We start from the raw sequence: 72,089 nt of genomic DNA, 5'->3' as shown, positions 1-72,089 counted from the left end.
TGGACGTGAGTCTGAGTGAACTCCGGGAGTTGGTGATGGACAGGGAGGCCTGGCGTGCTGCGATTCATGGAGTCGCAAAGAGTCGGACACGACTGAGCAACTGAACTGAACTGAACTGAGGGATTAAATTTGGAGGAAGAGTTGTTATTTCATTGAATATTTGATTCTTCCTTTCAATTTCCATTTCCACTGTTGTTATTCAGACTTTGAGTAATGGACTTCTGGCTTGGCCTCCATGCTCATCAATTAGTTGACCTTCACACTAATGCCAGAAATGTAAAACTTATCTTGTTCCCTTCAAGACAGTTCAACAGCTCTGTGCTAGTCTTGAAATTATTTCCAAATCACTTAGCATGTACATATGGCCCTTTACTAATTTCCTACTTTATTCCTTACATCCCAGGTTTCTGCCACTCTAGAGTATTCCCAGCCCTTAAACTTGCAATATTTGTCTCTATTTACATATTTCCTTCTTTACCCTAGAAGGTCACTTTCTTGGATTTTTGCTCTAGAATTCCAATTACTTCTCAAGGCTAAGTTCAATTCTCTGTGAAGTCTTGCTTGGTTTTGTGGTTGTTGTTCAGTCACAAAGTCACATCCAACTCTTTGTGACCTATGAACTGCAGCATGCCATACTTGACCAACCTCCACTACCTCCCAATGTTTGCTCAAACTCATGTCCATTGAGTTGGTGATACCATCCAACCATCTCATCTTCTGTTGCCTGCTTCTCCTTCTGCCCTCAGTCTTTCCCAGCATCAGGGTTTTTCCAATGAGTCAGCTCTTTGAATCAGGTGACCAAAGTATGGGAGCTTCTGCTTCAGCATCAGTCCTTCCAATGAATACTTAGGATTGATTTCCTTTAGCATGGACTGGTTTGATTATCCAAAGGACTCTCAAGAGTTTTCTCTAACACCACAGTTTGAGAGCATCAATTCTTTGACATTAAGCCTTCTTTATGGACCAACTTTCACATCTATTCATGACCACTGGAAAAACTACAGCTTTAGCTATATGGACTGATACAATTGCTTCTTCCTGTTTCCACAGTATTTTGCTTATACTTCTAATCCTAACACTCCTATCATGTGGCCTTATTAATGGTCCCATATTTGTCCCCCTATCTTGCTCATGTGCACTGACAGGAGGGAACACATCCAGTCATTTGGTTTCCTTCCTCCACATCACCTAAGATTATGTGTTGCACATGGTAGGTATTTGATAATTACTCTTTTATTTGAATTTAAATAAACTCAAATTTTAGATAAGCTATGTGTTTATAAAATCTTATAATAGTGATGTCAAATTCAAAATCCATTCCCAATATTATTTTATAGTACCTGCACCTTCAGTTATATCATATACCTATTTTTACAGCCTCAACATTCATAGCAGTCCAGTGCATGGAGTTTGCTGCATATTTTTAGAATTGTTAGTCAAAACTCATCTAGTCCCTTTAATTTTCCTAATCATTTTGATGTTCTACTCTCTCTTTAATTCTCTCTATGTTTATAAGTTCACATGGATTTATGGAACAGTTGCTCAGGTATGACTTTACTAGGAAGTGTTTGTCACTCAGTCGTGTCTGACTCTTTGTGACCCCATGGACCATAGCCCATCAGGCTCCTCTGACCGTAGAATTCTCCGAGCAAAAATACTGGAGTATTCAATATACATTCCTAATACATTCCCTTCTCCAGGAGATCTTCCTGACTCAGGGATCAAACCCACGTATCCTGCATTGCTGGTAGATTCTTTACCATCTGAGCCACCAGGGAAGCCTGATTTTACTAGTGGCAAAGGGAAAAAGAGCCAATACTTTTAGAATCTAGGTAGATAAAGTCTTTTTCCTACTTCTCTAATGGGATGTTGTCTTTTTCAGCCAAATATACCTGGGCCAACAAGATTTTGTTTCCATGTGTACAAATCTGCTCGTGCATGTGGATTATGTCAAGAGCCACTATTCTGTGTCCATTACCTTTAGTTACAGCTGCTAGAATAAAAGTGTCATTGTGTTCAAGTTTTTATCTTTTGCTGTCAACATGGAGCACATTTTTTTCATTAAAGTAAAATATCCTTTCACTAATTGATTCATCGCATTGCTCTTAATCATTCCAACGGGGCTTCAGTGGTCTGCCTCACCCAGCAGTTAAATGGTGGAGTCCAAATTTAAACTTGTGCAGCCAGCACCCACCAGGAGTAACCATGCATGTGGCCTCCAGACTTTTTTCAATGTATTTACTTAGTTATTTTTGGCTGCGCTGGGTCTTCGTTGCTGAGCATGGGCTTTCTCCAGCTGCAGCCGGTGGGAGCTACTCTCTAGTTGCTGTGCACTGCTTCCTCATTTCAATGGCTTCTGTTGTTGTGTAGCATGGGCTCTAGAGTGCGAGGGCTCAGTGGCTCAAAGACTCAGTTACCCTGCGGCATGTGGAATCTTCCTGGACCAGGGATCAAGCCTGTGTCCCCTGCATCGGCAGGCAGATTCTTAACCACTGGACTACCAGGGAAGTCTTGGCCACCATATTTTTAATGTCTCACTCTTAGCATCAAGACTTCTAAGGACCAGAGTGTGCTGTGCAGTCACTTCAGTCATGTCCAACTCTTTGTGACCCCATGGACCATAGCCCATCAGGCTCCTATGTCCATGGGATTCTCCAGGCAAGAATACTGAAGTGGATTGCCATGTCCCCCTCCAGGGGCTCTTCCTGACCCAGGGATCAAACACGTCTTTTATGTCTCCTCATTGGCAGGTGGGTTCTTTAAAACTAGCGTCACCTGGGAGGACCAGAGTAGACAAAACAAAGTATGAAGGGCCTCTTTAATATGTTTTTAAAAACAAACATTTTTTTTCTGGATATGTTACCTTGTCACTTGTCATTTATGTGCTCCAAGTATGTGTCCCATTAGAATTAGTTAGCTATTAATATATCTGGATAACCAATATAGTATAGAATCCTTTAACATTTAGGTTTTATTCATATTTTCTTGGCACTGCTAGCATTGACTGTCTTTTATTATAGCAAGTGTTCAATATGTCTTGGTAAATAAGTACCTTAAAGCATATCTTTAATCCTAAGGATGACTTCATCATCAGAGGTTCTCACACTCTTCTTGAGCTTCAGAAGAAAGCCAAATCTTCATCTTCTGGTGGTTAAAAGTAAAGAATTGGTAGTTAAGCATTCCCTATGGAATATATTTGAAACTTTCACCTAAGAATCATATGAAATAAGACCACTATGAAGTTGTGTAAAATACTCAATTCTAATTCAGCAAGGTACAAAATGATTTTTTTAATTAATTTATTTTTTATTGAAGGATAATTGCTTTATAGAATTTTGCTGTTTTCTGTCATATGTCAACATGAATCAGCCATAGGTATACATATATCCCCTTCCTTTTGAACCTCCCTCCCCTCTCCATCCCCATCTCACTCCCCTAGGTTGATACAGAGCCCCTGTTTGAGTTTCCTGAGACATACAGCAAATTTCCATTGCTTATCTATTTTACATATGGTAATGTAAGTTTCCATGTTTCTCTCTCCATACATCTCACCCTCTCCTCCCCTCTCCCCATGTCCATAAGTCTATTCTCTATGTATGTTTCTCCATTGTTGGCCTGTAAATAAATTCTTCAGTAACGTTTTTCTGTGTTCCATATATATGTATTAGAATACATATAACTTTCTAACTTACTGCACTTTGTGTAATAGGTTCTAAGTTCATCCACCTCATTAGAACTGACTGAAATGCATTCCTTTTTATGGTTGAGTAATATTCCATTCCGTATATGTACCACAATTTCTATATCCATTCATCTGTCGATGGACTTCTAGGTTGTTTCCATGTTCTAGCTATTGTAAATAGTGCTTCAGTGAAAATGGCATACATGTGTCTTTTTCAATTTTGGTTTCCTCAGGGTATATGCCTAGGAGTGGGATTACTGGGTCATAGGGTGGTTTTATTCTTAGTTTTTTAAGGAATCTCTATACTGTCTTCCATAGTGGTGTATCAATTTACATTCCCACCAACAGTGCAAGAGTATTCCCTTTTATCCAGATCCTCTACAGCATTTGTTGCTTGTAGACTTTTTGATGATGGCCATTCAGACCAGTGTGAAGTGATATCTCATTGTAGTTTTGATTTGCATTTCTCTAATAATGAGCCGTGTTGAGCATCTTTTCATGTGTTTGTTACCCATCTATATGTCTTCTTTGGAGAAATGTTTGTCTATGCCTTTTTCCTGCTTTTTTGATTGGTTGTTTGCTTTTCTGGCATTGAGTTGTATGAGTTGCTCGTATGTTTTGGAAATTAATCCTTTGTCACTTGTTTCGTTTGCTGTTGTTTCTCCCATTCTGAGGGTTGTCTTTTCACCTTGCTTATAGTTTCCTTTGTTGTGCAAAAGTTTTAAGTTTAATCAGGTCCCACTTGTTTACTTTTGTTTTTATTTCCATTACTTTAGGAGGTGAGTCATAGAGGATCTTGCTTTGATTTATGTCATTGAGTATTCTGCCTATGCTTTCCTCTAAGAGTTTTATAGTTTCTGGTCTTTAATCCATTTTTAGTTTATCTTTGTGTATATCATTAGGAAGTGTTCTAATTTCATTCTTCTACATGTAGCTGTCCAGTTTTCCCAGCACAATTTTTTGAAGAGACTGTCTTGTCCCATTGTGTATTCTGGCCTCCTTTGTCAAAAATAAGGTATCCATAGGTGCATGGGTTTATTTTGGGCTTTCTATCTTGCTCCATTGGTCTATATTTCTGTTTTTGTGCCAGTACCATACTGTCTTGATGACTGTAGCTTTGTAGTATAATCTGAAGTTAGGAAGGTTGATTCTTCCAGCTCCATTCTTCTTTCTCAAGACTGCCCTGGGTATTCAGGGTCTTTTTTGTTTCCATATGAATTGTGAAATTTTTTTTGTGTTCTATTTCTGTGAAAAATGTCATTGGCAATTTGATAGGGATCACACTGAATCTGTAGATTGTGTTTGGTAGTATAGTCATTTTTACAATATTGTTTCTTGCTACCCAGGAACATGGAATATCTCTCCATCTGTTTATGTCACCTTTTATTTCTTTTATTAGTGTCATAATTTTCTGTGTACAGTTCTTTTGCCTCCTTAGGTAGGTTTATTCCTAGACAGTTAATTCTTTTTGTTGCAGTGGTAAATGGGATTGATTCCTTAATTTCTCTTTCTGATTTTTTCATTGTCAGTATATGGAAATGCAAGTGATTTCTGTGTATTGGTTTTGTATCCTGCAACCTTGCTAAATTCAGTGATTAGCTCTAATAATTTTCTCATACTATCTTTAGAGTTTTCTGTGTATGGTGTCATGTCATCTGCATGTGAGATATGAGATGTGAGAACTTTACTTCTTGTTTTCTGATCTGGATTCCTTTTATTTCTTTTTCTTCTCTGCTGTAGGTAGGACTTCCAGAACTATGTTGAATAATAGTGGTGAAAATGGACACCCTTGTCCTATTTCTGATCTTAGGGGGAATGCTTTCAGTTTTTCACCATTGAGAATAATGTTTGCTGTAGGCTTATCATATATGGCCTTTACTATGTTGAGGTAGGTTCCTTCTACGCCCATTTTTTGAAGAGTTTTCTTCATAAATGGGTGCTGAATTTTGTCAAAGGCTTTTTTCTACATCTGGATATGGTTTATATTTTTGAGTTTGTTAATATGGTGTACCACATTGATAGATTTTCATATATTGAAGAATCCTTGCATCCCTGGAATAAACCCAACTTGATCACAGTGTATGAGCTTTTTTTTTCACTGAGGTTTGACTTGTGACCCAAGATTTAGTCTATCCTAGAGAATGTTCCATGTGAATTTGAGAAGAAGGTGTATTCTTCTGCATTTGGATGGAATGTCCTGAAGATACCAATGAGATCCATCTCATCTAATGTATCATTTAAAATTTGTGTTTCCTTATTAATTTTCTCTTTTGATGATCTGTCCATTGGTGTGAGTGGGGTGTTAAAGTCTCCTACTATTCTTGTGTTATTGTCAATTTCTCCTTTTATGTCTGTTAGTATTTTTCTTATGTTTTGAGGTGCTCTTATGTTGGGTGTATAGATATTTACAATTATGTCTTCTTCTTGAATTAATCCCTTTATCACTATGAGTGTCCTTCCTTATCTCTTGTAATCTTCTTTATTTTAAGATCTATTTTGTCTGACATAAAGATTGATACTCCAGCTTTCTTTTGCTTCTCATTTGCATGGAATATATTTTTCCATCCTCTCCCTTTCAGTCTATATGTATCTTTAGGTCTGAAGTGGGTTTCTTGTAGACAGCATATATATGGGTCTTATATTTGTATCCATTCAGCCAGTCTGTGTCTTTTGGTTGGAGCATTTAATCCATTTATACTTAAAGTAATTATTGATATATATGTCCCTATTGTCATTTTCTTAATTGTTTGTGGTTATTTTGTAGTTTTTTCTTCTCTTCTATTTCTTGACTTTATAAGTCCCTTTAACGTTTGTTGTAAAGCTGGTTTGGTGGTATTGACTTCTCTTAACTTTTGCTTGTCTGAAAAGCTTTTTATTTCTCCATCAATTTTGAATGAGATCCTTGCCACATACAGTAATCTTGGTTGTAGACTTTTCCCTTTTAATACTTTAAATATATCCTGCTATTCCCTTCTGGCCTGCAGAGTTTCTGCTGAAAGATCAGCTGTTAAGCATATGGGGTTTCCTTTGCATGTTATTTGTTGCTTTTCCCTTTGCTGCTTTTAATATTCTTTCTTTGTGCTTAGTCTTTGTTAGTTTGATTAGTATGTGTCTTGGTGTTTTTGTCCTTGGGTTTATCCTGTATGGAACTCTTTGTGCCTCTTGGACTTGATTATTTACTTTTCCATGTTAGGGAAATTTTCAGCTATAATCTCTTCAAAAATTTTCTCATACTTTTTCTTTTTCTCTTATTCTTCTGGGACCCCTGTAATTCGAATCTTGGTGCATTTGGTACTGTCCCAGAGGTGTCTAGGTGTCTAGGACTATCCTCAGTTCTTTTCACTTTTTACTTTTTACTCAGAAGTAATTTGTACCATTTTGTCTTCCAGCTCACAGATTCGTTCTTCCACGTCAGATATTCTTTTTTTTTATTTTATTTTTAAACTTTACGTAATTGTATTAGTTTTGCCAAATATCAAAATGAATCCGCCACAGGTATACATGTTCTACTGATTCCTTCTAGAGTATTTTTAATTTCAGTAATTGTGTTGTTTTTTTCTGTATGTTTATTCTTTAATCCTTCTAATTTTTGTTAATTTATTCTTGCATGTTCTCCATTTGGTTTTCAAGGTTTTTGATCATCTTTACTATCATTATTCTGAATTCTTTTTCAGGTTGTTTGCCTATTTCCTCCTCATTGTTTTGGACTTCTATGTTTCTAGTTTGTTCCTTCATTTGTGTAGTATTTCTCTGCCTTTTCATTATTTTGTTTAAACTTATTGTTGAGATCTTCTTTTCCCAGGCTTCAAGGAAAGTTGAATTCTTTCCTTGGAGAAGATTGAATTCTTTCTTCCTTTTGCTTTCTGCCCTACTAAGGTTGATCCAGTGGTTTGTGGAAGCTTTGTAGAGGGTGATTTTTGTGCTGAATTTTGTTTTTTTGCTTGTTTTTCCTCTGATGGGCAAGGCTGAGTGAGGTGGTAATCCTGTCTGCTGATGATTGGGTTTGTATTTTTGTTTTGTTTGTTGTTTAGATGAGGTGTCCTGCACAGGGTGCTACTGGTGGTTGGGTGATGCTAGGTCTTGTATTCAAGTGGTTTTGTCTGTGTGAGTTCTCACTATTTGATACTCCCTAGTTAGTTCAGTGAAAGTCACTCAGTCATGTCTGACTCATTGTGACCCCATGGACTATACAGTCCATGGAATTCTCCAGGCCAGAATACTAGAGGGAGTAGCCATTCCCTTCTCCAAGGGTTCTTCCCAACCCAGGGATCAAACCCAGGTCTCCTGCACTGCAGGTGGATTCTTTACCATCTGAGCCACCAGGCATACTACCAGGGTTAATTCTCTGGTAGTCTAGAGCTTTTGGAATCATTGCTCCCACTCCAAAGGCTTAGGGCTTGATCTAATATATGGTTGTGGCTATGTCAATGGATTCTTCCTCCAGGAGATAGGCCTTTCTTTCTACTCATGGGGTTCAAGATTTGAGAACTGGCTCAGGTCTTGATTTTGTTTTTCAATTCTCAAGCATTTTCCTCCAAAGGCATCAGGTTGTGGAGTGAACAGCTTGCAGTTTTTTCATAAGTTAGCAAACAAGGGGAAATAGATAACTGAGAATTTAAAAAATGATAGGGAAAAATAGCTTAAAGAGTGGTGGGTGAGAGGAAGGAGGCCCAAATTGATTTATTGATTACTTTTTTTGGCACCTCACAATACTCAAAGCATTGCACATTTTATTAGATTATCTTCAAGATATTTTCACCTTAAATAAAGCCATGCTACTGTGCATCTCTAAAATTCTTAAACCTTATAGTTTATCAGGTTTTCTTTCTTTTATTTTTTTTTCAGATTATTTTTAAGAAATGCTACACCTAATGTTTCTACCACTGTTCTTCCTAATCTCTCTCACTTTAGGGGTTTTATTAGTTCCAGGATATTTTACACATATGTTAATATATTAATATGATATAGTCTTACTCTTCCTTGTTTTCATATACCACAAATAGCATGCTACCTGTTCTGGACCTTGCTTTTTTTTCATCCAACAATGTATTCTCTGTCTCTGCTATTCTATATACAGAGCTATCCATACCTCTTCTTTTCAGCTGCATAATATTCCAATTTGTGACTATATAGCAGATACTGGTTTGTTTCCAATATTTTATTAACATAAGTGACATCAAATTGTAATATAATTATGCTATTTGAATTGGCAGTATGCCTTCAGGCTAGATTCCCAGAAGCAAGATTTCTGGGCTCAAGAGTAAATGAATCTATAAATTTGTCAGCCTCTGCCAAACTTACCTCCATAAATATTGTTCAGTTCAGTTCAGTTCAGTCGCTCAGTCATGTCCCACTCTTTGCGACCCCATGAACCGCAGCACAACAGGCCTCCCTGTCCATCACCAACTCCTGGAGTGCACCCAAAGCCATGTCCATTGAGTCTGTGATGCCATCCAACCATCTCATCCTCTGTCATCCCCTTCTCCTCCTGCCCTCAGTCTTTCCCAGCATCAGGGTCTTTTCAAACGAGTCAGCTCTTTGCATCAGGCGGCCAAAGTATTGGAGTTTCAGCTTCAACATCAGTCCTATAAATGTTGTACCACTTGTCATTTTTTCCAGAAATGTGGAACAGTGCCTACTTCTCCACTGACCTTGTCAACAGAGCATCTTATCAACTTTTTGGGATTTTTTGCCAATCTAAAAAGTGAGAAAGGATATCTATTTTCATTTTACCTATACCTCATTATGAATAAGGTTTATCATCTTTTCACATTTTTAATACCAGTGAGTTTATTTTTTCTATGAACTGTCTGTATGAGGCTTGCTCTTTTTTTCTATAGGGTTATTGGACAATTTCATCTCATATATATTATGTTCTTCACGTATTATGAAGTTTAGCCCTTTTATCTGATTATGAGTTGTAATACTTTTCTCTAATTTAACATTTTTCATTTGACTGTGGAGAATTTATTTTGTTTTGGTTTTGTCTTGACAAGATATTTTCTTTTATTTTTATGTATCAAAAATTTTCAATACTTTCTTTCATGACTTCTGAATTTTGGATGGTAGTTAGACAGACTTTTTTCCAGTCCAAAACTTTAAAAAAATGAACCCATGCTTTCGTCTAAGACTTCTATGCTTTCCTTTTTTGCATTTAAATCCTTATTTATCTTGATGTATAATACAAATGACCCAACTTTGTCTTTTTCACAGTTATTTATTTGCTCCAAAAGTATTTATTAAAATAGTCCAGTTTTACTCCACTGATCTGCATTACCATCTTTATTATAACCTGTATTCCCATGTATATTTGAGTCTATTTATATGCTTTCTATTCTGTTTCTTCATTGGTCTCTTTGTCTATTATGGGCTTCCTAGGTGGCTCAATGTTAAAGAATCCACCTGCAATGCAGGAGACATAGAGACACAGGTTCGATCACTGGGTTGGGAAAATCCTCTGGAAAAGGAAATGGCAACCCACTCCAGTATCCTTGCCTGGTAAATCCCACGGTTAGAGGAACCTTGAGGGCTACAGTCCATGGGCTCACAAAAGTTGGACACGATTGAGTGACTAAACAGCAATTCGAATTTTATATCATACTTCTCTCAGTTAGAAGCAGAAATGTCAACTGGTGTGGGGAAAATAGCTTGCATTCCAAATTCATAAGTGTGACCATGAGTTGTTACTCTGTCTCCGCTTTTTGTAAAGTTTAGATTACCACCTAGATATTATATGCTGGGTTTTAGTCTGGCACATATATCATTATAGATCACATTGCAACATAGAAACATTCTCTGGGAGCTTTAAGCTCTATATCACCTTTGGAGATCTTTAGGTATGTATAGGGTTTCTCTAGAGCAAGCTGGTACATAACCTCCACCTTTAGAAGTCAGAGAGTGAGTCTGTAGCCCTGTGCTGACAGTGTAATAGAGTCATCAACATATTTTGTGTCATCTTATGTATATTAGAAGGCTGGAAACATAATCTCTCCACAGGCCACTGGAGATATGGAACAAATCAAACAAATATTCTCAACACAACACAACTAGCTGTACCTCACACATTTCCAGTAAGCCCAGCCTGGCTCATGAACACAAACCTCTAGGTGGTGTTTCCAGTAGTCATGTATGGATGTGAGAGTTGGACCATAAAGAAAGCTGAGTGCCGAAGAATTGATACTTTTGAACTGTGGTATTGAAGTCTCTTTAGAATCCCCTGGACAGCAAGGAGATCAAACCAGTCAATCCTAAAGGAAATCAGTCCTGAATATTCATTGGAAGGACTGATGCTGAAGCTGAAGCACCAATACTTTGGCCACCTGATGCAAACAACTGACTCATTAGAAAAGTCCCTGAAGCTGGGAAAGATTGAGGGCAGGAGGAGAAGGGGACGACAGGATGAGATGGTTGGATGGCATCACTGACTCAATGGACATGAGTTTGAGCAAGCTCCGAGAGTTAGTGATAGGGAAGCCTGGCGTGCTGCAGTCCATGGAGTTGCAAAGAGTTGACACAATTGAATGACTGAACTGAACTGACATGAAAATAAGCCTATCAACTTCCAGAATGTGGGCTCATGGTGACAGGGGAAAAAACACTTTCATCAATTTGACAGATAAATAAATGGTGACTCCCATTATTATTTTTGGGCATCCGTCCAAAGATTTATAATTATTGCCATTGATAGAAAAAAATGGTGACAAAAGTGTAGAAGCATTGTCTGTATTTTTTCGTGTTTGTTTAAACATCTTTAACTTGCCAATAACAATTGCAGATTATCAACTTGGTGTTAAACACCTTTGCCCTCCAGTTTTTTATATTGAGAGCTTACTGAGTCGTCTTTGGTGTCTTAAAAGTTTTCTGACTTCAAAGCATTTCAGATTTAGAAGAGTTTTTCTATGTTAAGTACTCACTCTAACGTCGAAACAGTATAATTCATTGTAAAAAGTAAAATCAGCCATAGGCTGATTCATGTTGAGGTTTGACAGAAAACAGCAAAATTCTGTAAAGCAATTATCCTTCAATAAAAAATAGATAATTTTTTTAAAAAGTAAAGTCAGTTTTGTGATCGCTAAACTTGCTTTTCTGAAATATCCAAATCTGTAAGCACGAAAGATGCACTTAAGTGTTGATTGCTAGTAGTGTCAGTGAAAGTCACTCAGTTGTGTCTGACTCTTTGTGATCCCATGGACTGTAGTTCCCCAGACTTCTCTGTCCATGGGAGTCTCCAGGCAAGAACACTCAAGTAGGTAGCCATTCCCTTCTCCAGGAGATCTTCCCAACCCAGTGATTGAACCCGAGTCTCCTGCATCACAGGCAGATTCTTTACCACTGAGCCACCAGGGAAGTAGAAATGATTAGTTACCCGTATTTATTGAATCCAAATGTAAGAGGCTATCTATAAATAAATCATTTTCTAAGACAACAAATATGGCTCAATTTAAACATGAAATAAAGAAATTAGAATCTTTGCCTATATTTCTGCTGTTTCTCAGTCCTTTTCCTATTGTGAACAGCAGATAATTTTTTAAAATTTATTTATTTTAATTGGAGGCTAATTACTTTACAATATTGTAGTGGATTTTGCCATACATTGACATGAGTCTGCCATAGGTGTACACATGTTCCCCATCCTGAACCCCCCTCCCACCTCCCTCCCCATCCCATCCCTCAGGGTCATCCCAGTGCACCAGCCCTGAGCACCCTGTCTCATGTATTGAACCTGGACTGGGAATATATTTCACATATAATAATGTTTCAGTGCTATTCTCTCAAATCATCCCACCCTCACCTTCTCCAACAGAGTTCAAAAGACTGTTCTATACATCTGTGTCTCTTTTGCTGTTTCGCATATAGGGTCATTGTTACCATCTTTCTAAATTCCATATATATGCATTAGTATACTGTATTGGTGTTTTTCATTATTACTTACTTCACTCTGTATAATAGGCTCCAGTTTCATCCACTTCATTAGAACTGATTCAAATGTATTCTTTTTAATGACTGAGTAATATTCCATTGTGTATACACACCACTTCTTTCTTATCCATTTGTCTGCTGATGGACATCTAGGTTGCTTCCATGTCCTGGCTATTATAAACAGTGCTGCGATGAACACTGGGGTACACGTGTCTTTCATTTCTGGTTTCCTTGCCCAGCACGGGGATTGCTGGGTCATATGGCAGTTCTATTTCCAATTTTTTAAGGAATCTCCACACTGTTCTCCATAGTGGTGGTACTAGTTTGCATTCCCACCAACAGTGTAAGAGGGTTCCCTTTTCTCCACACCCTCTCCAGCATTTATTGTTTGTACACTTTTGGATCGCAGCCATTCTGACTGGCATGAAATGGTACCTCATCATGGCTTTGATTTGCATTTCTCTGATAATGAGTGATGTTGAGCATCTTTTCATGCGTTTGTTAGCCATCTGTATGTCTTCTTTGGAGAAATGTCTGTTTAGTTCTTTGGCCCATTTTTTGATTGGGTCATTTATTTTTCCGGAATTGAGCTGCAGGAGTTGCTTGTATACTTTTGAGATTAATTCTTTGTCAGTTGCTTCATTTGCTATTATTTTCTCCCATTCTGAAGGCTGTCTTTTCACCTTGCTTATAGTTTCCTTCACTGTGCAAAAGCTTTTAAATTTAATTAGGTCCCATTTGTTTATTTTTGCTTTTATTTCCATTACCCTGGGAGGTGGGTCATAGAGGATCCTGCTGTGATTTACGTCAGAGAGTGTTTTGCTTATGCTTTCCTCTAGGAGTTTTATAGTTTCTGGTCTTATGTTTAGATCTTTAATCCATTTTGAGTTTATTTTTGTGTATGGTGTTAGAAAGTGTTCTAGTTTCATTTTTTACAAGTGGTTGACCAGTTTTCCCATCTCCACTTGTTAAAGAGATTGTCTTTTTTCCATTATATATTCTTGTCTCCTTTGTCAAAGATAAGGTGTCCATAGGTGCGTGGATTTATCTCTGGGCTTTCTATTGTTGTAATCAGTAAATATGTTTCTTTTAAAATGTGGGTAGAAAATTGTTCAACATTTCAGACACTATACCTCTCAAATTCTTATTGATGTCTGGAAGTGTTCAAGAATTCTTAAGAAAAACTAGCCTGGGAATAAATAGCTAAGATCTGATTTATGAATCATGGGCAATAGAATAATGGCTCTCTTTTAAAATGATAGTCAAAAAGCCTTATTTACATTTTTAAAATGAAAGCTTACCCCTTTCTTCTGAGATCAAGTAGAGATGCCGTTATCCTCGTTCTGCAGATGCATAAGCAAGTTCAGAAAAGGTACAAAATGTGCTGACCACTAAGAAATACACTACTGCTAGGTGGTGTGGCAAGTTCGAGTTCAAAGTAAATCACTGAGGAATGAGGAGGGGGATGAGAGATCAATTGAGAAATCATAGAATTAAAAATTAAATGGAAGTTGGTCATCTTGACAACCCAATAACGTAACAAAATACCTCTAGAAATTACTTCCAGAAGCATTTTCTAATATTTGAATATGTAGGAAAGTAGAGAATTTTCCATACCATAATTATTTAATTTTTATTTATAGTTCTTAATAATATGATAGCAATATGGAAAATTAATGTTTGAAACTCTTCTTTTTTAGAGAGAGGACCGAATTTAGTGTGCAGGTGACTTGTACTAAGCAATGGGAGCAAGGGACATTTCTTCATGTATTAAGGGTAAGGATTCTATTGTATCACCAAGTGTATCTGATTTACAAAACAACAGAATATTAGAACTTTTAAAAAATGTTATATGATCTAAGCTAAATGACCTTATTACAAATGGGAGATTTGAGGTCTAGAAAATGAAGTTACTGATGTGGACCTGGGTTTTGTTCAGCATGTCATGATTTCAATGTCTGATTTGTTTTCCTTAATATTTTCCATATCTTTTCATTGTGTGTGCTCAGTCATGTTCGATTCTTTGCTACCCCATGTGCTGTACCCCACCAGGCTCCTCTGTCCATCGAATTTTCCAGGCAAGAATATTGTAGTGGATTGCCATTTCCTTCCCCAGGGAATCTTCCCAATAAGAGATCAGGCAGATTCTTTACCACCGAGCTATCTGGGAAGCCCGTATCTTCTCTTTAGGCAGTGGCTTAATGTAGGACTAAGAGTGGCCTCTTGCTGCTGCTTCTGCTGCTAAGTCATTTCAGTCGTGTCCAACTCTGTGCAACCCCAGAGATGGCAGCCCACCAGGCTCCCCAGTCCCTGCGATTTTCCAGGCAAGAACACTAGAGTGGGTTGCCATTTCCTTCTCCAATGCATGAAAGTGAAAAGTGAAAGTGAAGTCGCTCAGTTGTGTCCGACTCCTAGCAACTCCATGGACTATAGCCTACCAGGCTCCTCCGTCCATGGGATTTTCCAGGCAAGAGTACCGGAGTGGGGTGCCATTGCCTTCTCTGAAGAGTGGCCTCTTAGTAGCTCCTAATTTACAGATGATGTATTTCATTATAAATGTGGTTAACTAAATTAAAATTTTACCTAGACCATAAAGTCCTATAAAAGGAAAATGTTCCATACTACATTGTCCGGGCAGCTGGTGATGTAAAAACTCGTAAAAACTGGCACAAGGACTGACCTTTTGAAGAAATGATGGGAGAGACCAAAGTTACTCTTTCACTGCCTTCCTAGACACTGTTCTAATTCCTTCTAAGCCTAGAAATTATCTGACAATCATCATCATTTTGGAGAAAAATTCTGTCTAGATGGTTGTAAACTAAAGTTAACAAGCAATGAAAGAATGGCTGGTCTGAGTATATATCTCCCTCTGTATATGGGTGCACCATTCTAATCATTCATTGACCCTCAAAGACAGAAAACTCCTTACCATCTAAAGGAATGGGAATGCTTCCAAAGTGATGAAGTGTCAAGCAGTATGATTTGGTTCAGATCCACAAATGTTTGTTGAAGCCCTGATGTGTTTCAAGTTAGATATACAGAGATAAACATAACATGGCATCTACTTTGTGCGTACATCCGAAGTCTTTCAGTCGTGTCTGACTCTTTACAACCCTATGGACTGTAGCCCATCAGGCTCCTCTGTCCATGGGATTCTCCAAGCAAGAATACTGGAGCAGATTGCCATGCCCTTCCCCAGGGGATCTTCCTGACCCAGGGATCAAACCTGTGTCTCTTATGTCTCCTGCATTGGCAGGCAGGTTCTTTACCACTAGGGCCACCTGGGAAGCTGGCATCTACTTTAGCACTGATACACCGCAGGGAGGCACTGTGACTTACTCCCCTCTAGTCATATCACGATTAGTAGACAAGAAAATCATCAAATCTACTGGGAAAGAGTAGTTTAAAAAAGGATAAGTCCTAAAGGCATGGAACCAAATTCTGGCTGTGCCACTTTTCAGCTGTATTACTCGGTAAACTTTCTTAATCTTGATGAGCGTCTTAGCTAGGGTGACTGCATTTTCTGGTCCCAGCAGTCCTGGTTCATATCTGTTGTCCTCGATTGTTCTGTCTCTCCCTCTCAACAGTTTCTCATCATTTATGTTCATTTTTGATCACCTTAAATCTTATTTCATGTTTAAAAACTGGACTAATCATGCCAACATCAGAAGTGATTGTTAAGAATTAAACAAATGTATGTGTGCACAAAAAAATGCCTGAAGTGAAGTGAAGTCACTCAGTCGTGTCCGACTCTGTTCGACCCTGTGGACTGTAGCCCTCCAGGCTCCTCTGTCCATGGGATTCTCCAGGCGAGAATACTGGAATGGGTTGCCCATTTCCTTCTCCAGGGGATCTTCCCAACCCAGGGATCGAACCGGGTCTCCTGCATTGCAGGCAGACGCTTTATCCTCTGAGCCACCAGGGAAGCCCCCCACCCCCCCAAAAAAATGCCTGCTACTGCTGCTAAGTCACTTCAGTCATGTCCGACTCTGTGCGACCCCACAGACGGCAGCCCACCAGGCTCCCCTGTCCCTGGGATTCTTCGGGCAAGAACACTGAAGTGGGTTGCCATTTCCTTCTCCAATGCATGAAAGTGAAAAGTGAAAGTGAAGTCGCTCAGTCGTGTCCGACCCTCAGCGACCCCTGGACTGCAGCCTACCAGGCTCCTCCGTCCATGGGATTTTCCAGGCAGGAGTACTGGAGTGGGGTGCCATTGCCTAGATGTATATAAATGGATGGCTTCCCGGATGAATGAGATTAAAGAATCTGCCTGCAACATGGCAGACCCGGGTTCAATTCTTGGATTGTGAAGATCCCTGGATAAGGGAACAGCTACCCACTCCAGTATTCTTGCCTGGAGAATTCCATGGAATTTTTTAAAACAAGAAATACAATAAATGAATATAAGATTACTGGAGAATGGAGGTTTAATTGCTATTTTAAGACATATCATCTTTAGCATATGTACAAGCTTATTCCCTGATCCTGGATTTATTTTTCATAGTATGAACTTATATACTAATGGTTTTTACCACTATCTATACATGGCAGGAAAACATCCTTGTCTGAATAAATATACTTCAGGTATCTAATGATGCTGATTTTATTTTTTTTATGTATTTTAAAGTCATTTAAGATATAAGAAATATAGCAATGTGAATGACATTTTTTGGGTAAAATCCAATGAGCTTTGTGATCATTTATTTCTTTCTCCTCCGAAAGAAGGTAGGTAGGTAGCCTTTAATGTTCTCTCTGAGTCACCTATGAAAAAGCATAGGCCTCACTTCTTAAGCTGCAGAACTCTAGAGAATTATTCCCCTAAAATAACAGCTTATGTAAATAACTCCACAAAATAATATGACTTAGAAAAGAAGACCCAAGATGACCCTTTAATTAACCAACATTAGGACTCAAAGCTCCCGGAGTCTTGGGGGTTTTTCACTTCAATACTTAGCTAAACAGATTCAGATTATGCAATAGCCTAAACAAACTCAGCGTTGATATTGTTTATGAAAAGTAGAAAAATAAGTACAAAATTGGTATGCATCCTTCTAAAAAGACAGCCTTAAAATATTCACTTAGATGAAAGTCAAAATGGGCCCCTCATTTTTCTGACCTGCGTAGCAATAACCTGGGTTTATGACTTAACCTGCCCACCTCAAGAAGTGGTAATAACAGCCATTATTTTCCGTGGAAAAAGTGCCTGTAACCATGTCATCCTCTGATAAATCATACCAATTGCATCTTATTGTCTAACCAATGGTTCAATTAACTCACATCACCACTCAATTTATCAAATTAAAAGGGAAGGGCTTTGTGTGTTCTAGTAATTGTTTCATTAACATAAAACTAGTTAAGAACCAGGAAGCTTCAGATCTCGACGCATATAGTCCTTACACAGTTTTTGTTTTGAATTGCTCTGATGGTTGTACACTGACATAGCTCGTGTCTTCTCTTAGTTGTCATGATTATTCTTTCGTATGGCTATTAATGTGGCAGGATTTTGCAGAAGACAAACAGAGTATGATAGAACAAAATGGTAACCGTAATTTTGAAAGTCTGGGCATGTATTTAAGCATTCTAAAAACTTTAAAATGAACATTGCTATCAGTTCAGTAGGGGAGTGTGGTCTTTATGAAAGAGCTATGTTAGAATAATATATTCAAAGATTTTTAAGTTTTGAGATCAAGGAAATTTATAGTAAATTTGAAATGATTCTTAAAACTTTTTGTCTCAGCAGAATAGACAGCAATTCTGTTATTCCATTTCACATAAATGTATCAAGTTGAAATACTTGAGAGGTATTGTCCAATAAAAAATAATTTTGGAAATTTTAAGTCAGGTGATTAGAGAAGTCACCCTTATCTCAGTCATCTCATAGTTATCTCTTCCAAAAAGAATGGCACAAATGCATATTTAAACCAGTGTCCTGATCATAATGCAGTAATAATAACTAATCTGTCCCACTATATAACAATTTGCACAACTCTTTCACATTATTTTAATGTTATAATAACCATGTAAATTAAAAAGTCATCACTCCTACCTTGTGGATGTAAGAGCTGAGGTTTCGAGGGGTTACATTACCCATGTTGAGTTGCTCAGCTATGTTAAAACAAAGGTACATACAGTCTAGTTAAAGACAATATCCTTGGAATAAGAAAACCAGCTTTGATGCTTATCAATTGAGAAGTCTTGGTTAATTCATTTTAAATCTCTGCTACATTTCTCACCTCTAAAGTAAGGGTCCTGCCACCTAGCATTATGATTGTGTTAGATGAAATGTGTGAGTGAAAGCACTTGGTATGTTGCATACACACTCAGTAAATACTGTCTTTATTTCTCCTTGTGATGCCTTGGAGTGATGCCTTGTCGCCATCCTTATTCATTTTACCCACTACCAAATGGGGCTTCCCTGGTGACTAGGATGGTAAAGAATCTGCCTGCAATTCCGTAGACTCAGGAGATTGCTTTCGATCCCTGGGTTGGGAAGATCTCCTGGAGAAAGGAGTGGCAACCTCATTCCAGTATTCTGGCCTGGAGAATCCCATGGACAGAGGAGCGTGGTGGGCTACAGTTCATGGGTTGCAAAGAGTCGGACATGACTGAGTGACCAACACTTTCACACTTTCACCACCAAAAAGACCTGGACATTTGGATCATGTTTCTGGTAATGTTCACAGCTGATTCTACGCTGATCTTTGTCCTTTTATTCCTAATAGTGAATTTGCACATTTATATCCAGGGAAATAATTGAGAAAGTTACTTTTGACCATTTCTACCAGTGTGAGTGTGCTCAGTCACTTCAGTGGTATCTGACTCTTTTTGACCCTGTGGACTATAGCTTACCAGTTCCCCTGTCCATGGGATTCTCTAATCAAGAATACTGGCATGGGTTGTTGTGCCCCCATCCAGGAGATCGTCCCGATCCAGGGATCAAACTCAAATCTCCTGCATCTCCTTCATTGCAGGAGGATGGTTTACCCACTGAACCACTCAGGAAGCCCACTGGAGAATCCGTGAACTCAAGATTCCTCATAATAAATTAATCACCTTCTTACCTGATTGGTTGTTATTTAGAATTCTTCTCATGGCAGCCCTGTAATCCGAGTATTCTTGTTCTTAGTTTGAATTCATTTTATCATTGTTGTCTCAGTCTTGAGGACTCAGTTTTCAGGCTAATTTCAACTCTCCTTCCTATTTCTTTTCCTGAATCCAATTAGGTGCAAAATCTTATCCTGACAATTTCAGCTTTGAATTGCCTCTCACATCCTTTTCTTTCCTTGTGTTTCCAATTTCCAACTCTGATTTAGGCCATTTGGCTACATAGTTGGAGTAGTGCTAAAACCTTTCAATTTGTTATCCCACCTCCTACTAATCTCTGTTATCAGCCTTATCGTGTTTGTTTCTAAATTAACCTTCTAAAATACTATTTTAATCATGTCATCCTATTCAAAACCTGTGTTTTCCTAATGCTTTCAAGATTGGGTCTAAACTCCTTCACATGGTACTAAAGATCTGCAATCATTTTGTCACCTTATTTCCCCAGGTGCCCATATAAAAAAGGTCTACTATTATTTCCAAGGCACATATGATAATTGTATAACTCTGAAATTTTATTCTCATCATATTGTCCATTTGGAATTATTTTGATTCTTGTTCTAGACTTTCTAAAACCAACCTCTTCCTCACCACAACTAAGATTGCATCTTAGTAAAATAATAACTGATATATCTTGTCCAATTTAATTTATTTTTCCTCCCTTTTTACTACTTCTTTCTCTCTACAGCCGTATATTAAAAAATTTAAGGACTATGAGTGTCACTACTCTCAAATCCCCATATTGCATAGTACACAGAGTGTGTACCACAAATGCATGCTAATTAAATTGCAAAAAAACAATGTATGTAGCTACAGATACTAACAGATGCTCAACATATATTTCAATTTAATTTAAAATAAGGTACAACTCTTAAGAAGAACCAAAAAGTGAATTTTCTCTTTATAATGTAAATCTCAATTATAAGATGGAGTAATGGATATCAAGATCTGCTTTCAGTCTCTTAATGTGCACCAGAAATTAGCCCAACACAGAGCCCTCTGTACTTTAAAAGTAATATAATACATGGTACAACTATAGCTACAGTGCAGGTATTCACAAGCAAAAGAGAATAATCAATCTAATGATCTAGTCAATTTGAGAAAGACATAATTTTGTGTCACTTAACTCTCATCTCTGTTTGGGCCATTAAAGGAACCCTTATTCAAGAGTTGTGGTTGCCAGGGGAGGAGATATAGGGGAGGGATGGATTGGGAATTTGGGATTAGCAGATGCAAACAATTATACATAGAATGGATAAACAACAGGTCCTACTGAACCTGGATCAGGCATTACAGGCAGGTTGACCATTTGAGCCCCCAGGGAAGCCATATAGCACAGGGAACTATATTCAACATCCTGTGATAAACCATAATGGAAAAGAATCTGAAAAAGAAAGTATACATACAAGGAACTCTACTCAGTACTCTGTGGTGACCTAAGTAGGAAGGAAATCCAAAAAAGGGGATATGTATATATAGATAGATAGATAGTTGGCTCACTTTGCTACACAGGAGAAACTACCCCAACACTGTAAAGCAACCATGTGCTAAGTTGTTTCAGTCGTGTCTGACTCTATGCAACCCTATGGATGGTAGCCCATCAGGTTCCTCTGTCCATGAGATTCTCCAGGCAAGAATAGTGGACTTCGTTGCCATTTCTCTCTTCAATAGCAACTCTGCTGCTGCTGCTGCTAAGTCGCTTCAGTCGTGTCCAACTCTGTACGACCCTACAGACGGCAGCCCACCAGGCTCCCCCGTCCCTGGGATTCTCCAGGCAAGAACACTGGAGTGGGCTGCCATTTCCTTCTCCAAACATGAAAGTGAAGAGTGAAAGTAAAGTCGATCAGTCGTGTCTGACTCTTAGCGACCCCATGGACTGCAGCCTATCAGGCTCCTCCATCCATGGGATTTTCCAGGCAAGAGTATTGGAGTGGGGTGCCATTGCCTTCTCCAATAGCAACTCTACTCCAAAAAAATTAATTAAAAAAAATTTTTCTAAAAAAATACTACAAAGTCAGAAATGAAAAAGACCCACCACCATATTTTAATCTCTGGCTTTTATACCTAGTTACAAGTTCATTGCTAAGCAACATATACAGGGATAAAATATGACTCTTCAGTGTTTAAATCTCCATTCTGGTCTAATATACACCAATAAAGACTGACTCATCAAAAACAAACAAAAGAAAGAATGTATATGTATGTATAACCAAATCACTTTGCTGTACAGCAGAAATTAACACAACATTGTAAATCAACTACACTTCAGTAAAAGGGATTTTTAAAAAACAAACCCTTAAAAAAAAAAAAAACACCCTTATTTATTGTGACCAAAGCATCTATAATGTCAGAGAAGATATCAGATGCATCCCAGTGCTTCCATAAGTAGTGACTTGCTCCTTCCAGGGTCACTGCCAAATCACATCCTTGGTGGGGATATTTCTAGTAGCTCTATAAAGATAATTTTTTAAATAGTTTTAAAGCCTGCCTGTTTGAAAGTATTTTGACAAGTTTTGAAGGCTGTGCAGTTAGTCTGAATGTGCCATTTCCTTCACATCTCTCAAGTGGGAAATCACTAGAGATCTAACCAGTGATTTAGGGCTCATCCGTGCTGGAGAGAAGCTTCAATGGTTCATTAATGAAGGCTGATTCCCACTCCTGCTGCCTTTGATTCTGGTTTTAACATAGGCTTCCTATCTGTGTGACTGTCACAGGCATCACACAAGCACAGAGACGGCAGTTGAGAAACCAGAAAGTTATTTTTCAATTACATATAGGCAGCCTCACTCATTATACAAAAAAAATAAATTACTACTGCTGCTACTAATAAAATAATGTAATCTTTTCATATCACTCAAGTGACTCAGATGTATTGTTTCTAAGTCATTGTCAGTATATGAACCTGTGCTCTAGAGCCCGGGAGCTACAACTACTGAAGCCCACATGCCCCAGAGCCCTTGTTCTGCAAGAGAAGCCACCACAGTGAAAAGCCTGCGCACCACAGCTAGAGAGTAGGCCCATTCTCCTCAACTAGAGAAAAGCCCTCAAAGTAACAAAGACCCAGTACTGCCAATAAATGAATAAATAAATAAAATCATATTGAAAAATGGTGAAATCTGAATAATTTTTGTACTCTAGTTAATAGTATTTCCCCAAAGTTAATGTCTACGTTTTGAGAACTAGATCATGTTAACTAGTGCGTTGGGAGTTCCCTGGTGATTCAGCAGCAAAGTATTTGCCTGCAATGCAGGAGATGCAGGAGACTTGGGTTCAATCCCTCTGTCAGGAAGATTCCCTGGAGGAGGAAATAGCTACCCACTCCAGTGTTTTTGCTGGGAAAATCCCATAGACAGAGGAGCCTAGTGTGCTGCAGTTCATGGGGTTGCCAAGAGTTGTACACGACTGAGTAACTGAGTGCACACACACACACACACACACACACACGAGTAATGTGTTAACATGAGAGAAAACTAGATGAAGCATTTACAAGAGCTCTTGTGCCATCTTTGTAACTTTTCTCCAAATCTAAAATTATTCCAAAATAAAAAGTAACCAAAAGAGAGTTGAGAGAGATAGCAAAGATGGTACTTCTTGATTTCTCTGCAGCTGTTGGGTTGTTGTTAGAAATATAAAACCTAAAGTAAGATTAGCACTCAATAACAAATCCAAACAACATACACAGAAATTATAATAGGAACAATTTCCATCATTGTGTACGTAAAAAACAGCTGACTGTTAGGCTGAGTTCACATAACCACTCATGTCCAAATTTCATTTTCCTCTTCCAACCTTGTTTAGATACAGTCTAAATCATCATCCCACATTTGTCTAGAAAGTATAAGCTCTCTATTCTAGATCTCAAAGAATTAAAGCAACTGAGAATCCACAGTGTGTACTAGTCATTATTCATAACAAGCATAAAGTTTGGTGAGTATTTACAAACAAGAGAAAGTATAAAACTGACCCCATACGCAACCATTAAATAGAGATGTAATGTTTGTTGTATTCAAATTCAACTAAGAAAAGAATAAACTTTACATATTACAGGAGGAAATCCCTTTTATATGATCTTGCTGAGTTTCTTAACTGCTCTGTGCTTCAGTTCCTTCATCTAAAGTCCCAAAAATCAGAGCTGATCATAAAAACATCTGGGTTCTTGGTTTGCCAAAAAGATTAAATGAAATAATGGAGAATATTCCTTATAGTAAGCATTCCGTGACATTTTATGAGTTTCCTTATCACTTAGAATCCCAGTGCTGTTGACACAAAAGCTATTGGTAAATAGAGCTGTAGATAGGAATGGGTATAAACTCTAAGGCCTAAAGCATTCTATGTGCCTTCTAAACACCATAAAACTTCTGTTAAACAAGGGGAGTTCCACAATGGCTCGAATGGTAAAGAATCTGCCTGCAATGCAGGAGCCACAGGAGACACAGGTTTGATCCCTGGGTCAGGAAGATCCCTTGGAGGAGGAAATGACAACCCACTCCAGTATTCTTGCCTGGAATTGCCTGGAAAATCCCATGGACAGAGGAGCCAGATGGGCTACAGTCCATAGGGTCCCAAAGAGTCAGAAATGACTGAGCACTCATACCTATTGTTAAACAGAAATGGTTACAGGTGGCAAGTCAATATAAGTGAATGGATATTAGATGAGGCCAAATTAGAGCTGAACAAAATTCAGCATGCATTCCAAATGGGGAGTTCCTACTTAGTCTTCCATAATGTCTGTTTCAGCCTTGAGGTACTTAGTCAAGTTAATGGATGCTCACAGTGCTATGCAAAATGTGCCAAGGTCAGGCCCAGCCGATAACTAAATAGATAACCTGCCCCATTCCTATTGCTTGGGCTGGGACAATTTGAAACAGAATTTAGAGTTTGCAGACAATATATTCTACCAAAATAAGAGATGTTGTCGGTATCCTGCTTGGGAACTTCAACAACAGGTGTTTGACTTCTTGGATGGATGGATGAGCTTGGTCTTGGACAGCCCCTCTTCCCAGATTGGAGCCTTTAGTGTCCTCTCTTACCTCCTTAGGCAGTATCATAGCGTTTAAAGTGGCAGACACGATGATGTCCCTCCCCAAGGGGCCACTCTCTTTTTAAAGGTAAAAGCAGTGGAGCCAAGATTAACTCAGCACCCATGGGTGGGTTGGAAGAGGTATTGGGAAATGCCGCGCTCCAGCTCTTCACTCTCTTCCCTTGTTTTTGTTCCCAGATCGCCGCCTTGACACACTATCTGCTTAAACAATTCTGCCATCTAGTGGGCACGTCCCATCCTACCGCTTGTCCTTTTGGGCTTTCCCCGTTCTGGTGATTGAGAAGGCAATGGCACCCCACTCCAGTACTCTTGCCTGGAAAATCCCTTGGACCGAGGAGCCTGGAAGGCTGCAGTCCAGGGGTCGCTGAGGGTCGGACACGACTGAGCGACTTCACTTTCACTTTTCACTTTCATGCATTGGAGAAGGAAATGGCAACCCACTCCAGTGTTCTTGCCTGGAGAATCCCAGGGACGGGGGAGCCTGGTGGGCTGCCGTCTATGGGGTCGCACAGAGTCCGACACGACTGAAGCGACTTAGCAGCAGCAGCCGTTCTGGTGATGAGCTGGTTGATGGTCACGGTCGAAGCGTGGGGCTCCAGTGGTAGGTAGTAAGTGGAGAAGTGGGGAGGGAAACCGTAACTCTCTTGTTAGGCGAAAATGCCCAAATCTTCAAAGACCTTCCAGTGCCCAAAAATCTGTGATGAAAATCCTCCTGGGTCTCAACCATCTTTGAGGGCAGTCCCTTGTAAGCCCTGCCCCCTCTGTTAGCTGAGAGCTGAGTGTGCCCTGCTCTGGGCTCCATGCTGACTTTTTTGAAAAGGAAAGGTTATTTGTTCTTCTACAGATATACAGAGAAGATAGAGGATTACTTCTAACTCAACACTCTTTGCTTTCTAACGTAGTTTATCCATATTAGATTTGAAAACTCTGATATTAATGAATTGTCATATTTTAATCAAGTTATGGCAATATACTAATAAAAATATTATAATTAAGACTGCCTATTACCATTGTGTGTTAGTCACCCAGTCGTGTCAAACTCTGCTACCCCATGGACTGTAGCCTGAAGACCCCTCTGTTCATGGGATTTTCCAGGCAAGAATACTGGAGTGGGTTGTATTTCCTCTTTCAGGCGATCTTCCCAACCCTGGGATCCAATCTGTGTCTCCTGCATCTCCTGCATTGACAGGCAGATTCTTTACCACTGAGCCACTTGGGAAGCCCTGGGATAAAATATCAAGTTGGAAAAATAATTATTTCCATTAATATGAAAGTATTTCTAGGATATTGATTTTAAAAACGAGCAATGGAATGCTTGTTTAAGAATAAAAATATAATTTCATGACAAGCCAAAATATTAGGATTGTTCACAACATTTCAAATAAGCATAGATTCAACAGGAAATTTTTATTAATACATTTGTGTTACCATTAACCTGAGAGCAATTTGAACATTTTCCCCACGAATCAGTACAGTGAGTGCTGAAAATAGAAAACTTCAGGATATTTTTCTTGTCACAAACTAAATAATAGTCACTTGTGGAACATTTTATAAAGTACAAATTAGAAGATAATAATCTAGAAAATTATAATCATTTTCTCAGTCTCCTGATTTAAATGTTGATATTATATAATTTTTAGTAAACTTCTGATTTTTTTTTTTTTTTGGTTGAGGTGGTTCTTGTTTTGTGTTTCTGCTGACTTTCCCTTGTGGTTATCATTTCTTTATGTATTTTATAATTTTTATTGTGATTTTGTCTTCAGTTGGTATTCTATTATTGCTGCTATAATTTCTTATCATATGTCTGTTTTCCTTTGGAGGCTTATATACTCTGCATTATAGAACAGTCCCTGTGTTTGTTTTCACAGAATGCCCCAGAGGTTTTTTTTTGTCTAAGACTAGATAGTCCATTTATTTCTCTACTTAGGAATCATACACAACATGGATGTATAATTTTGGACTCTATACTTGAGGTTTTTATTTCTCATGGAAGATTTACATCTTCATTACATGGTAAGCAATCTTAATTTTTCCCAGGCTGTTCTTTAAGAAAGAGGCAGCCCTTCCAGTCTTTACCTCCCATATTGGAGCTCATCCAACTACGTTTGATTGTCAGTATCCCAAGGACCAGAGCCTTCACTCATATGCTCACGCTTGCCTATGGTTACTCTCCTTCACTCTGAAACTAGGAATTTTCTTGTCTTTCTTTGTAACTCATTTTTGTGTAGTTACCCAAACAATGCTGTTATATTTGATATAGCATTTTATGCGTTTTTGTTAAGGGGACGTGGTTCATCTTGGGTCAGTCTGCCATAGTGCTGGAACTCAATTCTTTCCCCGTCTGTATGTTTTTTCATACAGTTGAAAGTGGTACTCTTTGTTCTTACACTGAATTACTTCTTAAATAAGAGAGGAAAAAATGTCATGTCATTCAACCCCTTCCAAGCTTCAGGGGTCAGTATCTAAGTCCTGCTCCATCTGTCCTTCTACTTAGGCATATCCAGTACTGCCATCTGTTTCTAACATGTTTTATATTATGATGTCGTGACCATTGCTTTTTGACACTTATTAAGAACCACTAGGGTGTGAAAGAACCAAAGTGTATAAATAATATACTTAATATTCGTATAAAGCCAGTCATTCGCCACACAATTATAGGGATTTAATTACATTATAGGGATTTAATTACATTAAAACCCATGAACTCAATTTTTAGAGCTGGAAACTACCTTAAAAAATATTTCATTTGTAACCAACTTTTATAAATGAGAAAACCAAGGCCCTGAGAGTTCAAGAATAATTTCCTAAGGTCTCTGCAATACTTGCACCAAAATAGCACTAAGGCCTTGAGTCTGCTGTTCAGAATTAACCTAACCTTCTAATGTCAAATGAGTATCTTTAATTAAACTTATTAATCTCTTTATTAAACATTAATAATAAAATTTAAAGCATTTATTCAGACATGTAGACAGTTGTCTATGCAATGTATAAAATTTTAGTGTTAATTTTCTTACTTTATAGAGTTCACTTATGTTATACTTGGTTCAAACAATTTCGCCATTTTCTTTTTAAAATTGCAACATGATTAATGAAAACAACTAAATGCTAACTAAAAGTCTTTATGAACAAATACATGCCATTTTACAAGTATATCTGTAAATGTTTCATTAACATTTAACTGTGTGATTAAAACTTCTGACTATATGGATCACATAAGCTTTCATTCTCTCATGGTACTCTTGATTTTACTTTTGTGTAATCTGTGCTTCTTTTTATCCTCTGTTGATTCTGATACAGATTTTATGAAGATGGTGTGACAAGCCAAGTATATGTTGCTTAAGTGTTTACTTTCACACCCCTTGCCCTGCCTTGAAGAGTTCTTGTGTCTCGTGAGAAAGTTTTCTATTCATAAGGATTTCAGGATAACATTTTATCTTTCCCCCAAGAGACTCAAATTTTTTTCCTCAAAACTTGGATACAATTTGTTTAAAACTTTTCATGGCCAACTTTTTCTCTCTGGACCAAAGTAATAATTCTATACACATTTCCCTAATATGTCAGTTCTACAGTCAGACACGACTGAGCGACTGAACTGAACTGAACAAAGTTAATATTAGCAACAAGGTTTAAATAGATTGATTCTTAATTCTGAGTATCTGAAAAGAATACGTAAACAATGATTTTCCCAAGGGCTGATGCTAATGCTGGGCTAGGATGACAATCTAAAATTCATTTGGTATTTAGATTAGGGCAGATATTAGTTCCCCACCCCTCAAACACAGAACCCCCTGGCAGGCATGTTGAATTTACACTCATTCAAGAGGTGATATTTAGGATGTTGTGTTTTTTTTCCAAAACTGGCACAGACATTAGATAACTAATATGTGAAAAGGCACATGGATATTAAAATGCTACAGGAGGTCTGGCTCTCCGAGGCTTGGTTTTAGAAAATAGTATGCACCAAATGTTTCAGGGAAAAGCATAAAATCTACATTATGTACCTAATTGTAGTGTATTGCATCACAGAGCTGGGGATTTTTTTCTTCCCTGACCACAGCTGGTGATAACAATATGCCCCGGAGCATGAAAGAATCAAGCACCGTGAATATAGGGCTGCTTCTTACTGTGTTTTTTCTGAAAGGGTGGGGAAAGATGCTAGCTTCAAAACTTTCTATATACACCAATGATAGCACTCTTAACTTAACAGAGTCTATGGCTGTGGGCTAAAATACTGACCAGATTTAGCCACTATCATGAGGAAATGAACTGGAGAAGAAGGAACACAGCAGTCAAGTATATACCATTGCAGATCTGGGTAGGGGACAAACTGTATTTATAAGAGGGTACCACTGGGATTCCAAAAAAGTCCCTGGTATTAATGAGGAGCCTACCTTGTTAAAACATGTCACGGAATTGAGCTGGTCCCAATAGGCCACTCTTCTCTCATTATGTCAGAAGCTGGCCATACAAAGTGGGGTGTAGAGGAGTGAAAAGTGTTCAAATGGAGTAGTCATGTTGTGCCTTTCGAAACTGACACCACCATCACCCAAGTAAAACGAAAGCAGAGGCTTCCAGCCTTGCTCCCTGCTACATCCTTACCTAGATATAAAGTATTTCTATAGGAACAAGGAAAAAACCCTCCAGACATGGTATCTGTTGCACCTTATACAGAATAGTTTTTGGAGTCACTCTCTCAATTTTTTCTTCCTTTTAGCACATCTACAAGGGATGTCAAATTTTTAGAGTAAATCACATTCCATGTACCACAGTTCAGTTTTGGATAGGATAACACCTGTCTCCAAAAACGAATTGGATTATTTTTAAGTCAGATTTTATTATACTTATTCTTTTCTTTAAAAATTTTGTCTTTTGGACTCTGTGGGAGAAGGAGAGGGTGGGATGATTTGGGAGAATGGCATTGAAATATGTATAACATCATATATGAAACGAGTTGCCAGTCCAGGTTCGATGCATGATACTGGATGCTTGGGGCTGGTGCACTGGGACCCAGAAGGATGGTATGGGGAGGGAGGAGGGAGGAGGGTTCAGGATGGGGAACACATGTATACCTGTGGCAGATTCATTTTGATATATGGCAAAACCAATACAATATTGTAAAGTTAAATAAAATAAAATTTAAAAAAATAAAAATAAAGTTTCAAATAACTCACTAGTAAAAAAAAATTTTGTCTTTTATATGTTAAATTATTATTATGCAAAATTATATTTAGGTAAATACCCAGCTCCTAAGAATTCAAAAATTTTTTATCTCTGCACACTTAATAATAGATGGAATATGAGTAATTTCTTTTTTTATTGGATGATTCCATTTATATAGCATCTAATGACATTTTAGAAATGAGAAACAGATACATGATTTCCAGGAGTTAGAGACAGTAGGAGTTGAGGATGAGTTGTTTCTTATTTTGCAGTAAGAGACAATGTTGCAGAGAAAATAAATGACTTTATTTTTTCAATACAACAGCTTTGTCCAAAAATTTACCAACTTTGCAATATTTGAACCACATGGTCATGAAGCCAGCATGGTAGACAGAGGTCCTGCTTGTCCTCCTGAAATAAATTTTTTCCCTGTCATCAGCTTTCATGTTCCTATTGCTCTTTCCCACTCTTTCTTTTTTCCCTTTTTCTCTGCATTCTCTCATTCTCCTGTATCAGCATCTCCAATTTGCATTTCATTTTTTTTAATTTAAAAACTTACTATCAATGCAGTGTAGATTAGTTTGTGAACTGTACTGTAAACTGACTTTTAATGGAAATAAGAGTTTTGTGTCATACTGCCATCTAATGGTGTCCATGATGTTGGGCCTCTTCCATAATTGACTGCACATATTTAATGAAAGAACAAGCTTCCCAGATGGCTCAGCAGTAAAGAATCCACCTGCAATGCAGGAGACACAGGACACATGGGTTCCATCCCTGGGTCAGGAAGATCCCTTGGAGGAGGAAATGGCAACCCACTCCAGTATTCTTGCCTGAAAAATCCTATGGACAGAGACGCTTGGTGGGCTACAGTTCAAAGAGTCTCAAAGAGTCAGACACGACCGAGCACAGCACAGCACAGCAACAGAAGAACAAGTTATTAATTAAAAGGCAATTCTCAGACTTGAAGAATTTGGGGGGAAAAATGTTTTATATAATACAAAGAATGAACACCTTTAAAACCAGTTTTCATGTTTTAAGTCATTTGCATATCAAAATAGTAGATTTCTTTAGAGCTGATTTTAATATCAGAGATTAAACCAGGACATTTATTTCTGTAGCTTGTACTCTAATAATTTCTCCCTACTGCTGCTGCTAAGTCACTTTAGTCGTGTCCGACTCTGCAACGCCATAGACGGCAGCCCTATAGCCAAAGATTTTCAGTAATTATCAACCTACCTATTAGTCTGATAATTCACAGGTAGCATACAGATTCATTTTTTCATTTGTGTATGTTTTCTGAGGTTTTACACTGGAGCTGGCCAAGACCCCTAGGTATTTCCTTTTAAAAGGCAAGCATGCACCCTTTTAGTGCTTCTATCACACTCACAGGAAGTGGTTATCTTCATGGAAAGTGAAAGTGATAGTTGCCCGGGCATGTCCCTCTCTCTGTGACCCCATGGACTGTGGCCCGCCAGGCTCCTGTGTCCATGGAATTCTCCAGGCCAGAATACTGGAGTGGGTAGCCAGTGCCTTCTCCAGGAATTTTCCCAACCCAGGGGTCGAACCCAGGTCTCCTGCGTTGCAGGCAGATTCTTTGCCATCTGAGTCACATCTATATGGAGGGAGAATGGAAAAGCCCTCTGACTAGCTCTAGCTCTAGTTTCAGTTTCTTCCAGTTCTGTAGCTGCTTTGGGAATTCTTTTGCCTTGGCTGAGGAATTTACTTCCTGAACTTCAGTTTTCTTAGCTCTTAGTTGAAAGGGTAGAGTAGTTTATTTCTAAGGTACCCTATTGCTTCAAAAGCATGTCATTTTTACGTCATAGCCATCTAGGACACATGTAGGAACATAGTTTAATTCAACAACATGGGCCAAAAGTCTTTACAGTCATAGCTTTGTTCCTGAGACCATCTGATATAGTGAGAGGTAGAAAATAGTGACTATGCATCAGGTAAGTAAATTCTAGCTAGCTATTAAGAATACTCTTATCCCCACGTTGCTAATCCAGTCTGTCATATTATCTGAAAAATAAGCCATTGCAAGATGATTTTTTTAAACACAAAGTAAGAGAATGTACACAGAATTAAAATGAGCCTATCAAGATTAAAATAATATTCGAGATAATATTTTTATCTTTGTATTTTATATGTACATTGTGTCTACATAATAGGCATGGAGACACAAAGAAGCATATTAATTATCCTGACATAGTACATTTTAGGTGTAGGAGAGCTTTACTCTAAGTCACTATCAATGTAAAACAGCAGAGAGAAGAGTAAAATAGTACATGGTCAAAACAAGAATGCAGTAGTAACAGACTAAAATTGGGATTACAGAAGCTTATTAAATCAGATGGAGACAGGTTTGATCAGACAGGTCTAATGCACAAAGAATAGCAGTGTTTGGAACACCACTGACAAAAATCACCACAATTTTATTCAAACTCCTAATTGTGAGACTTCCATGAAGAAATGAATGTAATACTTCTGGAACTATCTCTATAAGGTTCATGATTTCAGAAATTTTAAATATGTAAGATTGTCTCTTAAAGCAATTTAATGTTTTCAATTAATCACTCTACTTACTAAGAAGGCAAAAGGGAAGAAATCTGCAGTTATAAAAATTTTTACCCAAGGAGAATATAGGTTTCAGGGAAATTTTGGTTTTGCTTAAAGAAAAAAAAAAAGCCTAGTGACTGTGAAGATGGTAGAAAACAGCTAGGAAAGTTTGAGTTCAAAATTAGAAATAAGTTCACAAACTCTCGTGCTTTCCCTTCCTTCTTTTTTCCTTCCTTCCTTCTCTTTTCTTTCTCTTGTTTTCCTTTAATTTTCAATAATTTTCAGTTAGGTTAGACAGGTCTTAAGGAAAACAAAAAGTGAGAAAGAGCTGTTCATTTGTTCTTTTCTACCAGGAAGTTATCTAAGAATCAGCTGGGAAAAAAAAATAATCCATCAGTCCACAGTCATATATACGTCATAAATTCTCAAGAATTTATAGTGAAATAAAAATGTTTACTGCCTGTATGGATGTGTTTCCCAGAAACAGAGAAACCAACATCTAATTCAGAGTGCTAGAAGTGTTATCTGATACTACAGATGAAAAAGCAGTATGTTTCATAAACACACAAGTAATAAAATCCTTGAGTAAGTCCTGAAGGGAGAAACAAGAGCCAGGGGCTACAAATCATTAAGAAGATTTAGATTATAAACCAGAGCCTGATCTGCACACCTAGAGAAGAAAGAGTCCCAGACTGGGAAGATTAAAATATCTCAGAATTTGGCATTCATTAAAAGCACAATTTTGAGTTCTTTGGGCTTTTGTGTGTCCTATTGTGCTTTTCGGACCTAGATTAGTCTAGTTACTCAGAACACAGCAGTATAGCTTTGCACTAACGTTGCCCTGTGGCTTAATTTCCCAATTAAACTTAAACAAATTTCTCAAATGCTCATAAAACCCTTGGTGGCAAGATCAGTGCACCTGAATATTTAATTATTTGAATGTCAGTCTAAGACATAGATAATTGGCAGCTAATAGAAAATGCCTAAGACCTGAAAACAAAAGACTCTTCCATGATTGATCAGGATTATCCTATGGTTATCCTAAAGAAGCAAAAAGATAGTAGAAAACTGGGGAAATATAAGAAATAATTAAGACAGAGGAAAAAAGATCCTTGAATTGTAATATTATCCTAGCAGCGGAACTTTGGCTGCGGTTGGATAATAGAATGAATATTAACAGACTATCTATGCATATCACCAGATTAAGTGATTGTTTTTTGCAAAATGCCAGGCATAGCCTAGTTGAAAATATGCTTGTCTTCTTTGGCTCTAATATTTCAACATAAGTAAATATGAAGCTCAGCAAAATAAATATATGTATCAGACAACATTTAACAAAATAAAATTAATTTAGTGACCCTCATAAATCAACTTAATTATACACCTAGTGAAATGGCTGGAGACTTGGCTGGAAGATGATAAACCAGAGGTGGTGGTAAAAGAGTTATTGAGCTCAGGAGGGGTCCCAGTGGGAAGCCCAGGGAATTAGTACTGGGCTCAGTCTTACTTTACATCTTAATTACTGATTTCAAAGAAAGGCTAAACTGCACATTAACTAATTTGCAGATGGTACTAAACTGGCAAACACTGGGAATTGCAGATTAAAAATCCAAAGGGATTTTAAGCCGTTAGAAATAGGAATCAGTACCACCCAATCCTTTCAGTAATAATAACAATGATCATGATGGTGATGAAACAAAAACTCTGGTTAAATTCTTTTGTGGGAACATCGTGGAGAAAGATGTGGAAGAAAGTATTTTTCTTCAAAGCACCTACTCAGGAAACCTAATGTGCAGAAGCATTGATAGAACACACACGGCATCAGATGGAGCAGAAAGGACAGGAATAAGGGATCCCAAAAATACTACGAATGTATATTTCCTGGCCCAATTCTCTTCATGCAGCTGAGAAACATGACCCATCACCCCATTCCCACTATGTGTGCATACCCTTCCTACCACGTGACTCCTCAAGTAACAACCTCTAATTCTTAATCTTCGTATTTATAGTCATCTTGGAACCTAGGGATTCTTCAATTCAAGGTTCTAAACTGTGTTATGTCTGTGAGAATTAAAAGACGCTGTGATCAACATCCATGTTTGCCTCTCATCTTTTTCAAACACAACGGCAGAAGGCTGAGGTGGGGTAGGATAAAGGACAAAAAGAATACACGCATAGCATCTGAGTAGGAAAAACTATTATCGATAAAAAAAATTTTTCAAAAAATGTCTGAAAGCCAGAAAGGAAGGAAATGTGTTTTGAAATGAAACACTGGGTAAAGTCAGCCTAGAACACACAACCAGGGAGTGAAGAATATTGTTTAATGGACCCTCCAAGTGACTCTGGGTTCAGAAGCAGCCAATGACCAAGTAAAGGAAAGAGAAATGAAGTTGAAAGGGGAGTCAATAAAGATCTTTTATGGGACTATTGTGCTAATCCATGCACCCACCCCACCCCCACAACCAAGTCAGAACTCAGATAGTTGGCATTCCCTCCAGGAAAAGCATAGCAAGGCTATTGTCTAAAGAAACTGAACCAAAGCTTAAAGAGAACAGATTCCAATATGGATGTTGCTTTTCAAACCACTGAAAGTCCTCATCGTTCTGGAATTTGGGGAGCTGGAGGCAGGCAACTCATTCTCTGTCCATTTCTTCTCAAGTGAAACCTCTTAAGCCCTGGGCCTACTAGAGCAGTCTTGTTGAGGAGGGAAAAGGGGAAGACATGTGTTCACCACGCCTCCTACAGCACAGAAGGACAGAACTGTTGATATGTGCAGACCTGAGTAGAGACCAATCACCCCTTGGGCTGAATCAGTCCCACACAGGGTTGCCAATTATAATTCCCCTGCAAGGAGAAACTTCTGCTAAGAAATACAATAGCAGGGGAAACTCACCACAGATACCCTTTTTTTTCAGTGTCAGGCCTGAAGGGATAGCCAAGCATCATCAGACGTATGAAGAAACTATATGCAAACCAGTAATAAGAAAGAGAATAACAAGCAGAACACAGACCCTGGAGAAATAAAGATCTTCAGTTCAGTTCAGTCGCTCAGTCATGTCCGACTCTTTGCGACCCTATGGACCACAGCATGCCAGGCTTCCCTTTCCATCACCAACTCCAGGAGTCTGCTCAAACTCACACCCATTGAGTCAGTGATGCCATCCAACCATCTCATCCTCTGTCATCCCCTGCTCCTCCTGCCCTCAATTTTTCCAAGCATCAGGGTCTTTTCCAATGAGTCAGCTCTTCGCATCAGGGGGCCAAACTACTGGAGTTTCAACTTCAACATCAGTCCTGCCAATGAACACTCAAGACTGATTTCCTTTAGGATGGACTGGTTGGATCTTATTGCAGTCCAAGGGACTCTCAAGAGTATTCTCCAACACCACAGTTCAAAAGCATCAATTCTTCAGCCCTCAGCTTTCTTCACAGTCCAACTCTCACATCCATACATGACCACTGGAAAAACCATAGCCTTGACTAGACGGACCTTTGTTGGCAAAGTAATGTCTCTGCTTTTGAATATGCTACCTAGGTTGGTCATAACTTTCCTTCCAAGGAGTAAGCGTCTTTTAATTTCATGGCTGCAGTCACCATCTGCAGTGATTTTGGAGCTTAGAAAAATTAAGTCAGCCACTGTTTCCACTGTTTCCCCATCTATTCACCATGAAGTGATGGGACCAGATGCCATGATCTTTGTTTTCTGAATGTTGAGCTTTAAGCCAACTTTTTCACTCTCCTCTTTCACTTTCATCAAGAGGCTCTTTAGTTCTTTTTCACTGTCTGCCATAAGGGTGGTGTCATCTGCATATCTGAGGTTACTGATATTTCTCCCAGCAATCTTGATCTTCAGAAGACCTTTAATATTTTTAGTGATCAGGACCTAATATCTGCTTAAGAATGAGGGAAAAATAAGGTATAATAAATACAACCAACATGAGTTAAAAAGAAAGGCAATTTAAAAATATCAAAGGAAACAAACAAAAAACCCTGATCATGAATTGCATGAAATGTATTTAATGTGATATGAACTTATTTTTTTAAAATTCTTAATTTATTGTTCATGCCGCACGGCATGTAGGATCCAAGTTCCCCAACCAGGGATCAAACCAGCACCCCTGCATTGGAAGCACAAAGTCTTAACCCCTAGACCACCAGGGAAGTCCCACCACGAACTTAATAATTGATGAAGTATTTAAAAGAATAACCGAGTTGACTTTCACTTTAGAAACATTCCTTAGGGTGACCAAGAGGTGAAGGCATTGGACCTATAGAGATGAAACTGACTGAGCACACAGTCTGGCTTGGTACTGAACGGTATGGGTATTGTCAGATTAAATGTAAAGACTGGTTACTGATTTTCTGATTTTATCATCAGTGTGTTCTCAAAACACAAGACCTGGTTGAGGTTATTGGAGAGGTTGTAAATATTAACCTAGATAAATTCAAAGTAAAAATAAAGCTGCAAGTCAGACTTTTATGAGAAGGAAAATTTGTGGAGGAGAAAGGCCAGGGCACCAATAGCCTTATCTCACAAAGAAGGAGTCAAGAGTATTGTTCAAAGTTGATGAAAAGATAAAGTGAATATTATTATTAAGTTACAAGTTAAGTTTAAAGAAAAAAACTAAAATAATGATGTAAAAACCGTGAATCAAGGAAAAAAGAGCAGTACAAGATAAATCCTCTTATATTAAGAAGTCAAAAGATAGTTTTGACAATTTATTAGTCAGGAAATAGGGGTAGATGTGTATCATTTAGAGTTATAAAGATAATTGTCACCACAAACTAAAAGAGACAGTAGAAGAGTTTACTTTCAAGGAGTAGAACTGGGGGCAAAGATCATAAGTTCTTTTTGCTGTATTTGATATAAGTCATATACATGTATTTTTCCCAGTAAAAATAATGTCCAACATACTTCATCAATAGTACTTCATTTGTTTAAAAGAGTATAAAAATCAAATAATAGAATAGCATTAAGCACTGCTAGCAGGTATCATTTTTGATTAGACAAACAGCTGACTTATACAAAGTTTGAGAAATGGTGTCTGTAGACATCGTAGAATGATAGCCATAGATAAAAGAACACGGACACATGTGCTTATGTCTAGGCAGTAATGATCACTTCAGTTGATCTCTCTTCCTATATCTCCTTTTTTGATTTGATTTGATGTATAAGAGTCCGATATGACTGAGTGACTTCACTTTCCCTTTTCACTTTCATGCATTGGAGAAGGAAATGGCAACCCACTCCAGTGTTCTTGCCTGGAGAATCCCAGGGACGGGGGAGCCTGGTGGGCTGCCGTCTATGGGGTCACACAGAGTCTGAAGACTGAAGCGACTTAGCAGCAGCAGCATGTGCTCAGTAGTGTCTGACTCTCTGACTCTATGAACTGCAGCGCACCAGGCTCCTCTGTCCATAGGATTTCCCAGGCAAGAATACTGGAGTGGGTGGCCATTTCCTTCTCCAGGTAGCACAGTGGTAAAGAATCCGCCTGGCAATGCAGGGCACATAAGAAATGCAGGTTCAATCCCTTTGAACAACGAAGGAAGTTCCCCTAGAGCCAGAAATGGCAACCCACTCCAGTATTCTTGCCTGGAAAATTCCATGGACAAAAGAGCCTGGTGGGTTATAGACCACAGGGTTGCAAAGAAGCAGACACAAATGAGCACACATGAGCAGTGAAGTATCTCCTTTAGGCATTATGTATATTTCACTGACATGCCTTTTCGTATTCTACAAACATTAAGGAAGTCTTTCTGCTTATAAAATACAGATTCCTTAACAGGGATCTTCTTAATTTGGTGGCAATTATGCTTACCTGCCTCATCCCACAATGTTCAATAACACACAAGTTCTCTGTCCCAGTCAAGTTAAACTACACACACTCCTTAGAGATGCTATGTGCCTTATTCTTGCATCTGTGCTACTCCACTAAGCTGAAACACCCTGCCCCACCCTCTCAATCAACACAAATCCCACCCATCCGTCAAGATAATGCTCAAGCCCTGCCTCTTCCATGGAGCCGACCACCCCATCCTGAAGGATGGGACTCGGCACTGCAATTGCACCATTTACCTTCTTCACCAGTTTTTCTCCACCTTTCCTTCCTGATCATCCTTTTTTCTTCTTCATGACAAACATTTCCAGGTCATCCACTATGGAAAGGCTAATTTGAAAACTGGTCATGGACTGTCAGTCTCTTCTATCGCTATTGAATTTTTCAATTTTTTTTGGGGGGGAGGGGAGTGGGGGCCAGAAATTGGTCTCATCAGACACGACTGAGCGACTTCACTTTCACTTTTCACTTTCATGCATTGGAGGAGGAAATGGCAACCCACTCCATTATTCTTGCCTGGAGAATCCCAGGGACGGGGGAGCCTGGTGGGCTGCCGTCTATGGGGTCGCACAGAGTCAGACATGACTGAAGTGACTTAGCAGCAGCATCCACCTTAATATAAGCTCTATGAGGATAAAAGACTGCCTTTCATACTGTTTTATACCTCTCACAATGCTTAGGACTGTGTTTCAACAAACTAGACTCTTAATGAAAATTTTTGATTAACTGGATCAGTGTATGATAACTTGCTTTTATAACTTTTTAAATAGAATGATGACATTTAACTTTTAATGTAATTCACCTTAAATAGTGAAGTGTGGGTTTTAACAGACAGTGTAGCATAGAAATAAAAATTGAAAGAATTTAGAGACTGATTTCATTCCTAATTCCATCACTTCCTAGCCTTGTTACCTGGGATCATTTACCTAATCTAGCTTTGCCACAGCTTTGTCATTGATAAAATGTGGCTAACAAAATATCTAAAACACTTCCTAGTGTCCTCGTAAGGACCACGTGACACATACAGATTTCAGGATTGTGCCTAATATGCTGCAAGTGTCCAAAAAACTTCAGCTACTTTGTTATTTTCAGCACAAAAGAATCTCAAAACTTCCATTGTTTACCTCTTCACAGGTATGTTTCACTCACACAAAGTCCACTGTAGGTCAAGTGGGAGGAAGAGGTACACAGGAGGCTCTGCTCCATAGAGGCACTCGGGTGCCTAGCCCAGTGGACCCTACCTGAGAAGCGTTCAGGGCCCACAGCAGTGGAGATAACAGCTGGGGTGGAGGGCTGGACCTTTTCCTTTGGACCAATAAGCAACACATGTCACGGCTGCCAACTGCAACAACAGCAAAGGACTGGAAAATGTGTGGGAGGACATTAAATGATTAGTAGACCTCCTGTGTCAGCCACAGATCCATAGAGAGAGAATGACAGCAAGTAGAGGTTCAATCTAAACACTAAAAAGTCATAAGGTTATCCTGCATCAGCTTTCAGAAAGAAAAACTTCTGAAACTATGCTGCTGCTGCTACTGCTGCTGCTAAGTTGCTTCAGTCATGTCCGACTCTGTGCGACCCCAGAGACGGCAGCCCATCAGGCTCTGCCGTCCCTGGGATTCTCTAGGCAAGAACACTGGAGTGGGTTGCCATTTCCTTCTCCAATGCATGAAAGTGAAAAGTGAAAGGGAGGTCGCTCAGTCGTGTCCAACTCTTAGCGACCCCATGGACTGCAGCCCACCAGATTTCTCCATCCATGGGATTTTCCAGGCAAGAGTACTGGAGTGGGGTGCCATTGCCTCTCTGAAACTATGCGACTGAATTAAATACTTTCATGTAAGACCTGATGCGAACAGCTGACTCATTGGACAAGACTTTGATGCTGGGAAAGATTGAGGGCAGGAAGAAAAGGGGGTGACAGGATGAGCTGGTTGGATGCCATTACTGACTCAGTGGACATGAATTTGAGCAAACTCAGGAAAATAGTGAAGGACAGGGAGGCCTGGTGTGCTGCAGTTCATGGGGTCACAAAGAGTTGGACATGACTTAACAACTGAACAACAGTTGTTGGTCTGACTTCTGAAAATTAGTTATCTCCAACAAATCTGATTGCTACTTTTCATGTTTTTAATAAATGTTTCAAACTTATTCAGAGATCAGAGCTAGAAGGGATCTTGTTTTTAAAATAAAAAGTCGATCTTACCTTTATCCATTATGAAAAGTGAGAGTGTTAGTCACTCAGTCCGACTCTTTGTGAGCCCATGAACTGTAGCCTGCCAGGCTCCTCTATCCATGGGATTCTCCAGGCAAGAATACTGGAGTGGATTGAGATTTCCTTCTCCAGGGGATTTTCCCAACCCAGGGATCAAACCCTGGTCTCCTGCATTGCAGATCTTTACCATCTGAGCAACCGGGGAATTCCTTAGCCATTATATTCAGGGTGTACATGCCAAAGTTTTTTTTACTTATTAAGAAGCTGCACTTCTTATTTGCCGCCAGCAAGGGGAGTTGTAAGAACTCTTAAGTTTCTCCACTATGATCTAAAATGAGAATCTAAAAGGGAATGGAAAACATGATAGATTTAAATGAATTACTTCTGGAAGCCATCAGGGTTCCCTGAAGAAGGGCAACAATATCTTGGAATGCTTTTGAATATTACATCCCGTAGAGTAGCAAAGCACACTTTTTAAAAAAACCTTTGTTGTGTAAAGAGCCTCCTAAAATTTTTCTCTAGTTTTATTTCATTTTTCCTAAATAAAATGTGTGACTGTGGACCCACTCACTGTTTTTGCACAATCTCCTGTGTATTTCTGAGGTAGAAATACCCTACCTTTATCTGAACCCATAAATCCCGATTCCAGGAGGGGAGATGGAGCCCACTCACGTTCTTCAGACTTCCTTCTGCTTTCCCAGCACTGACTTCTGATGTCCTATAAGTGATTGCACAACTGCAGTCCAGCTGATTATTCATCAAAGCCCATACTCTGTGATTAAGAGGTGAACACCTTATCCTACATGGTGAACTTCCTGTCACTTAAGTCAGGAGTTTTAATGGAAAAGATCTGTCTCCCTAGTTCAAGAGAAAAGGTATCTGAATTGTATGTGCATTTCACTTTTTTTGTTGTTAATTAAATGTGAAAGTGTGAGTGATATGAAGAAAGATCAAACTGGAGCAGAGAAAGGAGATATTAATAAAAATCTGCATCTATATTAAGAATTATTTTATTGTGCTTTTCTTTTCACTTTTCTGTCTTACTTTTTTCCTATTAATCATTTTGTGCAATTAACTCAAATAATTCAAATCAGAAAATCAACATTTTCTGTTTTTCTTCACATGACAGAGTATTTACTTAACTCTTTGTCAATTTTATCCAAATATTTTCCTAAGCATCCTATCTCACTTGTTCTTTATAGCCATAAGCTATATACCTGATCTAGACCTTGGCATATTGTTCATGTTTTCATGTGGAACAAGTTTAATGTCCACAGTGGGCTATGGGATTATCTAATTTGTTGCATAACTATTTATGGAAATGTCTTTATGCTAGAATTACAAAACATTGTTTTCCATTATTCAGAATTTAAAACTCTATTTTCAAAAAAAGCCCAACAGATTAAATAACTATATTCTATCATATAGAGATTTGGTGAAAAATTATCAAATTAATTCTATTTACTAACATGTTTACTCAGAAATTATTTTTAATTGGAATTTGCTACAACTTCCCTACTTTATGTTAAAAGGTACACTTAAAATACTTTCTGCTAGGAATGAAGTCTTATGATAAGCACATGGACTTAAAAAACAAAAAAAAAGAGTATGAAGCTTTCCTGGTGGCTCAGTGTTGAAGAATCTGCCTGCCAATGAAGGAGACACAGGTTCCATCCCTGGGCCAGGAAGATCCACATACCATGGGGCACCTAAGCCTGCGTGCCACTGTGACTGAGCACTCGTGCCCTAGAGCCCATGCTGTACAACCAGAGAAGCCAGCACAGTAAGAAGCCTGTACACTGCAACTAGGGAGTAGGCCCCGCTCATCACAACTAGAGAAAAGCCCATGCAGCAATGAAGGCACAGCATAGTCAAAAATAAAAATAAAATTATTAAAAGTTAAATAATTAAATAAAAATAAATAAAATGAGTAAACATTAAGCATAAAAAAAAGAGTACCTTAGACCAGAGTCTCCTGAAAGTTTAAATAGTCCCCATTGGAGGTAAACAGCTTCAGCAAGGTGGGGACTCCCATTCATATGCTGAAGCCTAAAATATCCAAACCTGCCTGACCGTTTTTCCCTCTCAGACTCTCCCTGTGGCATCAGGAGTATCTGTTCTGCCTCTGACCACATTTCTCCTTGCCAGTCCCACTTCCCCAGTTCCCAGCACACATCCAAACACAATCCTCCATTCAACTCCTCACAAGTCATTCTTTGACCTTCTTTCTAAAATATCTGTGAGGCTTCCCAGGTGGCACTAGTGGTAAAGAATCCACCAGCCAATGCAGGAGTCACCAGAGATGTAGGTTTGATCCCTGGGTTGGGAAGATGCCCCGGAGAAGGAAACAGCAAGCCACTCCAGTATTCTTGCCTGGAAAAGCCCATGGACAGAGGAGCCTGGTGGGCTAGAGTCCATGGGGCTTCAAAAGAGTTGGGCACAACTTGAGCACACGCGCACTTATATATCTATATTAAAGAGAAGGAAGAGGAGGAGGAAGATAAAATGGATGAGGAGGACAAAGAGAAGAAGGAGGAGAGAGAGGAGGAATGAGAAAGAGGAAGAGAAGAATCTTCACTCATAACCACCCATAGGAGTGGCGTAGAGACCCCCCTGATATCCTGTGACTTGGACTGGTCCCATCACTGCTGATGGTCTCTGCTGATATGCTGTCTCAGTATAAATTCTGTCTGTAGTTTTTCTGAGATGCCATGCAGCTCTCTGAGTCTTGCTCATCTTTAAGAACACCCTTGTAGAGTAGTACATAACATCTTCCTCTGGCCCTTCTTCCTGATAAGCACCATCTTTGTTGCGTCATGGCCTCTTGGTCAACTTTGACTCTTCTGTTTCCTCTTTTGAACTCTGTTCTCCTTTGTATGGAGCCACGGGAACTACTGAGGTCTTCTAAGCGTTATGGAGTTTAGGGCTAAAAGTGAAGTGGAGCTGTTAGTCACTCAGTCATGTCCAACTCTTTGCGACTCCATGGACTGTAGCCCACCAGGCTCTTCTGTCCATGGAATTCTCCAGGGAAGAATAATGGAGTGGGTTGCCATTCCCTTATCCAGGGGATCTTCCCGACCCAGGGATTGAACCCTGGTCTCCTGCATTGCAGGCAGATTCTTTACCATCTGAGCCACCAGGGAAGCCCAGAGAACAGAGCTGGATACACTTTTTTTTCACCAGAAACACTACCCATGTTAGCATGGTCTGCACCAGCAAGCTTTGAACTTCCTAGTCTCTCTGGAAGAAGACAAGCCACTAGTGTCATGGATGCAACATTTATAATTCCAGGTGATGCTGAACTCCTTCACCAGATTCTATTTCATTTGACCAAAAACCAAGATGATGGGACCAAATATTCTACAGTTCAGTAAGCATCCAGCCAGGGAGGAGATACCAATTTTCCCCTCCATAGACATCCCTATTGTCTACAATTCTATGGAATACTTCCTGTCACTTGAGTAGGAGAACCTGTCCTCTTCCTTCATGGGTGGGAAGGTAAAACCATTCATCACTACCACCAAACTCCCCTAAAAGCCTACCTCCCCAGAGGCCTTCTCTTTTCTGTTTCCTCTCCCCTCTGGAAGTAAAGAATGGTGGTGTCTTGGGTGGTGGTGTTGACTCTGCTGCATTTAGAAGCACTGGGGTCGGGAGGGAGGACCAGTTGCTTTCGTGTCTCTTTAGAATGTGAGTCTTGAGTGCCCCTTGTTTTCATTTGTAGATTCCTGTCTTACTTCTATAGCAACAGAGAAATTCCATGCATTCAGTACTGCTTTTAATTATTTTGACAGTTCTGCAAGGTGTGGAGTCTAAATATTCCACATGAGAAAGTAAAGGGACAATGAGCTTATACAAAAATCACACCGCTAGGAAACAGTGGACTCCAGATCTGCCTGATGCCAAAGCCCACACTTTTCCTCCCACCTCAGTAACTCCTTGAGCGAATGAGTCAGTACCTCTGGACCCCACTTTCATGTGTGTGGAGCTATGAGGATAACTGGATGTTTCTTGCCAATCCTTCAATCAAAAGTAGTTTGCTATTACACAGATGCATTTTATTAGACATTTAAAGCTTCACTTTATATCTTTGGTTTCCCTTAATTGTTGAGTATTCTTGAAACAAATGTTAATAATAATTAGTGAGGACACTCAGCATGCACCAGGTACTGTGCTAAGCATGGGGGTTATAACACTGAGAAAATGAAGTCTCTATACTCGTGGAGTTTGTTTGCATTCTTGTGTGTGTGGGACTGTGTGTCAGATGATAAGGTAACATGTATGCATGTATTTATATACTATTGATAAGTATTTATACATATTGATATATAGCAAATGTAGTATTTACCTAATACAGTTTACAAACATATCAAATATATTCTACATGTAGATATGGGTATATTATGGAAAAATTAATAAAGTAAATACAGAAAGGTGGGTGCTTTTATATTTTGAATGATCAAGAAAGGTCTTTCTGGTTAAATGATATCAGAGCAGAGATGTGAATTAAGTGTGGTCATGAAATGTCATGCAGATATCTGAAGGAAGAGCATTCAATAGTTCTTGCAAATGCCTCTCGTAAAAATGTGTTTGGCATGTTCCAGAATCAGTAAGAAAATCATGTTGCTTGAGGGAAACAAGCAGAGCAGAAAGAGGACAGGAAGTCAGAAAATCCACATAGGATATTGTGGCCCTAGTAATGACCTTAGATTTTATTCTGGGTTAAGATAGGACACCATTTAATAAAATACAACAAGACTGACATTTTTATAGTGATTGTCCTGCACTGAGACAAGACTCTAGGGGATGCAGGTTCAGAAGTGGGGAGACCAGTCCCCACCTGGCCAAGAGGTGATGGATGTTTGGATTCTAGATATATTTTGAAAGTAGAGCTGACTGAATTAGCTGATGAGTCAAATATGTAGTGTTCAGTTCAGTTCAGTTCAGTCGCTCATTTGTGTCTGACTCTTTGCGACCCCGTGAATGGCAGCACACCAGGCCTCCCTGTCCATCACCAACTCCCGGAGTCCACTCAAACTCATTAGAGAAGGGCAAAATAAGCAAGTGTAACTAAATGGATTTTGACCTACATTTACCTAGACCTATTTCTTAGATATAGTATTTAATACTGTGATATAATAAGAAGTATGAAAAAAGTATTAGTTCTTCAGTCATGTCTGATTCTTTGAGACCCTATAGACTGTAGCCCACCAGTATCCTCTGTCCATTGGATTTCCCAAGCAAGAATACTGGAGTAGGTAGCCGTTTCCTTCTCCAGGGGATCTTCCTGATCCAGGGATGGAATCCAGATCTCCGGCATTGCAAATAGATTCTTTACCATCTAAGCTACCATGGAGGCACAAAATAGGAAGTGAGTGAGTGAAGTGAGTCTGGGTGAACTCAGGGTGTTGGAGATGGACAGGAGAACCTGGCATGCTGTAGTCCATGGGATCAGAAGGAGTCAGACATGACTTAGCAACTGAATGACAACAGCAAGAACTGCACTATCCCCTGACTTCTAGGGAGGGGAGAGGGGCTGGAGATTGAGTTTATCACCAGTGGAAAATGAGTTAACCACTCGAAATTACATAATGAAATCACCACAAAATCCCTAAACTATCTTGGTACCAATAGCCTCACACACCTCAAGTCTACGAAGATAGAAGCTCCTGAGCTCAGAACTCTTCCAGATCTTACCCTGTGTTCCACTCCATCTGCCTCCTCATTTGTATTTTTTATAATATCCTTTATAGAAAACAGAAACCCATAAATGTAAGTAAAGTCTTTGCCTCAGTTCTGTATCTTTAAGCAAATGAGAGAAACTGAGGAGGGGGTTGTGGGAATCCCCGATTTATAGCCAAGCTGGCCAGAAACTCCCAGGTGGCACTGGTGGTAAAGAATGTGCTTGCCAGTGCAGGAGATGTCGGAGACTCAGATTTAGTCCCTGAGTCAGGAAGATCCACTGGAGAAGGAAATGTAAACTACTCCAGTATTTTTGCCTGGAGAACCCCGCAGACAGAGAAGCCTGGCAGGCTACAGTCCATAGGGTTGCAAAGAGTCAGACATGACTGAAACAACTTAGCACGCACACTGGCCAGAAATGTAGGTAACCTGGGGACTTATGATTAGTATCTGAAGCCAAGGGGTAGTCTTAGGGAACTGAGCGCTTAACTTGTGGAATATGTGCTAACTTCAGATAGTTAGGGTCAGAATGGAATTAAACTGCAGGACATCACGTGGTGTCTGCAGAGGACAGTAGAATTGCTGGGTGTGGAAAACCCACACATTGGCCGTCAGTAGGGTTGTGAGTAGAGGTGTTTTCCTTTAATCATTTAAATTTTTCTTGATACGCGTCATGCTGGATTTAGAACCTGTTTGCCTGACCTTCTTCTTCTTCCACTGATCTGAAGCCTGATCAGCGTTCCATCTGCTTTTCTGCAGCCTAGAGTTACTAGTCATGTAGAGGGAGGAGGTGGGCGTGGGGAGAACTCAGCTGGGTGTGTGTATATCTTTCATTGACAGTCACAAGCTCTGCTCTCTCCTTTGGGATTTTCTTAAATGTTCTGTATCATTTCACTTAATTGGGAAGGGATTTTTACTTCTGAAAGGGTGTCCACTGGGGCTTTGAATTTTTTCCAAAATTCATCAAGAAGTCCTGGGTAATCTCAAGCCTCTCCAGGGATTTTGGGGTTCGTTGCTATTGGCTCTGCTAACATGGCCATTTCTCTACAGAATCAGTCCTTGATTCCTCTTGGAATAACTTTCTCATCCACCCAGCTCGGCCTGCTTCCTGCTCTGTGGGCACAGATCTTAACAAGAATGCTGAGAATTTTGTAGATTCAACTTTTCTACCCAATACGACTACTAGAATGTGGGGTAAAGTTAGGAGCCACTGTACTCCATACCCATGTGAGACATTGAGGTTTTTGTCTCAAACATCACATTCTGAACTTGTTTGCTTTGGTTGAATGTTATTTGTTTATTACTGTGTTTGATTCCTTTTGTTACTTGCTAGGGAGAGAGATTCTGAGCTCCAGTTCTATTCTTCCATTTTAGGCTGAAATATGTAATATTTTAAGATTACTCTATCTTTATGGCACAAGCAATACATGTTTACAAACACACAAATACACACCTATATATAAGAAAAATAAAAGAAAGAAACTGTAATTCTACCATGAAGTGACAATTACTAATATTGAGATAGCATTTTTCTATAGTATAGTGAGAACTTTTACTACACATGTTTACATTTTCATAAAATTTCATATATGTGTATATTATTTTACCACATTAATATATAGTTTTTGTTACCTTTTTCTTTTGTTAAACACTTTAAAAACTGATTTTATTTTTTAATAACAAAATATTATCTTAAATAAATTTATATTTATAAAGTATTCTAAATGAGCCAAGGATATTCCATTTTAATAATCTATATGATTCTTTTGATTAGTATTTCACTGGTAGGTACTTAGATTATTTCCAATGAGTCCTATTCTAAACCATCTTTAAATACACATGCTTTTACATCATATTTTATAGTATCGCTCTTATTTTCTTCAAAATCCAACAAAAATAAGCTCAAAGGATTATTTGAGAAGGAATCCACACTCTAACTGAAGTTTCAAATAGATTATGTTTCTCCAATGTCAGTGGACATAGCGGATTTGACCCACTCCTAGAATAACTATCTCGGATTTCTCTAAGAACTAACTTTTGGAGGTAAAAAGCACTGTACGAGACTTTAATAAACTTCCAAATGGTTATAAATCAATTGCTTTGTATCTCAGGCCTCGGGACCAAGATCCTGAATTTTAAAAATATTACTGCACAGCTGGTATTGATGCATGTGTTTTGTTGAATCAGGAGTCATCCAGCTTTCAGTCTTATGATTAGTTACTTAAATTGGTATTAAAAGTTCTAAGACTGCATTTAAGGGACAAAAAAAAATGCCATGTCATACCAAGACTATTAGCCCAACGGGCATCACTGCTATGCAACAGCAGCCCCTTGAGAATTAGCAAACTCATGACTTGTTTCTTGCTTTGTCCCAACCAGCAGAACACTTCTCTTTCTCCCCAGCGCTGTCAGCTGCAGGGAGGGGGGAGGAAAAGGAGAAAAGAGGAACTCAGAAACTCAGAAATGTGTCCTAACGCAGCCATCTGCGAGGTCATCCCACAAACAATAACGTCTGCCGTGACATGGGGAAGGCAGTTCTGAAGGGAAGTGGGAGGAGAAAAGGAGGATAGCTGTTGCTCAACCTTGACTTTCTGTGACTACTAGTCTTGGCTCACCCTTCATCAAGCATCAACAGTGTAACAAGCCTCTATGGGTCAAGACACTGTCATTCTGACTCTACTCCAGGAATCTGAGAGTTCCTAGTCTCAGGAACTCTCGCACGATTGCCCTCACTCCCTCTTGGACTAAGTCACACTCGTAGTAGTTTTAGAGTCACTTTCTTATAGTTCAGGTGTCTCACAGGAAGAAACAGCTCATGCACTTCACCTTCTGGGGCAGGAATTTCAGTTCCCAAACCACAGAGGTTCTAACGGGAAATCCCGAATTTCTATATTTCAAGGAAAGCATCCACTTCTTACCTCAGATGAAGGGTTTTTTTTTTCTATGTTGGAATTTAATTTTTGTCACTCAGTATTATTTTGACAGGGGCTTGTCAGGTGACTCAGTGGTAAAGAATCCGTCTGCAATGCAGAAGACTCAAGAGACTCAGTTTCCATCCCTGGTTTGGGAAAATCCCCCTGTAGAAGGAAATGGCAACCCACTTCAGTATTCTTGCATGGAAATTTCCATAGACAGAGGAGCCTGATGGGCTATAGTCCATGGGGTCGCAAAGAGTCAGATATGTTTACTAATTCTATCTACATGCTTTCTAATTCTAAAATTAGAACATCATGCAGGCATGTCTCATAAAGGCTGCTGAGTAACTTCTTCAGTGAAGTCACAAGACGGGCAGATGCATCAGCCCTTCCCCTGAGAATGTCATATGCACGGATGCATCTTTGCCCATCATCTCAAACAAAGCCATGTTTGTTGGATGAACAAACCAGTGAAAGAGAATGGAGAGACATGAACAGTCAGAATAAGTCTGCTTCCAAGAACAGAAAGTAGTGATTACTCCAGCATGCCCAACTTTTCCCACCTATGGGCTTCCTCTGTTACCCAGAACACTTTACTTCAGCTCTAGCAGTTATGGGAAGATGGAGTAGGTTTTGTTCGATCAGTCGATGAATTTATATGTTATTGAGTCTGGCCAGCCCTGTGTCGAATCACTAAGAAAAGTCACAGATGCACCAATATACACTTTCACACACATAACGCATCTCTCTGTTACCATCAAGTCATCTGAAAAATGTTAAACCTGTTTGGAGGGTCGTGTTTAATGTTTGGGATGCTCTTACTTGAAACTGGGGCTGCACAACAAAGGAAATTTTTGCTTCGGAGTATCCTGACATAAACTCGAAAAAGGTAGGCGATCTCATTTAATAGATCTAAAATTAAGACACAGTGGGAATCCCATGAGATCATGGAGTAGGAGACACTAGCCATGCACATAGACGTGTGGTAGACAGGAAGTAAGCGGTTGTTTGATGAGAGGCCCACAGTGGAAGACAATTTGGGCAGATACACTACGAGAGAGGCATTGACTTACATCCAGCTCCTTCACGCATGCGCTACCGTTCAGTTCAGTTCAGTCGCTCAGTCGTCCGACTCTATGCGACCCCATGAATCGCAGCACGCCAGGCCTCCCTGTCCATCACCAGCTCCCGGAGTCTACTCAAACTCACGTCCATCGAGTCGGTGATGCACTACTGTTAGAGTTCCTTATTGTGAGAAACAGCAGGGTTGTATAACCTGCAGTAGCAGACACAAGAAATGCATTATGGATCTTACTCCAGAATAGTTCATTCCTTGCAGCCTGACACAGTTGACCAGGTGGGTGAACAGTCTTGTGTGGTGACAGGCTGACAGAGACTCTGCCATCTTCAACACATGATTCCCATGTCTCCGAGTCTCAGATCAGCTTCATTTTAACTGAACTGACCAGAAGTATGGAGGAGCATGTATGGGAAGTTTTTAGTGAATCGGGTCTGAGAAACACACACCACTACACTCATATTCTATTGGCCAACCCTCAGTCACAAACTAAAGTCAAATTGGGGAATAAAGTCAAATTGGGGACACAGAATGAAAGAGAACTCATGTTCTAGTGAGCAACTTGCAGGCTTTGACTTTAGGATATTCTTTTAATTATATAAGGTTCGATAAAGATTCTCCCACTCTGGGCTAATAGAGAACAGATGGCAATAGATAACTTTATTGAGGATTCACAATGTGCTAGATGCTGTTCTGTGAGCTAAACATGTATAGTTTAATTTAGTTCTCATAAACCTTTGAGATATGTAATTCAATTATTCCCACATCCACATAGATGAGCAACAAATACTCAGAAAAATTAAGTAAACTTCTATGGTTGTATAGCTAGCAAGTGGCAGAGCCAAGAGTCCAGTTAGATTTAGTCTGTATCAGTTCAGTTGCTCAGTTGTGTCTGACTCTCTGCAACCCCATGAACCACAGCATGCCAGGCCTCCCTGTCCATCACCAACTCCCAGAGTCCACCCAAACCCATGTCCATTGAGTTGGTGATGCCATCCAACCATCTCATCCTCTGTCATCCCCTTCTCCTCCTGCCCTCAATCTTTCCCAGCATCAGGGTCTTTTCAAATGAGTCAGCTCTTCACATCAGGTGGCCAGAGCATTGGAGTTTCAACTTCAACATTAGTCCTTCCAATGAAAACCCAGGACTGATCTCCTTTAGGATGGACTGGTTGGATCTCCTTGCAGTCCAAGGGACTCTCAAAAGTCTTCTCCAACACCACAATTCAAAACATCAATTCTTCGGCACTCAGCTTTTGTTATAATTCAATCTCACATCCATACATGACCACTAGAAAAACCATAGCCTTGACTAGACGGATCTTTGTTGACAAAGTAATGTCTCTCTCTGGTTTTTAATATGCTATCTAGGTTGGTCATAACTTTCCTTCCAAGGAGTAAGTGTCTTTTAATTTCATGGCTGCAATCACCATCTGCAGTGATTTTGGAGCCCAAAACAATAAAGTCAGCCACTGTTTCCACTGTTTCCCCATCTATCTGCCATGAAGTGATGGGACCAGATGCCATGATCTTAGTTTTCTGAATGTTGAGCTTTAAGCCAACTTTTTCACTCTCCTCTTTCACTTTCATCAAGAGGCTCTTTAGTTCTTCTTCACTTTCTGCCATAAGGGTGGTGTCATCTGCATATCTAAGGTTATTGATATTTCTCCCGGCAATCTTGATTCCACCTTGTGCTTCCTCCAGCCCAGTGTTTCTCATGATGTACTCTGCATATGAGTTAAATAAGCAGGGTGACAATATACAGCCTTGATGTACTCCTTTTCCTATTTGGAACCAGTCTGTTGTTCCATGTCCAGTTCTAACTGTTGCTTCCTGACCTGCATATAGGTTTCTCAAGAGGCAGATCAGGTGGTCTGGCATTCCCATCTCTTTCAGAATTTTCCACAGTTTCTTGTGATCCACACAGTCAAAGGCTTTGGCATAGTCAATAAAGCAGAAATTGATGTTTTTCTGGAACTCTCTTGCTTTTTCCATGATCCAGCGGATGTTGGCAATTTGATCTCTGGTTCCTCTGCCTTTTATAAAACCAGCTTGAACATCTGGAAGTTCACGGTTCATGTACTGCTGAAGCCTGGCTTGGACAATTTTGAGCATTACTTTACTAGCATGTGAGATGAGTGCAATTGTGTGGTAGTTTGAGCATTGTTTGGCATTGCCTTTCTTTGGAATTGGAATGAAAACTGACCTTTTCCAGTCCTGTAACCACTGCTGAGTTTTCCAAATTTGCTGACACATTGAGTGCAGCACTTTCACAGCATCATCTTTCAGGATTTGAAATAGCTCCACTGGAATTCCATCACCTCCACTAGCTTTGTTTGTAGTCATGCTTCCTAAGGCCCACTTGACTTCACATTCCAGGATGTCTGGCTCTAGGTGAGTGTGAGTGATCACACCATCATGATTATCTGAATTGTGAAGATCTTTTTTGTACAGTTCTTCTGTGTATTCTTGCCACCTCTTCTTAATATCTTCTGCTTCTGTTAGGTCCATATTATTTCTGTCCTTTATTGAGCCCATCTTTGCATGAAATTCTGTATATTGCACCAGTAAGTAGAGAGATAGGTCAGTAAGTGGGCTTTCCTGGTGGCTCATTGTTAAAGAATCCGCCTGCCAATGCAGGAGATGCAGGTTCAATCCGTGGGTTGGGAAGATCCCCTAGAGGAGGAAATGGCAACTCACTCCAGTATTCTTGCCTGGAAAATCCCATGGACAGAGCAGCCTGGTGTGCTACAGTCCATAGCCGCACAAAAGAGTTGGACACGACTGAGCTATTAAACAACAGCAACAGGTCAGTAGGTAGTTGGATATGTCCTTTTCTCAAGACATTTGCAATCTCATTGGGAACATATAATCAGGAAGCGTGGGAAATAATAAGCCATATATAGCCAAGTCTTATGCTGTATGCTCTAGAAATTACGTTAGCAAGAATTATGAAAGTTAAAGCAACCTGGGTAGCTGGAGATCTCTGTACACAATGATGACTCCAGAAGGACCCAGTTTTAAAAGCCAGAGAAAGGAGGGATGTAGAGAAACAGGGGTGAGCTGTAATGAGGACCCCTTATTCAGGAGATGCATTGTGCTGGGAGGACATAGGAAGGACTGTCAGCAGGGGATGGTGAGGAAACTAACAAGTTGATTGTAGAGGGCAGTGTTATGATAATTAAATGTGAGTTCAGGGTAGCAACCAGACGGCCAGATACTCTGTGTCTGTGACTCAATCTAGAACCCTCCCCATGGCTTCATCATTTGTTTAAGGCTATTTTGTTGGTAGTGGTTAATTTTTATTATTTTTAAACAGCCACGCAGTTTATAATATGCAATTTATGTAAAAGCATATTTGCAAGAAAATAATTTTGTTGTTAAAGATCACTAAACAGCCACACAATAAACTGTGTTCAGAATTTATTCCTAGCAAAACGTTCTCTCTCTTGATAAACTAATATACTCACTTTTATGTCATAAACCATGATGCCCCTTTTCTAAAGATACCAGAAAACCGAGATTAAATATTTTTTTCAGTTTTACTGAAAAAGCAGTGGTGTACTTATTTTTTGATGCAATACATTCTTTCCCATTTCTCCCTGCCTGCATGACACAACTCTTGGGTTTTATCTTTATTTTAATGAGCTGACTCTGTGTACAGTCTTTAAAGACTGCCTTAAGCTATTTCCAGGAGGAAGCTGGTAAAGACAGTAGGAAATGCATAACTGAGAATTGGGATTTGAAGGTCCTTAAAAGTTTGACCAAATGACATCCAATGAATCCTTAAAGGAAGTTCAAGGAGCAATCTTGGCAATATGCTCCCTCTAGTTAAGACCACTGTATCTCCACCTATCCCCCCTGCATTTCAAATCCAGGGAAAGCCTAATCAGTGTTAGAGGTTTAAACAGCTTATGAGAGGAACACGTTGAAGAATCAATGTGAGAAATTTTTCCTCTTTGTGCTGAGAATTGTGGTATCTGATCTCATTCATGGAAAATGTCTACTTTTCACTGGAGAATTTTAATTTTACTTTTAATTTTAATATAATTATAGATTCATGTGGAATTGTGAGAAATAACACAGACAGAACCCTGTACTCTTTACTCATTCTCTCCCAATAGCAATAAATCACAAGACTAGAGTCCAATATCACAACTGGGATATTAACACTGATACAGTCAAATAGAGAACATTTCCATCACCACCAAGATCCTTCCTATGGCCCTTGTAAAGTTAGAGTTACTTCCTTCCTCTCCCTCCCAAACACTCCTTAGCCCCTTGAAACCTTAATCTGTCCTCCATTTTTATGCTGGGGTTATTTCAAGAATGTTTTAATCAGAATGCTACCTTTGATATTGGCTTTCTTCATTCACCGTAATTCTCTCAAAATTCACTCAGCTTGTCACATGGATCAACAACAGTTTATTCAACTTTACTGCTGAGTACTATCTTCCCATGGTACAGGCTTCCACGAGCGGCTCAGTGGTTAAGAATCTGGCTGCCAATGCAGGAGATGTGGGTTTGATCCCTGGGTCAGGAAGATTCCCCTAGAGAAGAAAATGGCAACCCGCTCTGGTATACTTGCCTGGAAAATTCCATCAACAGAAGAGCCTGGAAGGCTACCCAGTCCATGGGGCAGCAAAGAGTCAGACATGACTGAGCAACTGAATATGCAAGCTTCCCATGGTATAGACATAGCACCAGTTATGTAACCATTCAACCACTGAAGGACGCGTAGGGTGATTCTAGTTTTAGCTGTTACATACAAAACCACTATGGACGTCTGTGTGTAGGCTTTTGTGCAAACATGAGTAGTGTTTGTTTTTCTCTAGTGGATGGAGTTTTGGAGGCACCTCATCACAGTCTGGCAAAGATGGAAATCTAGGGGCCCCACTCAACTTTTGCTGGTTTACTTATGGTTTATTCAATAGTTTATCCTCTGTTGTTTGCCTGTAATAGAGGGGTATTATGTAAATATTTTCTGTCTAGCTAGGTGTCCTTTTCCTGGTCCTTGGCTAGAAAAAGCAGACTTTTGTTGTCTTTCTGGTTTTGTGGTTTTGGGGGGTTTTGTTGTTATTGTTGCTTTTGGGAGTTGTTTTTGTTTTGCTTCTGTCCAAGCTCTTTGGTTTTTGGTCTCTGGTTTCTCCAGTCCCATGTCTGGAATGTCTGAGGCAAAAACAAAACAAAAGACAACCTGGGAACTGACCAACGTATCATTCCTTGAGTCCCCAAGTCTCTAACCAGTCTTCCTGCTCTTCAGTTCTCCTGTGCTAGTTTTATGTATAACGTTCAAGTTTTTTAAACTGTACTTAGTGGAAGTGATAGAAAAATGTATTTACCATATCTTCCTGGAAGTGAAAGTGTTTTGACATACTTCGAAACATGGATTCATGTCTCATAAAATCAGTAAAAGCTTAATATAGTAGCATTTTAATCTACTCACTGATTGACCTCTATGAAGATATAACTAAAGATATAAAATGATTTAAATGAATGATTTTTAACATCAAGATATACTATACATTTCCAAAGCTTCACAATATGTCAGCTACATGACCGACTTATTGTTACTCCATCTGTTTTGGCTTTAGTTTCTATTAAAATGGAGTTTTGGTGGGATAACTAATGTACTATGAAGAAAACTCTCTTTTGTAGTAAAATTGGAAAGCCCAGTGAATTGACAACACTGGTGAATTCAGAACTCTGTGGGTATATTTACTAGCACTGAACTGAACCGGTGAGAAATATGCCCTATTTATGTCACATACTAATGAGTTTTTCTTTTAGACAACACTCCATAATTAGTTAATAGATACAGGCTGTCAAAACTAAAATTAACTTAAGAAAAGATATTTACTTCAAACCTTGCTTCCTCTGACTTAATTTAAAACTATATTTAAAATTAGAAGATACCTTTTCTTATACAATTAAGGAGATAATTAGTCTGGCCTTTGAAAATTTGCAGCCATTCAAGAACTGCATCAACATTTAAAGATAAGACACAATAAAGGATAAAAGAACAAATAACAAGAGTAATTAAGAATAAAGTCATAGAAGACAATCTCCAAAGTTAAATCAACATTTAGTATTATCTTTGAAAAAATAGGAAGCATTATATTTTAAAATAATTTCATTTAATTAGAAAACCATAGTCTCATTTATTCTTGAAGTCTGTATTTCAACCTTTTGCATCTATAGGAAAAATTAATTCAGAAATTTATCTGAGTGGTCTCCATCATCTAAATACCATTTTTCTCCTAATGTCCAATAGCTGTAAGCTATGAGGCTATGTTAGCATGGTCTGAGACTCTATAAAATACACTTGAAAATTTTGAACATTATTTTTTAAAAAGTCTTTCAACTAGAGTGTACTGAGCACAGGTAATTCAGTTATTCATCTTCATTTATTTATGTAACATTTATTTTTGGATAACCCCTTATGTGCCAGGCACTGTTTAAGATCTTAAAACACCAACCAAATAACTAGCAACCCTGAAGAATTTATACTACAAAATGCAAATATATATATATATATATACACACACATACATATACACACACAACACACTCTGGAAATATACAACTTGAATTTCTAGAAATGTAACTTAATCATCACTATGAGTCTATGTTCAAATCATTTGCCTGACTGAAACAGACAATTTAAGTATCTTTATTCCATTTTGCCATTGTAGATAAAACTTTTAACTAAAGTTAAATGCTCCTAAGTACAATTTAAATAAAAGCAGTATGTGCTGTTTCTCCTAATACTGAGGCCTACATTCCATTCCTTCTGTGCCACAGAATATGTAAGCACTGCAAGATGCATATAGTATATCTTCCTGACAAATTCATACTTTAAGCTTTTGAGGGATGAAGTTATATAATTGTATCAATAACTGCTTTGAGTGTGATATATATATATTATATATATATATATATATATATATATATACTCATATGATTATATTAGACAAAAAGGCAAACTTCATATAAATTGTTAAAATTTAAGATGACAGTTCAAAAAATCCTCATTGATGCCAAAGAATCAGAGAATCAGTTTCTGTAAATCCCTAGATACGTGGTGAAAAATTTGCATGGGGATTCCTTAAGTAATTTATTTCCTGACATAATTAATCCATTAGAATTGAAACTATCAGAAAATAGGATCTGCAGTATTTTTTATTTTTTTTTATTTTTATTTTATGTTGGAGTACAGTTGATTTACAATTTTGAGTCAGTTCAGGTATACAGAAAAGTGATTTAGTTTTATATATATATATATATATATTCTTTTCATAACAAACACCCTCTTCCAACAACACAGGAAAAGACGCTATACATGGACATCACCAGATGGTCAACACCGAAATCAGATTGATTATATTCTTTGCAGCCAAAGATGGAGAAGCTCTATACAGTCAGCAAAAACAAGACCAGGAGCTGACTGTGGCTCAGACCATGAACTCCTTATTGCCAAATTCAGACTTAAATTGAAGAAAGTAGGGAAAACCACTAGACCATTCAGGTATGACCTAAATCAAATCCCTTATGATTGTACAGTGGAAGTGAGAAATAGATTAAGGGCCTAGATCTGATAGATAGAGTGCCTGATGAGCTATGGAATGAGGTTCGTGACATTGTACAGGAGACAGGGATCAAGACCATTCCCATAGAAAAGAAATGCAAAAAAGCAAAATGGCTGTCTGGGGAGGCCTTACAAATAGCTGTGAAAACAAGAGAAGTGAAAAGCAAAGGAGAAAAGGAAAGATATAAACATCTGAATGCAGAGTTCCAAAGAATAGCAAGAAGAAATAAGAAAGACTTCTTCAGCGATGAATGCAAAGAAATAGAGGAAAACAACAGAATGGGAAAGACTAGAGATCTCTTCAAGAAAATCAGAGATACCAAAGGAACATTTCATGCAAAGATGAGCTCGATAAAGGACAGAAATGGTATGGACCTAAAGAAGCAGAAGATATTAAGAAGAGATGGCAAGAATACACAGAAGAACTGTACAAAAAAGATCTTCATGAACCAGATAATCACGATGGTGTGATCACTGACCTAGAGCCAGACATCCTGGAATGTGAAGTCAAGTGGGCCTTAGAAAGCATCACTATGAACAAAGCTAATGGAGGTGATAGAATTCCAGTTGAGCTATTTCAAATCCTGAAAGATGATGCTGTGAAAGTGCTGCACTCAGTATGCCAGCAAATTTGGAAAACTCAGCAGTGGCCACAGGACTGGAAAAGGTCAGTTTTCATTCCAATCCCAAAGAAAGGCAATGCCAAAGAATGCTCAAACTACCGCACAATTGCACTCATCTCACACGCTGGTAAAGTAATGCTCAAAATTCTCCAAGCCAGGCTTCAGCAATATGTGAACTGTGAACTTCCTGGTGTTCAAGCTGGTTTTAGAAAAGGCAGAGGAACCAGAGATCAAATTGCCAACATCCGCTGGATCATGGAAAAAGCAAGAGAGTTCCAGAAAAATATCAATTTCTGCTTTATTGACTATGCCAAAGCCTTTGACTGTGTGGATCACAAGAAACTGTGGAAAATTCTGAAAGAGATGGGAATACCAGACCGCCTGATCTGCCCCTTGAGAAACCTATATGCAGGTCAGGAAGCAACAGTTCGAACTGGACATGGAACAACAGACTGGTTCCAAATAGGAAAAGGAGTACGTCAAGGCTGTATATTGTCACCCTGCTTATTTAACTTATATGCAGAGTACATCATGAGAAACGCTGGACTGGAAGAAACACAAGCTGGAATCAAGATTGCTGGGAGAAATATCAATAACCTCAGATATGCAGATGACACCACCCTTATGGCAGAAAGTGAAGAGGAACTCAAAAGCCTCTTGATAAAAGTGAAAGTGGAGAATGAAAAAGTTGGCTGAAAGCTCAACATTCAGAAAACAAAGATCATGGCATCCGGTCCCACCACTTCATGGGAAATAGATGGGGAAACAGTGGAAACAGTGTCAGACTTTATTTTTCTGGGCTCCAAAATCACTACAGATGGTGACTGCAGCCATGAAATTAAAAGACGCTTACTCCTTGGAAGGAAAGTTATGACCAACCTAGATAGCATATTCAAAAGCAGAGACATTACTTTGCCAACAAAGGTTCGTCTAGTCAAGGCTATGGTTTTTCCTGTGGTCATGTATGGATGTGAGAGTTGGACTGTGAAGAAAGCTGAGGGCTGAAGAATTGATGCTTTTGAACTGTGGTGTTGGAGAAGACTCTCGAGAGTCCCTTGGACTGCAAGGAGATCCAAGCAGTCCATTCTGAAGGAGATCAGCCCTGGGTGTTCTTTGGAAGGAATGATGCTAAAGCTGAAACTCCAGTACTTTGGCCACCTCATGCGAAGAGTTGACTCATTGGAAAAGACTCTGTTGTTGGGAGGGATTTGGGGCAGGAGGAGAAGGGGACGACAGAGGATGAGATGGCTGGATGGCATCACTGACTTGATGGACGTGAATCTGGGTGAACTCCGGGAGTTGGTGATGGACAGGGAGGCCTGACGTGCTGCGATTCATGGGGTCACAAAGAGTCGGACACGACTGAGCGACTGAATTGAACTGAACTGCACTGACACTTTCTCCCTTACCTCCCATGTGAAGGCCAACACGAAGCCCTGCCATTCTTACTTTCTCAATATTTCCCACATCCATTCGCTTCTCTGAAAGTTCCCTAACCTAAACCTGGTCTAAGTGACCACATTCTCTTTCTGGACCATACCAGATGCCTTCCACTGGTTCTAATCATATCCACTCCTACTAGCCACCTACCCACCATCGTATCTTTACTACTGTACTGAAAGTGATTTTTCAAAATGCAAACATCTTTATTCACTGCCTTGCTTGAAACACATAAGTGACTGCCTTTCATTCTTAGGATAATGAAGAAATTTCTTACAGTGGCCAACAAGGCAACTCTGTCTCCAACCTCGTCTGCCCTGGATGACCCCTCACGCACTGCTCTCTAGCTGTCCTGGCCTCAGTTCCTCCAACACACAGTGCTCCTTCCTACCTCAGGGCTCAGAAGTGCTTTTTCTTAGCCTATTACGCTCTTCCACTTCCTTAACTAGTCAACCGTTAACCACTAATCTATCATGAGATCTCAGGACAATGACTACCTCCTCAGGCAAGCTTCCTTCATGCCCCTTTATTATGTAACTGAACATTTTTGAATGTGATTCTGTGCTTGCTGCTGCTGCTGCTAATTCGCTTCAGTCGTGTCCAACTCTGTGCGACCCCATAGACGGCAGCCCACCAGGCCCCACCATCCCTGGGATTCTCCAGGCAAGAACACTGGAGTGGGTTGCCATTTCCTCCTCCAATGCATGAAAGTGAAAAGTGAAAGTGAAGTCGCTCAGTCGTGTCCGACTGTGCTTAGTATCTGTCATATCCACATCTGGAAGCTCCTTGAGGGCATCTGATTTTGCTCCACGTTTTGCAAGCATCTAGCAGAGTGTCTGGCATATAACAAGCACTCACAGTTGTTCTTGAAAACATGAATGAGTGCAGAAAGGTAGGAGCCAAGTGAGCAGTTAATGAATGCCTACTCTACATTTCATATACATTTTCCATTCAGTCTCCAAAAGCACATGGTACAGGTGAAGAAGCTGAAGCTCAGAGAAGTTAAAGGCTCTTGCTCAAGGTCATGAAGTTAATATCAGCTTTGTTAGGGCTTTACACCATATCCAGAATCCTTAAGTGATGAACATTTGTTGTTTCTAGTTTTCTACCATCCATCCATATTGCTCTGCTAAAATATCTCTAATTTTCTTTGGGAAAAGAAGTCTTCCCCACTCTCTCTCCACATGGTTTCGGAAAGGCTAATCTAAATCCTGCTTCCAGAGAAAGTAATCTAAAGAAATAAATACATATATAGATAAATACATATTGATACATATGTGCAAAAAATAGGAATACATATGAAAGAGAAATGAATTTTAAAAGAAAAAATGACATAAATAATTTTAAAGTATGTCTGATTCTTTTTATGAAATTATGCTGCTATTTTTATAACAAGAAATATAACATGATAGTCATCAAAAACTAACGCTGATTGCTTCAGAATATATACATCCTCAGTCGCTCAGTTTTGTCTAACTTTTTGTGACCCTATGGATTATAGCCCTCCAAGCTCCTTTGTCCATGGGGATTCTCCAGGCAAGAATACTGGAGTGGGCTGCCATTATCTCCTCCAGGGGATCTTCCCTCCCCAGGGATCAAACCTGAATTGCCTGGATCTCCTTGCATTGGCAGGTGGATTCTTTACCACTGAGCCACTTGAGAAGCCCCTTCAGAGTATGAGATTGAAGATAATTTTTTTAAACATATGTACTCTTTTTGTTTGACTTTTTATAAATGAAGATATGCTATGTATCAATATGTAACCAAGAAAAGGTAAGAGTCCTCTTTTGGGGATAAGAGGAGGTATAATAATTGAGAGATGCTGAATATTTAGAGGTCCTTGTTTAGACAGAAAACCCATTCAATAGCTAGAATTCCACTAGAGCTTTCCGAGCTTCACTGAAGAGGCACCATTCCTTCTTCCCTTCAAATGTCTCTCAGCCAAGAAACACACACACTGAGCCAAGAGTCAATGTGGTTTTTGAGCAAGTCTTTTTGAAATATTTTTAAAGTTTTATTCTCATCAAGAGATCTCAGTCTCTTAATCTTTTTTTGGTTTTTCTATGAATTTGTTAAGTATTTCCTGACTCCTTTGTTTTCAACCAAATATATGTAAAAATTTACAGAGATTAAAATTTTCATTAGCGTGGACAAGGCCAATGATAACTGAAAAAAAGCCAAACAACTTTGGAAAGGAGCAAAATTTATTCTGACATATGGTGTCATGTAGATTAATTCATGCTAATAACAATGAAATGTCTAATACATAAAAACAAACTAGAAACGTACTTCAGAGAAGTAATGACTACAATACTAGAAATTTCTTAAGTCTGTGAACATGGCAAGAATTGTTTTTTATCTCAATATCCAGTTCCTGGCATAACACTAGACATGTAGTCAGCATTTAACAGATATTTATCAACCAAACAAACTAATGGCTAGTTCTGTCTCACCCAAGGAGAGAGAACTCCAGAAACCTACAGAGAGGCTTCCTCAGCCTGGTGCTGGGGACAGAACCAGTGGAAAGAAGCAGGCAGAACAACTCTCAGAACAGTCACAAAGCCTAGGCGTAGTTTGTTGCCAGCTGTCACAGTGGGGAAAACTGCATAATTCACAGATAATAGGATAGAAGACAAAGATATTGCCTCAGAAATGAGGGGGGAGGGGGAAATCAGCCCCAGATTCAAGACTTCTCTTGACTTGCCAGGTAGAGCTTAAAAGGAATCCTTGAGTGTCTCAAACTCTTTCCAAGGAACTTAACTGTATCACAGAGCCAAGCTCAAGAATTGATATTATATATACATGCGGGCACACACACATGAATATCCAGTGCCCACCGAGGTGAAATCTAGAACGTTTGGAATCTAATAAAGAAGATTATGAGCAGGTAAACAAGCAGGAATATACATGTCCCAAAATGAGGAGAAAAATCCATCAATTGAAGCAAATCCAGAAATGACACAGCTCATTGAACTTGTAGACAAGAGAATCTTGAGAGCTACTATAAGTCATTAAAACTACATTTAATATGTTCAGGAGAGCAGAGAAAAACAAGCATTTTGAGGAGAAACATGGAAGATATAAAAAGACACACACCTAATTTTTAAGGATAAAAAATACGGTGTCTAAGGAGAAAACATATAGGAATTTCTTAGCTACAAATACAGAGGTTTTATCAGTTTAAATAACTGAGTCAAAGTATTAATATTAGGTAAAGACATACTTTCTTTTTTGTTTTTTATGTTCTATCCTACCACTCTAATCCCTGCTTCATTCTCCCCAAAACTAAAAAAAAAAGTTGTCTTGTTAATCCCCTCCAAACCTCCTGGGGCAGAGGGTAACCGGAGAGTCTTTGTGGATCAGCAGTGAGGGACCGGAGTTGCTCAGAGAAACTCTCAGGTGATGGTATCACTGGTCTTCTTGGTCACTGCTCATGGTTTTGGCATCTCTTTCCTTTAGAAGTATCCACCCTCCCTGCTTCTCTAGCAAAATTTCATCATGGCTTCCAAGGCAAATGATTTGTGGGAGAGAAGAATGCAAAACATCAAATTAAGATTTGCAAAATATTATCCCAGTCATGTAATAATTAGATTACAAAAAGCCTTCACAATCAACTTTTCAACACAAGGGTATAACAGAACAAGGCTTTGTAAACTGTTTACATTGGCGTCTACCACCCCTCCTAGGAGCGCTATAGAGAATCCTCTAATTTTTCTATGGACTGTGTACAAAATGTATCAGCAGGGAAAATCCTGTTGAGGATTATCAAATAGTTACAATTCAAATCCTCTCCTAGTTGTAAAGAATAGGATTCAGTCATACTTTGTTTGTTTACTTACCAAAATACCGTTTCCTTGCCAAATCAATTTAATTATGTTTTAATTGGTTTGAATTCAAGTTCATGCTCTCAGCACTGCAATTTCTTTTGCTAAAAGATGTCACCTCATCCAAAGTTCACGTTTCTCTAACGAATAACAGAAGATAACTCTGGAAGATTCTGCCCTAAAATGTGAGATCCTTCGGGACACTGAACTATATTTTACTTTTAAGTTGTTTTTTCTTTAAAGCATTTCACATCCAATTCAAGACTTTCCTATTGAAATATGTTTAAGAGAAAAATAAATATTTACACAAATTTTATTATTTGTGCTTTATGATAGATATATCTGTGAGTTTTGAAGAAAGAACTATTTTGACAAACTTGAACATCCAAAATTGAGTTTTGAGAATAACAGATGAGTTTGTCAGTCTTTTAAACTTAGGCCAAATTTCATTTTAATTTGTTTCATCAGCTTATAAGAAATAAAAACTCTGTGTTATTTGTATGTAGCTCTAAAATACAAGAAAATCTTTGTTTTGTCCACGTGAAACATTTCTAAGACTGACAAATTCAGAGTGAAGTCACTCAGTCGTGTCTGACTCTTTGCGACCCCATGGACTGTGGCTCAGACGGTAAAGTGTCTGCCCGCAATGTGGGAGACTCGGGTTCGATTCCTGGGTCGGGAAGATCCCCTGGAGAAGGCAATGGCAATCCACTCCAACATTCTTGCCTGGAAAATCCCATGGATGGAGGAACCTGGTAGGCTACAGTCCATGGGGTCGCAAAGAGTCGGACATGACTGAGCAACTTCACTTTCACTTTGTCAGTCTTAGAAATGTTTCATGTGAACAAAACAAAGATTTTCTTGTATTTTAGAGCTACATATAAATAACACAGAGTCTTTATTTCTTATAAGCTGATGAAACAAATTAAAATGGAATTTGGTCTAAGTTTAATATTTCAAAATGGTTAACATGAGCAGTGAAACAGTTTCGGCTTCTTAACATGTTTTGCAAATTAATGCTTTTATGGTGAAATCCCATAACTAATGACCACAAGATTAATTGTGACTAATAACTGACCTCTGTTCCACTCAGGCAAATTGCATTCTTCAGACTTAACCATTCATCTGGATCACAAAAATGACCACAAACTACACCTAAATAACCATAAAAATAAAGTTTAAACAACTCATCAATCAAAGTATGTCCCACAATACTGCACTCCAAATAAGTTAAACTCAACGAAACTTCACAGTGTTTAACGAGTGCAAAGCACTGTGCAAAATCTAAAGGGGACACAGAGGTGACAAAAGTATATCTCCTGCCACTGTGACCTTAGACTCTATTAAGACAGACGGACATATAAATGATTAACTGTATTCAGTTCAGTTCAGTTCAGTCGCTCAGTCGTGTCCGACTCTGCAACCCCATGAATCGCAGCACGCCAGGCCTCCCTGTCCATCACCAACTCCCGGAGTTCACTCAGACTCACGTCCATCGAGTCAGTGATGCCATCCAGCCATCTCATCCCCCGTCGTCCCCTTCTCCTCCTGCCCCCAATCCCTCCCAGCATCAGAGTCTTTTCCAGTGAGTCAACTCTTCGCATGAGGTGGCCAAAGTACTGGAGTTTCAGCTTTAGCATCATTACTTCCAAAGAAATCCCAGGGCTGATCTCCTTCAGAATGGACTGGTTGGATCTCCTTGCAGTTCAAGGGATTCTCAAGAGTCTTCTCCAACACCACAGTTCAAAAGCACCAATTCTTCGGGGCTCAGCCTTCTTCACAGTCCAACTCTCACATCCATACATGACCACTGGAAAAACCATAGCCTTGACTAGACAGATCTTTGTTGGCAAAGTAATGTCTCTGCTTTTGAATATGCTATCTAGGTTGGTCATAACTTTTCTTCCAAGGAGTAAGCATCTTTTAATTTCATGGCTGCAGTCACCATCTGCAGTGATTTTGGAGCCCAAAAAAAATAAAATCTGACACTGTTTCCACTGTTTCCCCATCTATTTCCCATGAAGTGATGGGACCGGATGCCATGATCTTCGTTTTCTGAATGTTGAGTTTTAAGCCAACTTTTTCACTCTCCTCTTGCACTTTTGTCAAGAGGCTCTTTAGTTCCTTTTCACTTTCTGCCATAAGGGTGGTGTCATTTACGTATCTGAGGTTATTGAAATTTCTCCCGGCAATCTTGATTCCAGCTTGTGCTTCTTCCAGCCCAGCGTTTCTCATGATGTAGTTTGCATATAAGTTAAATAAGCATGGTGACAATATATAGCCTTGATGTACTCCTTTTCCTATTTGGAACCAGTCTGTTGTTCCATGTCCAGTTCTAGCTGTTCCTTCCTGATCTGCATACAAATTTCTCAAGAGGCAGGTCAGGTGGTTAATTGTATTAATACAATGTAAAAATAATGAAACTATACAGTGGAGTTTGTATCAAGATTATATGTGTGAACTACTTTGATAAGTGTTTTCTTATGAACTAATGCATTTGATTTCTGAACAATTCTAAGAAATAAGCACTCTTAAAAGCCTCATTTTACAGGTCCTTGTTTTACAGGGACACTGAGGCTTAGAGTTAAATGACCTGAGGTCAAGGGGGAGAAAGGATTTGAAACAAGGCAGAAAGTTGGTAGAGATATGGATAAACTGCCACAGGTAGCCAGCACAGTTAAAAAAGAAAAGAGTAGGATGTAGAACCTAATGACTATATAGATTTAAATTTAAATTGTGGCTCTGTTTTTTCCTAGCTGTATGTGCATATTAGCCCCTCAGTTGTGTCTGGCTCTTTGCAATCCCAGGGACTACAGCCGACCAGGATCCTCTGCCCATGTGATAGAAGCTGAGCAAATACTCAAATAAGCCTTTCAGAGACTTATTGTCTGTAATTATGAAGTGAAGCCATGGGACTTCCCTGGTGGCTGAAATGGTAAAGAATTTGTCTGCAATTCAGGAGACCCGGTTTTGATCCCTGGGCTGTGAAGATCCCCTGGAGAAGGGAATGCAACCCACTCCAGTATTCTGGGCTGGAGAATTCCATGGACAGAGGAGGCTGGCAGGCTACAGTTCATGAATGAGAGACTAACACATGCTAGTTGAAGTAAAGATTATATTAGCTCTTTCATAAGGTTATTGTGGGGCTTCCCTTGTGGCTCAGTGACAAAGAATCTGCCTGCAATGCAGAGACAGAAGACATGGATTCAATCCCTGGGTTGGGAGGATCCCCTGGAGGATGAAATGGTAACCCACTCCAGTATTCTTGCCAGGAAAATCCCATGGATAAAGCAGCCTGGCAGTCTACAGTCAATGGGGTCACGAAGAGTCAGACAAAACTGAGCAACTGAGCGCACACACACAAGGTTATTGTTGGGATTATACAATTTAATCTTTATAACAAACCCAATATAGTGTACTATTCTTGGATTCTCCCTCACAAAATTATATTTATTTTTACTTTTCAAAGGGTCTTATATAGGTTAGGAATATCAGTAACACCAAAATGACTCAGACTCTTAAGTGTGTATTTTCTCATATAGAAGAAGACTAGGGATAGAAAGTCCAGGGTTGGCGTGGCAGCACCAGATACCCAGATTCTTACCATTTTTGGTGTGTTTCTTCCAGACTTAAGGTAACCTCATGATTCAGAATGGATGCTGGAGTTCCAACCATCTCATCCATACTCCAGACAGCAGAAAGAAGAATAGAGAAAGTTATTAATAAACAAGCCTGATTCCAAGGTGCTTTTAAAGAGTCTTCTTGGAAGTCTCTCACAACACATATACTCTAACACTTCTTAACTGGATGGGTACAACAGCCTCAAGGTACCTGGGGATTATTTTTTGATGTGGTCCTTAAATCTCTATAGAGATTTAAAGATTGACGTTCTATTAGTAAGAAAGCAGAGAAGGGGTATTGGATTGGCAACTGGCACTCTCTCTCATGACCCTGATGGCAACACATGAAGTAAAAGTAATTTAGAAGATTGGGGAAAGAAAACTGGATCTAATCTTCACTTCCTGAATGGAAAGGAAGAGAACATACCACCCCATAAGCCTCACCTTTGCATAAATAAATTACACAGCCCCCACAGATGGCATCGGAGAAGAATTTCTAATGGAATATGATAGCTGGCATTCCCACAACATAAGCTAAATAAATTAGGTGACAACAGTCTTCAAATACAATTTGTGAGCACTCGACAGAAAGCAGAATGAGAGTGAATCAGTAGGTTTTCAGTGGCCAACTCAGAGTTAAACACAAATGGGGTACATTATACCTTCTATTTTCTGTACTTAATCCTCTTGTCAGTCACCCCTGCTTGTTCCTGAACCTTTGGGAAAAGAAATGATAATTCCAGGAAATCATCATTCACAGCTTCCAGCTTAGGCCACTTCCCAGAGCAGCATCAGAGGCAATTCCAGGAAGGTGCAGTAGGGGGAGTCCACCGCACAGTCAGGCCTGCCTGGAGGACTCACTTGGCCTGCAATCTACCACCCCTTAGGCAAACCCCCATTTCAATCTGTGCAGCTATCCTGAACATTGGAAGGAAATAGAATGGTTCCTACACAAGGGTTCTAAAAGCCCTGAAATTCTGACAGCCCTGGGTTAGGGTCCCATGTCCCCCACAGGCTAGCTGTCAACCTTGCTGCTGCTAAGTCACTTCAGTCGTGTCCGACTCTGTGCGACCCAATAGACAGCAGCCCACCAGGCTCCCCCATCCCTGGGATTCTCCAGGCAAGAACACTGGAGTGGGTTGCCATTTCCTTCTCCAATGCATGAAAGTGAAAAGTGAAAGTGAAGTCGCTCAGTCGTGTCCGACTCTTAGCGACCCCCTGGACTGCAGCCCACCAGGCTCCTCTGTCCATGGGATTTTCCAGGCAAGAGTACTGGAGAAGGTGCCATCACCTTCTCCAAGCTGTCAACCTTAGGCCATTTTAAGTCTTGATCTATTCATTGTAAAGCCGGGATGAGTAGTACCCACCACATGGAATTTTTTTGAGGATTAAGAGCTTGGCAGAGTACTTCATTTTAGCAAACACTCACAATGCAGTCATACTGGTATATGGTGGAACCCACCTACAAGTTAAGCAATTTAAATTTCTAAGTCTCAATTTCTGGAGTGTCTGACACCTAGAAGGTTTGAAATAAAATGTAATGATTTTTGTGATAATTACAATATGTATTTAATTTTGAAGAACAGCAATTGTATTTTCTCTATATGAGTTCTGGAAATGTTCCCTTACAGATTATTTAACTGCGAGTGAATTTTATTATAATGTGCCAAGAACTCATTTGATATATTTCCTTCTGTCTTCATATCTCTCACGTGATGATATAATGAGATATTTAAAGAGGAGATATGCATTTGACTTAGTCATAAACTAGTGTAATATCAGGTCTGCCTCTTAGATCTGACACAAACTGCCCTCTTTAAATGGAAATACAGAATGTTGAAATAAGTCTGGACATGTAATCTTACTTTTTGATTCCATTAGCATGTACAAAACTCATTGTATTTAAGCTACAGTCTCAAAAGGGATCATCTTTTATCTGCCAAATCTTAAAGACTCCAGACTCCTGAATTCCAGAAATGAGTTCACCGACCTAAGTATTTGGAAAGGGGGTAAATGCATTTTCCCAAAAAGGGCATAAATCTAACATAGGAAAAGCAACCGGGGAGGGAGAGAGATTACCCTTGGAAGAAGCACGGTTGGATTTATACATAGTGCGTTAGTCAATGATGTATTTAGTACCTTGTGATAGCCAGAAAAGGTATGGCTAAGCCAGGACTCGTCATGCCATGAGTGTTAAGCAACTGTTTTTAGGAACCAAGTTACTTACTTAGGTTAAGACCAACGGCATGTTTTCATGGTAGAAATCCAGATTTTAGGAAATTGTTTAAACTGTTTTGCAGATAAATTATAAAACCAGCAGTTGGTAACTGTTTCCAGTACCAGTGAAAGCCCCCTACATTTAGGGTAAGATACCTTCCCAGGCACTAAGTCCGAAAACTAGTAGCTACCAGCTGACAGGTGGCATCTTCAAGAAGTGCCACTTTCTTATTGTAGTTCTAGGTTATCTCAGCATCAGAAGCTCTTATTCCCATTGCCTCAGTTCTACAATGACACATGCTAGGATCATGTGAATTCAAATACTCAGGTGCCAGGGGTCTCTTCAACCTTTATTCCACAGACATTCAAGGTCCAAGCGCTGCAAATGGAACACAGTAGCTTGGAAACTTATCAGCTGTGGATTTTGAATCTTGATACTCACTCCCATAGACTATGGGTTTCTCCCATGCCCCAGGCAACCATCCACTTCCTTTCCCTAAAAGCTTTCATCAGGGATAGGTGGCTGTCAGAAGCAGGTATTCAATACGAGTCTATTCATATAATATTTTCCAAGAAATAACTGCTCATATTATAATCCTTTATTAAGTAGCCAAATAACCAAAAAAAAAAAAATCATTTAAACAAATAATCGTGACATTTTTGGTATAATAGGAAGAACACCAGATTTGAGTTAAGAAAAAAACTGGAATTCTAGAATTCAGATTCTCCTAACTCTCAGGATTGTGACCCTGGGTTAGTCTCTTAGTTCCAGTTCTTTGTTTACTAAAGGCCCAATTTACAACGCCCATCGCTATTGTTGTGTAGACTTAGTTGTGTGCAAGAGACACAAAGAGATGATTTTTCTGCTCCTTTGGTGCTTACAATCACAATGACAAGAAAGACATTTCAGAAATATAATAACATGAAAGTATAGCAATGTAAGAAATCCAGTGTAACATTTTTAGAAGGGAGGTAAACAGACCTGAATGAAGTAAAGATGGAGATATCTGGGGGAAGAATAATTTAGAATTTCCAGGAATAGAGAAGAGTAGAAATACATTAAGGCTTCTCAGGTGGCGCTAGTGATAAAGAACCTGCCTGCCAATGCAGGAGACATAAGAGATGCGGCTTCCATCCCTGGCTGGGCATGGCAACCCACTCCAGTATTCTTGCCTGGAGAATCCCATGGACAGAGAAAAGCCTGGCAGGCTGCAGTCCATAGGCTGCAAAGAGTTGGACACAACTGAAGTGACCTGAATGCACACAGGGAGAAATGCCTCCATATTTAAGGAAAAATGGGAAGTTCCATATAGCAAGGTAGAATGAAGAGGGGAGGTGTGGACAGGAGCTTGGAGGGCGGGTCTAGCACGAATCACATGGTGCCTGGAGACTAAGGGAGGGATTTGGGTTTCATTCCAAGTAGGGTGAGTGCCGCTGGAGAGACCTGAGTGCGTAGCATTCCTACTTTGGGCTGTGTGTGGAGAATGGTTCTCCATACAGAGTGTAGAGAATGGTTCTGGAGGATAAAGATTTGTTACAAAACGTGAAAATCCCATGCACACTTTGTGTTGATCATGAAGTATGTAAGCACTGATAGTGAATAAGCTGAAGCAAGGAATGGTTTCTTTGCCAATGAACTGGGCTGTCATCAAACACTTGTCTATTTTCTCCAGTGATGCTGTCCCAGGACCTTTCGATCCTTGGGTCTCAGCTGTTTATCCAAGAACAGTGTTAAATACCTTCTGAAGGTTGTTATTATCTTGGTCATGCTCCACCCCATCCCTACCATAAGATGACTCTAATTGACTTTCATAAGTTAGTATCATCCCTGGGAATTTCGCATTCTGCTGCTCACTGGGCTTTATCTTCTCACCCATCAGAACTCCCCTAACACTAAAATGTGGCATATAGCAGAACCAGAAAGAATAGTTTTGTTAAGACACAACATCATAAAAGAAACTGCATGCTCAGCCATTAAAAAGAATACATTTGAATCAGTTCTAATGAGGTGGATGAAACTGGAGCCTATTATACAGAGTGAAGTAAGCCAGAAAGAAAAACACCAATACAGTATACTAACGCATATATATGAAATTTAGACAGATGGTAACGTTAACCCTGTATGCGAGATAGCAAAAGAGACACAGATGTATAGAACAGTCTTTTGGACTCTGTGGGAGATGGAGAGGGTGGGATGATTTGGGAGAATGGCATTGAAACACGTACAATATCATATATGAAACGAATCGCCAGTCCAGGTTTGATGTAGGATACAGGATGCTTGGGGCTGGTGCACTGGGATGACCCAGAGGGATGGTACGGGGAGGGAGGAAGGAGGGGGGTTCAGGATGGGGAACACGTGTACACCCGTGGCGGATTCATGTTGATGTATAGCAAAACCAATACAATATTGTAAAGTAATTAGCCTCCAATTAAAATAAATAGATTTATATTAAATATATATATATATATATATATATATATATATCTTTAAGGACAGGGTAAACTAATCTGCAAATAGCCAAAACCATAGTCGGTTGCCTAGAAATTGTAATGTCCAGTAGTTGTTCCCCTTATTTGCCAGTATACATTTA

Source organism: Bos javanicus, chromosome 12 (genome assembly GCF_032452875.1).
Source record: "Bos javanicus breed banteng chromosome 12, ARS-OSU_banteng_1.0, whole genome shotgun sequence".
In the NCBI taxonomy this organism is placed as follows: domain Eukaryota; kingdom Metazoa; phylum Chordata; class Mammalia; order Artiodactyla; family Bovidae; genus Bos; species Bos javanicus.
This window is presented reverse-complemented; position numbering follows the sequence as displayed.